The sequence below is a fragment of the Pogona vitticeps genome, chromosome 4, assembly GCF_051106095.1.
Source record: "Pogona vitticeps strain Pit_001003342236 chromosome 4, PviZW2.1, whole genome shotgun sequence".
In the NCBI taxonomy this organism is placed as follows: domain Eukaryota; kingdom Metazoa; phylum Chordata; class Lepidosauria; order Squamata; family Agamidae; genus Pogona; species Pogona vitticeps.
Genome location: NC_135786.1, coordinates 180,376,702 through 180,448,029, shown reverse-complemented (window position 1 = coordinate 180,448,029; position 71,328 = coordinate 180,376,702). Strand labels below are relative to the sequence as shown.

At 40.4% G+C, this 71,328-nt stretch overlaps 1 protein-coding gene and 1 long non-coding RNA gene across 2 annotated transcripts; one reads left to right on the top strand and one right to left on the bottom strand.

The window, feature by feature from the left end:
* Positions 1-14,423: 14,423 nt before the first annotated feature.
* APCDD1 (APC down-regulated 1) lies at positions 14,424-55,820 on the bottom strand. Its single transcript, XM_020793555.3, has 5 exons — positions 54,848-55,820; positions 44,111-44,294; positions 41,816-42,347; positions 22,512-22,833; positions 14,424-15,488 (listed from the first exon to the last, which is right to left on the bottom strand). Exons 1-5 carry the CDS (start codon positions 54,903-54,905, stop codon positions 15,037-15,039), a joined length of 1,548 nt encoding a protein of 515 aa, XP_020649214.2. The 5' UTR covers positions 54,906-55,820; the 3' UTR covers positions 14,424-15,036.
* LOC144588551 (uncharacterized) lies at positions 22,829-50,143 on the top strand. Its single transcript, XR_013544161.1, has 2 exons — positions 22,829-23,831; positions 35,281-50,143. It is a non-coding gene; the product is annotated as an uncharacterized LOC144588551 (long non-coding RNA).
* Positions 55,821-71,328: the final 15,508 nt, after the last annotated feature.

The window sequence follows — 71,328 nt, the reverse complement described above, 5'->3', positions numbered from 1 at the left end:
AATAAAGTACAGTATTACCTAAGTCCTGCTTAATCAGTTTAAAAAAGGGATTTTGTGATGGACAAGTCACACAAATGCTTTCCCTTGAAGCCTTGCCTTTAAAGCAAATTGAAGGGCTCTTACTGTCTCCATTCTTCATTTTTAAATATAGCCTCCATGTCATCCTCAGAATTTCTATATTGTATTTCCCAGGATATTTTGGTACATGTATCTTTGCTGTGCACAACTGCAGAATCCCTGAACTGGTAGTACACTAGGTGGCAGACTAATACTGTAAAAGTGGGCAGTATGAAGCTATAGTTCGTCAGAACAGAAGTTAGAACCAAGCAAGTAGCAGTTGCTCTTCAGTAGCATTGCTATTGCACAACAGGGGCTTTGAAGGGAATTGAAACCTCTTTAGTTGGATTTTTCCTTACCTGGCCAGGACAGTTAGTTTATGTTGATCATCGTTTCAGACAACTATGAAATCCTCTCTAAATGAAGAGAATTCTTTGTAGAAAACGTCTTAACGATTCCAGGTCCAGCCTGCACACACATAGCTAGCTATCTTAATAACACATTATTAAAGTTACATTTTCACAAGATTTGAACTTCAAAAGTCTTAGTGAACATTTAAAATAGTATGGCATGTTATTCATTTGTCTTTCAATAAATAAGATTTCATTTTGGTATAGTTGTGCAAAACATGTTAGACTGAATGAATCCAGATCACTATTAATGAGAATTAGTTTTTGTTTTGTTTTTAAAAGGCTGTTCTACTTTAAAGCTCACTGAATTCAACCACTTTGATATTTAACACTTGTAGGGTGTTTGGTGCAATTTTTAAAATCTTTATTTTAAATTTTACTTATTTTTATTTGTTAAAAGTAATCTTGCCTTCAGCTTCATCCACTTTTCAGTTGCATGCTTTCTGTACCATGTCGTGATTCTTAGAAGATGGCTATTTGAATAATTTGTATTACTACCAGTTTCCCAGTTGTCCTCTGAAACTCTGTTGGTCCAGGAGGGGAGCAATCTACTGCTTTATAAAGACCAGCTAAAATCTCACCAAAGTAAGGACATATCCAGGTTCTTCAGAAATCTTTATCTTGTTATGTGGAACAAAAAAATAGGAATGGGGGAAGAAGTGCAAAATTCTGGAAAATGTTACAATTATGATGTATGCAGTTGACTGAGACCCAAGATAGAGACTGCAAGCTGAATGAGATTCTGGTAGATATGCAGGTAACTGATAGCACCTAGCAACGCAAACTGTGAAGGAAAGGTAATGCATGCCTCTTTCTGAAAACAAAACTGGCCACAACTTGAGGCTGATGCATTGCACTGAAGCTTTAATAGTGTTGGACCGCAGAAATGTTGACAAAAAAGAAAAAAAGCCATTTGGTTCATGAACAAAATCCAAAACCAAGAGTGGGTGATATCCTTATTATGCTATCAGAATGTCAGAAGAATAGCATATTTTTTTACCCATGTGGTACTGTCCCCGCAGTTCTGCAGTAGTGTTCGGGTATTCTTGGGAGTGTACATGATCAAGCCTGTGAGCTGTTGACAAAAGTTATGTTCATGCAAAAAGCATTCTATTTTTGATAGTAACCATAAAATACATTTGGTTGTATGAATTAACACCCAAAATAACAAATCAAATAATAAAATTGTCAGTAGCTTCTTGACTTGGCTTTTCTTCTGTTATGAATATAGCAAACTTTACAATGGGACTAATGCTTCTATTTATTCTTTTGTTGCCTGTTGTAGTGAACCATTTGACTGGGAGTCAAAGGGATATCTTGAACATATTGTCATTAAAGACTTAATTTTCCAGGCTTTCTAGCATTTATATAGTAGCTTCTGAAGAGCATTCATGGGCATCTACAGAGCAATGTAAAGCTGTTTTGTTTTTTGTTTTTTGTTTTTGTTTTCAGAACAATCTTCTGTGATAAAATTAAGAGCTGCATTATGTTTCTGTGTGTGGCATTGGCATTTGTGTTTTTTAAAATTTGGTTTAAATTACTGAAAGCACCAGTTTTGAAAATGTAGTTTTGTTGCAGATAGAAGATGTCAGTATGTCTTCTTGGTAATCTATACTGCAACATGTGTTTTCTTATTTGAATATTTGAGAGTTAAAAATGTTACCTATTCATTCTGAAAATTCTCATAAATCTTCTAATTACCCAAGCTTGAGAATCTGTATACAAGCTTGAAAGAATTGAGGAGGTTGTTGCATTTTGGGGGGAAATTACTCTATCTACTCTCCTCTACCAGAACAGTTACCTAGAAAATATTTGGCAGCTTGAAATGACCCCAGATCCCACCCCCCAAACTGGGTAAATAACCATATTTTCTGATTTAGCCTAATTTATGTTCAGTATTCTTAGCCTGTCATATAGCATTATATACATAATTAAGTGAGAAGAGTTTTTTACTCAGGTGAGTGATCATTTTCAGTGAGAGCTATTGAAAAAGAAATTACTTAACAGTGGAACTCAGACCAGAACCTGACTTCCTTGTACTTCCAGTATCCTTAGATTTGTTGTGTCTTTATAATAATACATCTAAAAGCTAGCTTTTCAGTATCAGTATATTAGTGATTGCAGTAATTCCCCATGTTAATTGTATTCTTTATTTTCTCCATTTTCCTGAGAGTGTCATGACTTAGAAGATTTCAGAATGAATTTACACCAGGGTTTATTCTGAATTCTATACTACCACTAGATGGCAGTATTTTATTACACTTAATTCCTGTTTAAGGCTCTTAACCTTCAGGTTGAATTGTCAGCAAAAGTGGAAAAGGGCTATTTTTCTGATTAAAGAGAGACATGAGCTCCATGTTTTTCCTGCTTGAAACCTACTACAGACTCCTGCATGAGAGGGCAGTTGGCATATCTGTGGTGATGGTGACAGTGAGAAAGTTGGGTCTTCAGTGAGCTGGAGAGCCTGTAAATTGATGTCTTATTTGTCTGTCCTGTAAAGAATCCAGAACTCCAGTTTGCCTTTCTGGCAGTCTGACTGCATGAGCCATTGCATCTGGTCCAGTTTTGGAGCTTTGTTTAAACCCCAAATTTTACAAGTTTTATCTGCTGAAGAAGTCTGAAGAATTCAAAGTGTTCTAGTGATTCAAAAAAGATATTGCTTAGCCTAGAACTTTGCTATGAACTGACTGCATACTTTAAAAAACTCCTCTTCCATTGTAGTTTTGGAGGCATCTGGTTACCTCACATACCTTTGTTCTTTTATGCAAATACATATATTTGTACACATGGTATTTTAAAACATGCATGGATTGCACAGAAAGTGTTAGTATACACTTCTTCGTGGCCTCTGTGAATGCACACAAATGGGTGATGTCAGCCCCTGCGCTGGATTCCTCGGAATATTCTAGAGATTTAAAAGTAACAAAACTTGAACGTTGTACATTGTCCCTATTGCGCATGCTCCGCCCGCACTTCAGTTCCATTTTACTGCCTTTGTGTTAGGAACTTTGCGGTTTAGAGCGCCTTGTTTTTTCATATAATTGGTTTGATTCTCTCGGCTTTTGACTTTGGACTGTGTTTATTGGAAACTCTTTTACTCTGTTGCCCCTGGTTTTGATTCGGATCATTAAAAATTTTCACTACCCACTGCTTATTTTGGATATCCATTGCTTCTACGTTGACAATCTTGGACTGTGTTTCTTGACCACTCCTTATTCCTCTGGCGATTCTGTCTTGTTTTTGATTGGACTGAAATTTTCGGATTTGACACAGACTGTACTGACTATCGCTGACAGTTGTGTGACTATCGCTGACAGTTGTGAGTTCTCCCCCCCTTTTCGTCTCTCTTTAAAGCGATTACTTCTTATGTCCCGATTGGGCCTTTTTAGCAGGTGTGTTTCTTGCTCCCGTGAACTCCCTTTCTCTGACGGGCATGACTTTTTTTTGGTTTGGGAGAAGGACACAAACCACAGTCATGCAAGGAGTATAAGAAATTTACAAAAGCTGCTCTTAAAGCTCATCAGCAGAGGCTAAAATTATTTCTGTGGGACAAGACTTTATCATCTTCTAATCCGGGCACTACGGAAACGACTTCTACACTGGCTTCCACACCCCGTCCCAAAGCCACGACGCCGAACCCTCAGGCTTTACCACCCTCGAGACCATCCAAAAAGGCACAAAAAAAGTCTTCGGGGACGGTGTCAAAGAAGTCTTCCACATCGATGTCGACCTCGGCGTCTAAAGCCCACATAAGAAGACAGATAAGAATAAAAAGGACAAGCGTCCATCAAAGGCGGATAGACCTCGAGACATACAACCAGTCTCAGTGTCTCTCCTGTCCCCTATCCTCGAAGACTTCTCGAGATTGAGAGTCTTTCTCGGAGGGAGCTCCATCAATTCTGCCCAGACAGGCTCAGGCTTCGGCCCCTGCACCGTGCCACTCACTGAGCCCTGGCTGCCTAAACGATGACGCTGAGTCTAGTCACGCCTCTGCCCGTACAAGCCCTGCTTCTGCCGGGCGGGCCACAATAGTACGCCTTTCCAGGTCTGAAACTTCGGACCAGACGTCTCCGCCCCATAAAAGAACGTCGAAGAGGAAACATTTCTCTGGATTGACATCGATCCTCTCGGCATAAGGTGGTGTTGCTTCCCTGTTCGTCTCGACATCGAGCCAGATCTACTCGTGACAATCCCATATATGTCAAGGTTGACCAAAAACGGGATCATCGTCAACATCGAGAGGAGGAAGAGGAGATCATTGACCATTCTGATTTAGAAGAACACCACTCTCGTAAGAGGCTTAGATATGTGTATGCCTTGTCCTCTTCCTCCTCCCCCCATCTCCACCTCAACATCAATATTGAGTATACAGCCAACCCTCGACTTACGAACTGCCCTGCTTGCGAACAATTCAACTTACAAACCGCTCCAATAGGGAAATAGGGAACCCAATATTTGAACTTTCCTCCAGTTACGAACACAAAAAAGTGCCCCCTCACTCCACACCTCTCAGCTAAGGGGGAAAAAGGCCAGAAACTTAAAAATAAATAAAAGAAAGTCAGTCACCGGGCCTTTGTAGCCCCCGAACTGCAGGAAAAACAGCACCAAACAGCTAAAAGCCAGGAGCCTGGCAGCCATTTTGTGCTCGTCTCCGCTCCTTCCCCCCCTCTCCCCACCTAACAGCTGATCGGCTGGCTCTTAAGAGGCTTCCGGAGGCATAAAAATTGCTGCTTTCCCCTTGCCCCCGGGAGGCTTCTGAAAGCGGGGGAGCTTTATTCGCCTGCCTTTTTAGGTGCTGAGCAAGCCTCCGGAAGCCTCTTAAGAGCCAGCTGATCAGCTGTTAGGCGGGGAGGGGGGACAGGAGCGGAGATGAGCACAAAATGGCTGCCAGGCTCTCGGCTTTTAGCTGTTTGGTGCTGTTTTTCCTGCAGTTTGGGGGCTACCAAGGCCTTGTAAGTGGCTTTCTTTTATTTATTTTTAAGTTTCTGACCTTTTTCCCCCCTTATGAATGCATTAATTAATTTTCAATGCATTCATATGGGGAAATTTGGTTTCAACTTACGAACGTTTCAGCTTACGAATGGATTTCCAGAACGGATTAAGTTCGTAAGTCTAGGGCCCACTGTATTATGAAAGGTACCATGCACCACTCAAGTCATCGAAACACCTTGGCAAGGTTAGGGATACCCAATATCCTTTGGTTTCTCAGGCAAAGATGACCAACCTGTTACTGTGGTCTCTCAGGATCACTCCAGTTCAACAGCTGTGCAGCAAGCATCTAGGTCTACAGTGCACAAGCAGAGTAACAATGCATTTTACCTTTGCTATCTCCCTCTCTTCAAGATGAGTCTTTTATTATGTCTGAATCTTAATTAGAACAAGTTAACTTTTCAGATGTTTCAGATGTTTCTCCTATTGATAGCTGAACTCCTGAATCAGATGCTGCAGACCTTCACCCATCTTCTCCTGAAGATTTTTCATCGTATGCACAAATTGTGTCAAGAATGGCCAAGTCTTTGCAGTTGGACATAGAGGAACCTCCTCCACCTAAGCAGGGCTTGGTCTTCGACGACATCAATCAAGAAAGATCCCCACCTCTCAGCCTTGCCTTTATCCCAGCATTGATGGACCACATCAAAGAATCATGGTCCTTACCTCCACAATCCATGCAAGTCACTCGAAAAATAGAGAACCACTATAGAATACATGGCTCTGACACCAATTTTCTGTTCAAGCATCCAGCACCAAACACATTATTGTACAGTCCAACATCTCCAGATCTGGTGGAAAAGCTAAAGTTATCCCTACTAATTGGGAGGGGAGAAAATTAGACATCTTGGGCCGCAAACTGTACTTTTTTTGCTACCTTCTTACTAAGAGTATCCAATTATCAAGCCGCAATGGGTGCTTACCAGTGACAGCTTTGGGCAAGAGTACTTCCTGCTTTACAGAGCGCCCCAGAAGATACCAGAACCACATTACTCAATGTACAGAAGCAGTCACAGTGGCAAAACATCAAAGATTAGCAGCAAGACACTCAGCGGATGTAGCTTCTAAATCAGTGACATCGGCCATATCACTAAGGAGACATGCTTGGTTGTGCTCATCAGGCATAATGGAAGATGCTAAAACACGCACTGAAGAACTTCCTTTCGACGCAGTGGGATTATTTAATGATAAGACTGATGAAACCATGGAAAATTTATGCAAAATTAAGAAAACAGCTAAATCATACACCATTCAGCAACAACCTAGATTTCAGAAACACCAGTGGCCCAAGCAATATCAGCAGCCTACACCCTACTGGCCGTTCAAATCTCAAGCCTATGGTAGATGTTCTCAAGCTTCCTCTTCTCCTCCTGTTCGATCTCAATCTGCTAACCAATGGAGACAGTCTTACTGTCCTGCTACGAAAGGAAAACATTATCTTTGACTCCCTCGCGAGAAGTACTCTCATTCTCACTCATCAACCAAGATTAGCTCCATTTCTAAACAGTTGGTCTTCTATCACCATCGACTCCTGGGTGCTAAACATCATTCAATTTGGTTATCTCCTAGAATTTATAGAATTACCACCTATCAGCCATGTCAAATTCACCTTGTACAATCTGGCTTTAGAGCTAGAAATAGCATCTTTACTAGAAAAGCAAGCAATTCAGCAAGTTCCAGATCAAGATATTCCAAACGTTACTTTGCGGTTCCAAAGAAGGATGGAGGGATCAAACCTATCCTAGATCTAAGGAAGTTAAACACTTACCTGCATCCACGACGATTCTGTATGAACACCCTAGAATCCATCATCCACCTTTTGAATCAAGGAAACTGGCTTGTTGTTAGAGATCTAAAGGATGCTTACTTTCACATTTCCATTCATCAGCGTCATCAACGATACTTCCGTTTCTTCTTCGACAATTCTGCTTATCACTTTTGCGTCCTTCCATTCAGCCTCTCCAACGCTCCACGAACATTTACAAAGTGTATGGCACCTGTGACACCATATCTTCATCTCAACAACATCATAGTTTTCCCTTACATAGTCGATTGGCTAATCATTTCCGAATCTCATCACAAGCCCGTTGCAGACACCGAATTCTTCCTCCATTTAGGCTTGAAAGTAAACATGGCAAAATCACATCTTTCACCATCTCAGATGGTAGATTATATCGGCACCCGCATAAACCCCGTCGATGCTTGCATATTTCTTCTCCCAGAAAGAATTTGAAAGATACGTCATGCAATTTGGCACTTTCACCCTTTGTCCAAGGTCACTGCTCACCTTACTCAGCATCTTCTAAGACTGATGGCATCAACAACGGCTGCTCTCCCACATGCGAAACTCAAGATGAGATCTCTCCAAGCCTGATACTTGGCAAAATTCAACCCTCTCAGGGACAAGCCATCAAAGCGCCTTACTGTCACAATGGAGCTGGCAAAACAACTAAAATAGTGGACTTTCAAACCTCATCTTCTTGTAGGATGCCCGTTTCGACCGCTGCAACTTACTGTCCAGGTGATGACAGATGCCAGTCCTACAGGATGAGGAGCACATTGAGGCCCTCACAGGATACACGCTTTATGGTCCAATCGGGAGAAACACCTGCATATAAATCACCTAGAAACGTGGGCAGTCATCAAGGCCTTTCGAGCGTTCTACCACCTAATTCAGGGTCGTGGGGTTCAGATTGTCACAGACAACACCACGACTATGTACTACATCAACAAACGGGGGCACTTGCTTTATGTCCCTCCTTTATCTGTCAATCCATCTGTGGGAGTGGTGCTACAAGTGTCACATTTTTCCCATAGCCATACATGTCTCAGCGGAGGACAATGAGGTAGCGGATGCCTTAAGTCGTCTTTACTATTCAGATGCATGAATGGGAAGTGAACTCACACAATTCAGATGATCTGCGAAATGTGGGGACGCCCGATGATAGACATGTTTGCCACTCCACACAAAATGCAACAGGTTCTGCTCCAGAACAGGCAAGGGGAAAGCATCCTTAGGGGATGCATTTATGGTATAGTGGACACAAGAACTCCTCTACCTTTCCCCCCGATTCCTCTACTCCAAAGGATGTTGATAAAAATTCATCATACACCGGCCAATGTCATCTTGACAACCATGGTTTACAATGCTCAAATTGGTGGTGACCCAATTCTTCAAACTGCTTCTGTTACCGCATCTCCTCATGCAGAATGCAGGACAAATTTACCACCCAGATTTGGGCTCCCTACATGTGACAGCGTGGAGAATTCTTCCATGATTAGAGAAGTCCTAGACAAGGCCAGGAAACCTACCAGGCTTCTGTATTCTTACAAATGGAAAAGATGTACATTTTGCTAATTCCAGGAACTTACAGCCCCTACCAGTATCCTTGGAGACTCTTCTCATGTACTTACGTTATTTGTTTGATCAAGATTTATCTTTCTCTATATTGAAGGTTTATATCTCAGCAGTCATTTCCTATCAACCCCTTGGCTCGGATTTGTCACGCTTGTTCTCCCACCCTACTTTGAAATTGTTCTTAAAAGGTCTTCATAATCTGTGTCCTCCTACAAGACCTCCGTTATCGCAGTGGTCGTTGCAGACGGTATTATATGCCCTTACTCATCCACCCTTTGAACTCATGGCTTCTTGTGATCTTCGCTTATCATCTTTCAAAACATTTTTGGTGGCAATCACTTCAGCTAGAAGAGCAAGTGAACTGGCCGCTCTGAGGGTTGATCCACCCTATTTGCAATTTTTCAAGGACAAGGTTATTCTCTACCCCGATATCTCCTTCCTCCCTATGGTTCTTTCCAGCTTCCATGTTAACCAACTTTTGATCTTACCAACACTATTTCCAAACCCTACATCTCAAGTTGAGCGCATGCTCCATTGTTTAGATGTGTGTAGCGCATTATCTTTTTATACGTTGAGAACTAAAGAGCTCTGTGCTTCTCCCAAGTTACTTGTTTGCATTCATGGCTCACATAAGGGTTCTCCTGCATCTTCTCAGACAATTTCAAGATGGAGCGTGTCCACTATTGTTTTGGCTTATGAGCTAGCTGGCAAAGCCCTACCGGACAACTTGAAAGGACACTCAACAAAGGGCCATGGCTACATCCACTGCCTTGTTACGTAGTATGGTTATAGAGGACATTTGCCGGGCGGCCACATGGTCCACTCAATTGACATTTGTGTCACATTATCGGTTGGACCTCAGAGCCAAAAGGGAAGCACTTTTCAGGACAACTGTTTTCACTTCGTTGTTGCCATGACATCCCTCCATCTGGTAAGTGAGCTTGCTAGTCACCCATTTGTGTGCATTCACAGAGGCCATGAAGAAGAAAGAGAAGTTACTTACCTGTAACCATGGTTCTTCAAGTAGACCTCTGTGAATTCACACATCCAGCCCAGCCTCCCCACAGTCCATGACTTTCCTTAATTATCTGAAGTTCAGAGTTTTTTTTAGTGAAGGGTAAAAAATGGAACTGAGGCACGGGCAGGTGGAGCATGTGCAATAGGGGCAACATACAGTGTTCAACTTTTGTTACTTTTAAAGCCATAGAATATTCCAAGGAGTCCAGCGCAGGCACTGACATCACCCATTTGTTTGAATTCACAGAGGTCCACTTGAAGAACCATGGTTACAGGTAAGTAACCCCTCTTTTCTTTTAAATTTATTAGTAACATAAGGTGATGAATATATGTAACCGTTCTTAAAACTTCAATGAGCTTGAAAAAAGATATGCTTGGTAGTTTCTGAAAGACACAAAAGGTGACAATCTTCTACGAGGGTACCTGAACTTGCTGGATTGTGATCTCTTGACTGTAGTAGGGCAGTTATTTTCAGAAAGAGCTCTTGATACAGTAGGACTCCCATATCTGCTGGGGATTTGTTTTGAGCCCCCCCCCCATGAAAACCATGGATACTATCAAACACAGTATATATAGCATGGTAAAAGGAAAACTCAAAGGCGGACCATTCAACACCACAGTAATCCAAGTTTATGCACCAACCACCCATGCTGAAGAGGCTTAAATTAACCAGTTCTGTGAAGACTTACAACACTTTCTAGAACTGACACCAAAGAAAAATGTTCTTGTCATTACAGGGGACTGGAATGCTAAAGTAGGGAGTCAAGAGATAAAAGGAACAACAGGTAAGTTTGGCCTTGGAGTTCAAAACAAAGCAGGGCAAAGGCCAACAGCGTTTTGTCAAGAGAACAAGCTGGTCATCACAAGCACTTTTCCAACAACACAAGAGGCGACTCTACACATGGACATCACCAGATGGGCAATACCAAAATCAGATTGATTATATTCTCTGCAGCCAAAGATGGAGAAGCTCTATACAGTCAGCAAAAACCTGGAGCTGATTGTGGCTCTGATCATCAGCTCCTCATAGCAAAATTCAAGCTTAAACTGAAGAGAGTAGGAAAAACCAATGGGCCACTCAGGTATAATCTAAACCAAATCCCTTATGAATACACAGTGGAAGTAAAGAACAGATTTAAGGAACTTGATTTGGTGGACAGAGTGCCTGAAGAACTTTGGAGAGAGGCTCGTAACATTGTTCAGGAGGCAGCAACAAAAACCATCCCAAAGAAAAGGAAATGCAAGAAAGCAAAATGGCTGTTCAACGAGGCCTTAGAAATAGCAGAGAAGAGAAGGGAAACAAAATGCAAGGGAGATAGGGAAAGCTACAGAAAATTGAATGCAGACTTCCAAAGAATAGCAAGGAGAGACAAGCACGCCTTCTTAAATGAACAATGCAAAGAAATAGAGAAAAATAACAGAAAATGAAAAACCAGAGATCTGTTCAGGAAAATTGGAGATATTAGAGGAACATTTTGTGCAAAGATGAACATGATAAAGGACAAAAATGGGAGGGACCTAACAAGCAGAAGACATCAAGAAGAGGTGGCAAGAATACACAGAGGAATTATATCAGAAAGATTTGGATATCCTGGACAGCCCATATAATGTGGTTGCTGACCTTGAGCCAGACATCCTGGAGAGTGAGGCCTTAGAAAGCCTGGCTAACAACAAGGCCAGTGGAGGTGATGACATTCCAGTTGAACTATTTAAAATCTTAAAAGATGATGCTGTTAAGGTGCTACTGCTGGACTGCAAGGAGAACAAACCTATCAATTCTAAAGGAAATCAACCCTGAGTGCTCACTGGAAGGACAGATCCTGAAGCTGAGGCTCCAGTACTTTGGCCATCTCATGAGAAGAAAAGACTCCTTGGAAAAAAACTTGATGTTAGGAAAGTGTGAAGGCAAGAGAAGGGGGCGACCGAGGATGAAAAGGCTGGACAGTGTCTGCGAAGCAACCAAAATGAATTTGACACAACTCCGGGAGGCAGTGGAAGATAGGCGGGCCTGGCGTGCTCTGGTCCATGGGGTCACGAAGAGTCGGACACGACTAAATGACTAAACGAACGAACGTAGCTGGCCTGATATTTGATTGTGGAAAAAATAGCAATTGTTCAATATATTATCAGTCAACCAGTATTCTTTTTTTGAAAATAGGAATGTTTACAACTAAAATGCTTCATTTGGCGCACAATTGTCCAATAGATAAAAACATTCACTACTGATAGGATTCTGAAGAATTTTAGTTTCATTTACTCTTTATTTATCCAATATTTTCAACACAGGCTTAAACTTCCCAGGTACTCTAAAACTAGAAATTGAAGCTGGGAAGAAAAAGCTTTATGAAGTTTACAAAAATAAAATATTTATTAAAAACAATTCCCTGGTTTATATGCAAATATATCACCACATTAAAAATCTAACACTTTATAGCAGGGATGGGCAATTAACTTCTATAGGGGGCCACACGAAAAATCTGAACTGCGTTCGGGGGCGAACCAACTTTACTTAAAAATAAAATGAAACAGTGATGTTATGATTGTTTTTATTTTAAACTTGTTAATCTTCACAAATACTAAAGAGGTTTTTTTTTTTGCAGTATGTTAAAGATAAGCAACTGATTAACTTTAGACAAAAAGTTATAAATGGTTTTAATGTTCAGCTTGTTCAATGAGAGAAATCCAGTCTGTCTTGGGCTTGAACAAGTGTTTGAACACCGGACTGGAGCGACGACTGGCGGGCTGGACAGGAGTGGCTTGCGGGCCGTATGTGGCCCTCAGGCTGCCCTTTGCCCAGGTCTGCTTTATAGCATGGTAGCAGTTGGGGAGTGAGGATTCATCCAAATGTAGCAAGCTAGTCACAGAATCTGTAGTCCAAAGGATTTTCATTTTAGTTGTTGCAAATTTGGGTATCTGGAGATTGGCTGGATAGCTCAGTGATTTAGGTATCTGGTTATGAAGCCAGAGGCTGGAAATTTGATTCCACACTGCCTCCATGGAGAAGAGCCAGCCTATGTGGCTTTGGTCCAGCTGCAGTCTGAGTCTGTCCCCGGAGAAAGGGAATGGCAAACCAATTCTGAGTATTCTGTACTAAGAAGGCCCTGGAAATGGTGGCCATAAGTCAGAATTGACAGCACATTATTATTTTTATTATATGTCGGGATGTTTTAATTGAAACCATAGATCTTTGCCTCCATTAGATTTGATTACTTCAGTATAAACAAACTCTCACGTCATTGACTTCTTTCTGTTAACTGATGATGAAGTTTCATACAATAAGCACAAACCTATTAAGGAGCTTTTCTCTTAATTTTTGGGAACTCCTTCAGTTAATTTTAATTTCTTGGTCTTTGAGCCTTATGCAATGTGAATGTAACACATCAACTGCTTTCTGATATAAAAATGTCTTTGAATTATGCTTCATCTTAGCCTTTGAATGAATATTTCAAAATCATACATGTTACATAGCTGCTACAGTTATGACTCTTGCCTTGGATTTCCAATATTATGTTGAGCTGTAAAATCAAATTATTCTAATTCATCTTCGCATAGAAAATTATATTATGATTACAAGTTTGCCTTGCAACTAGCTCTTATCTCCAGAGCTCTAGTTTCTAAATGGTAGTATAATCCTGCAAGAGTTCCTTCATTCTCACTTTTTTCAAAAAACAATGTAATGTTAGTATATACTGGCAAATAGCAAAACAAGATGCTCAGATCACATTGTCTGTCGTTCTTGAAATAGGCAATGAAGATCATCAAGGAGGATTCTTACCTGGTGGTATGAACACTGTATGCTGATGTTTGTGCAGTAATTTTAGAAGAAAACACTTCCTGTGATACTCCTCAGAATGGCAGCTTGGCATATCCTCAGGCCATACTCTGTTACTTTCCATTCCTGAAACTGAACTTGCCCCATTGGTACATGTCAGTAACCTATGTATAGACAAATGCACCTGTGCATTTATGTAAATGCATGCACATGAAAGAAAAGCAGTAAGTTGGCTTTCAAGTGATTGGTTTTAAAACAATGTGGGGAATGTATTGTTTGATTTTACATATCCAAGCCTTGTCACTAAGGCATTATGTTAACGGGCTACTACAGATTTCATGTAAAATAGTGTACCACTCTGCCCCATTTGTAGAGGAGAAAGCAATCTTACTTAATCAAGAGTTTCGCACATTTGCTGAAACAAAAAATGTTTTGCAATTTGCTGCACATCCTACTGCTTATAAAATTCAATTCTTAACCAGAACTTATTGTGAATGCTTAACAAAAACATCTTGTAAAAATAGACATTTATAGGTATAGATGTAGCCCTGATGATGCCTCACTAAATTGTCCCATCTAGTAAAACATGATTCAAGATAAGCATACTGCATATGGCAGGCATTCTATCCACATAGCCTTTTTCTGAAAACGTAGAGGAAGGTAATTTACACTCGTCTTTCCATTTGAGATTATCATTTCCCCACTTTTGTCTTGCTTTTAAAAGTTTGATCATAACCAGTGGTAAGTCACCAGAAAATCGGTGAATTTATCATGCCTTTAGCAACAATATCAGAACGTTGGTGCCACAAATCACTCTACATTTTTAATTCAAAAAGTTCAACATCTTTATATAAAATGATTTAAATTACCATTTTAGATTTGAGATATTTTCAATTCAGCATTCTTGTCTCTAAAGAACATTTAATAATTTGTGTAAAATCTATAAAAGTGTATTTAGATACATCCTTGGCTGGGTTTTTCATATATACATATATACACTGTAGCTTAACAATGATTCGGTTCACCAATATTGACACAATAGGATAAAAGCATAATTCCTGGTAATTAAATGTAGAAAGGAAACTGAGTTGGTAGGTAGCAAAGACTGCAATAGCACAGTTGACAGAGGAAAGGTTGCATAAAATTATTACAGTTCATCCCAGAATGGTTTCTAAAAAGAAACTGCATTTTTAAAGTGCAATTACTGTTGTGCAGTCACATCAGGCTGTGGATCAGACTGGATGAAGTTCAAAGCAGAAACAAATGAGAGCTGTTTATAATTCAAATAGGGTGGAGCGGAATGAGTAACAGTCCTCAGGCATTCAAGTGCATCAAGAAAAGGGCTGTCTGAAAAATACGCCCTTCCCCTTCTCCATTCCCATGTATTCCAAGTTCTGCACTGCTCTGGTTAAGAGTCATTTCAAAATGCACTTCTAGCTCTGAATGTTCGCATGTGGCAAAGTACAAAAAGCTAACATGAGGGTCAAAACAAATGTACAGAAATTCCATCGTGCTGCCCTACTACTGTACCATCCTAATTTATTTTCATTTGGTATTCCATCTGCTACTGGGACTGATGAAGTACATTGAATTAATGGCATCTGGTAGGAAGTGGCTCTCTTTTCTGGTCTGTCTGGGCTGGATCCATCACTTGGTCTCTGACCATTATACAGCAAGTATCTCCCTTTGGCATCTTGTTCCATTTTGAAGATCTCATACTCTGTGTGAGGCAGACGGATCCCCAAAGCAATGCAGCCATTGGTGTGTGTTACATCTTGCTGCACCCCAACTTGCCACGATCCTTCAGCTCCACACTCATTTCCATTGAAGACATTCAGTAGAGAGGCTGTGGCTACATCCATGGGAGTTACCTTCATGTGATTCACTGAAACACAGAAAAAAGATGTTAATTACACTCTGAAACCAGATGCCCTTTTCAATAAAGTGGGGTAACAACTGTGGTCCTGCAGATGTTTTTGCACAATAGGTCCCCTCATCCTTCATTGTTAGGGCTGAAAATAAGTTGCAGTCTAGCAACAACTGAAGGATTACAGTTCCCTATCCCGACACGAATGGCTTCATACATTTTTGGAAGATTGCACTCCCACTGACACAGAAGAGTGTGTCATTTATTTTTGGAGTGGGCTTTCATAGTGTTGCTGGGAAGAATAACTGGAGTGAGTTTCCGTGGAGTGATAATAGTGATTTAAAATAGAGATGTTCACTAGCACCAACATTTTATTCAGAATTCGGATTTGGAATTTGAAATTTTAAAATGTGAAAGTTCCAAATATCCAGAACTCAGTTACAGTCAATATAAATGCTATATAGCTATTATTTTCCTCTTTAAAAAAAAACAAAACACAAATAGGAAAACAAGGATTTCCCTCTATCCTCTAGGACCTTCTCAGGGATAGTATCAAAAAAAGAGTACATACCAACAGCCAGCAGTGCCTAGGTATTAGGGAATACATGCAGTGGGCCTACTGATTGAACCCTGGAGATTGGGAACGCCAGCAGGAAATGCCAGCAGCATTGGGGAAGCAAAGGAGAGTCACACTGGGGAGTTGGCAAATATCCCAGGCAGCACTGTCAGGCAGATGGGAGCAGTAGATAGCCCATGGTGGGTGGGGAACTATGCTAACAGTAGGGGACACAGTACAGTTGAGTGAGCACAATCTTGGAGTAGCAGTTGGAAGGATAAAACCAGAAGGAGGGGGCAGCAGACTGAAGTACGGTATGGCATACCCAGTACTCTCAACAGATTGTGCCATTCATTCTTACTTAAAGACGACTGAGGGAAGCCCAGCAATGGTAGGATAAACTTAAGGAAAAGAAGGGGTTTTTTTTCACATATGGTTCCAGGCATAAGTGGTGTGGCCTAAAAATGTCCCCTGCCTGCCAGAACACTCTCACTGGGGCCATTAGTTGGTGGGCAAGACAGATGTCCCGCTACCCCCTTGGCCAGACCTCCCTAAACGGACTCTCGGCCCAGTAAGATAAGGGACTGGTTTGCAGGGCTCCTGTGTCTACACCTTTATCTCTGCCGCTGCCATGTTCTTCCCTCTGGGGGGATGTCTCTGGAGGACACTCATGCTGTGCTTGTTAAGACAGTGTCCCAGAGGATTTATAAGCACCTATTCTCATCTTTCCATTGGAAAGAACCAATGTGAAAACATACCTTTTGGTATCTGTGCCGGCTTCTAGTTTTCATTGGTACAGAGAGAGATCATTTCCAGGTTTTTCTCTCACTCTAGCCCCCCTCCTTTGGAAAACTCATGACAACCCCAGCCAGGAGACACTGAGTTCTCTGTCCTTACTACCCTTGGTGACAGTCTTTTAAGTTTTTTTCATTTCTCAAGTACTTCAGTAAGCCTGAGAAATAAGTTTCACTTTCACTTCTTTCTCTAGCAAGCAGAAAACTAGCCTTTTGCTTTCTAATCTATAGGAGTAAATGGGACTCTGAAAATTAGGAATTATTACTTGGAACTATTAAATTTGGATTCAAATGCATTTGGAACTATCAAAATACAGTATTATTCAATGAATTCTGAATATTTCTAAATCTGAATGCACTTTCCTAGTTTAAAAACATAGTCAGTGCAGAATTGCAAGACTGCAACTGCTTGTATGGACTGTGGTTTTTGCATGAAAGGAGTCCTGCTTCATATAATCTAGGTCACATTTGATCTAGCATTTTGTTGCCAAGAGTGACGAATTGGACAGCTTCTGGAGCCTACCAGGAGGGTATGAAGGGAACAATTATTTTGCTGTTACTTTCCTTGAGCACAGTTTTAAAAGTTACACTACCTTGAAATCTGAAAATTTCCATGGCTAACAAACAGCTTACTTCTATGTAACTGTCCAGTACCCTTCCTGAAGCATCTAAAACCCTATTCACCATTATTTATGAGCCTGTAAGAGGGAGCTGGGGTATGTGCTCCAGCTCCACCCATTCAACACCCAAATTCCATGTGTTGCTGGAAAAAGTCTGAAAATGAGCTACAATGTTCAAGCGGATGTAGTTACAGAGCTCCACACAGCCTAAACCCTATCTTACTAGGCAGCCTTACTGCATGTGAAGCCGTATGATCATGAGAAAAGGCTTATGTTAGTGGGTATCAGCATGTCTTGTGACAGCAAATGCCACACATTAGCTATGTACTGAACAAACTTGTTTTTAAATCTCAGTACTTGCAAACACCAGGAGATTACACTGGTTTTCCTTAGTATTAAAATGCCCATAGGACTGTTGTTGTTCTTATTGTTGTTCTCTGCTTGGCTATACAGTGGTGCCTTGATTTACGAACACCCTGACGTAAGGTCGTTTTGAGTTACGAACAGCTCTAGATGCAAAATATGCTTTGAGTTACGAACCGTGCCTTGACTTACGAACAAAAAAAAAACATCCCTGCCCTTTTTTTGACCTAAGTTCATATTAGGTCAAAGGAAGATTTTTTTTCAAAAAAATTCTCCCCCTAGCGGTAGAGTATGGATTAACTGGCTTTGCATTAGTTTCTATGGGAACTAATGCTTTGAGTTAAGAACCGTGCCTTGACATAAGGACGAAAAACAGCCGGAATAGATTAATCGGTTTTCAATGCATTCCTATAGGAAATGCTGCTTTGACTTAAGAACGTTTTGACTTACAGCCACTGTTCCAATACGGATTAAGTTCTTAAGTCAAGGCACCACTGTATTATTAACTTTGTACATGTTAAGAATGCACATTTAAAAATAAATTTAATTTTTAATTTGGTTGACAGAAAATTCAGATAGTTTTCAGAACTATGCCAAATGTTTGCCTGACTCACTGGTTTGAGGCAAAAAGAAAACAAAAGAGAAACTTACAGACAAGGCAAAGTTTCAAACAAATGTTTCATTCTTCCTTGACTAACTAGCTGCAGCAAGTCGGGGATCTTGTAGCCAATGTGGTGACATTGGCTGCCTTAAACAAAGTCAATTTGAGAAGAAAGCACTGCTTCCTAGACCATTTGCAGGAATCTCTGCATCTAAGGGCACCACTTTTGCCCTCCCTATAGATGGGCAAACCTTTTTGGGCCCATATCTCACGTTGTTCCTGAAAACTAAGATGTGTAGTGGGATTGAAGTACTTTTTATCACAGTTCAAGAATTCTTATTACACAAAGTACCATTCATGTCAGTAGTTTTAGTTTCTTCCCACAAGCCTGTTCAAACTGCAGCACCCCTAGTACACAATATATGCTTGTGGAAATGTGTGACTCCATTCTAATGCAACAGTGTCTATACATGTCCTTGCATTTGAAAAGGACTCTACCCCATGATACACAAAAATAGCTTGCATCTATACGACAACTAACTGAATTTTGTGTGGGTTTTGCCCTTGTGCCATTCACTTCTCATTTTTTAGTTTGCTGTATGTCCTTTACAGCAAATCACAGTATAGTCTCATCAGTAGAAGAGACACTACGAATAAATGGATATTGTCACTGAAGTATTTATTACACAATTTCTTTTTTGCAGCTGGGCTACAATATAAGATAAAGGCTGGAGATTCTTGGAGATGTAACTTCTGTAAATAAAATGTGCACATGAGCTTCCTATACCTGGGAAGGCAGTGAACTTCCAATTGTGACTGCTCCACTGAATACTTAATTCTTGGCCAAAAAAACCAAATATTTCAACAAACCAAGAACATTCTCCTTTCTTTTTGGTTTTAATAAGACTGGGGTTTGTAATCATATAATTCTGCCTTTTGTTAGGAACGTCATAGGTGCACACATGGAAATTCTCTAAGAATGGGTTTCTGGCATGCATTTTTGTAGAAGGACTTGAATAAACATATGACTGGGTAAACTTTTATGAGGAGGAGAATTCTGTCCAAAATTGGAGTTGCCCCATCTGTTAACAATCACCAAATTAGAGGGATGGGCCTTGTTGCCCAGACTTCCTTGTGCATTTAGTTTAGGAAATTATATCAAAGATGAGGCCCTATTGCAGTCTTCTCTCATCTAGAGACACAGCACTGCAGTACATAAAGTGGTTTCCCTCCAAATTCCCATGACCAGGCCATATGTTCTAAAGGTGCCATCTATTATAGATATCAGGTTGCTGTTTGTCTGGGGACAAACCGCAACCTGGTGTGGGGATTTTCAGTGGGAAATGAGAACAGGTTCCAGATTCAGATTTCTTCATAGTGCCAGACCAGAGCTGCTTCTCCTTTAGACTTAAAGTGTCAGTATAAAACAAATACCTTAGAACTTCCGATATTTGTAAAGTACAGTTTGGTTCTCAACTCTACAAATGTAACTGTTGGAGCTATAGGACTGAAGCTCTATCAGAAAAGAATTTGTAACAGCTACCTGTTCAGCAGGATATGGGACTGGAGTGGCCTAAATTCAACCTTCTGCTCCCAAATAAGTAATTACTATGATTCTTTCTCTACATGCTCAGCTCTGTCACCTAAGTTAGCAGGAGAAGCAATGTATGCATCACCAGCCTGTGTACAGAATCCCACATGTAGGTATGCATGCACAGAATACAAACCTGAGGTGTGGTTAGTGGCCAGTTCTTTGAAATTTAGTGGGGGTTTTCTTTTAATTTTTAAAAATAAGATTGATTTCTCTTTTTGAAAAGTGAAACGGAATCATAAAATATGCTATACAAGTATTAGGGTGTGAAACTCCTACTAGATGTTGAGTTGTCCTAAAACTGAGGCCCAGTATTTTGACTTAATTATTGCTAATTATTCGATAAGTTTTGCACAATTGTAGCACTCACTTTCAAACTGTGTTGTGAAATGTGCTCAACAAACTATACTGGCTTGAGATTTATACATAATTAGATTTTAAAGGGGAAGTGGGGGGGGGAAATACACTCCACTAAAGGGACCAATTTCTCTACAGGAGAGTCAGAGATGAAAGTTTGTATTTCACAAACTGCCTGCCCCAGGCAAGCCTGCAAATTTTAAAAAGTTGGTTTTCTTGACAATATAAAGAAGAGAGGATACTATAAAATGACACTCAAACTTCATTTAAAAGTTGTTCTATAGCCAGAATATAAATTTATGTCTTTTAACATGTACTTGCTTACAAAGCTAATGAAGTAACTAGTTCCAAATGGAAAGCAAAAACCTCAGAAATGTCAGCTCCATTACCATCATATATTATCCTCATTTTTAAGGATTCATGTGTGCAACATCTTGAAGAATGGATAATCTATAAAACTGAGCACTTTAAAGAAACAAGCTTGATTTATATCAACCAAGTTTTGATCCTGAGATTGAATAGTTTTAAGTAAAAGTAAATTAAATCATTTTAGTTCTGACTTCCAGCTGAACCAAACAGGCCTACACAAAGGGAATTTGAAACAAACCAAAACTGGCTTCTTTTCAGATCTAGCAAGATAATAAATCTATAGAACATTTTTCAACAAACCCTAAAACACATTAAGGCACCATTGCCTAACATTAGCAATACAGATGGAGTGCTATTTAGAAGCATACCATGTTATGTTTCAGTCTGTTTTGTAGTTTCTGAACTGGGGCTAAAAAGTCAGTCAGCTGATTATGAAGCCAAGATGTTTTTATATAAGTGACAAACAAAGCATTCATTTTACATTTCATTACTGCATCATCTGATAGAGAAGTCAGGAATGAAGGCTCTTTGTTTCCCCAGCTCTAGCAGCATTTCCTATTCTTTCCCCACCCATCCCCTGTTTACAAACAAGGACTCCTTGTCCTGCCCATTTAAAAAGTACATTTCATTTTAGAATTGCCATAAACATTTTAATTTGATTACTTCATTTTAAGAACAGTTTGTTGTTGGGCTGCCTCTAAAGTCCCCCACAAAAGCTGAGTTGTTTTATCTATTCACATGTCACTGATGCATTTCATATTTGCATAATCTCGTTGGCTATCAACGAGTAGGCTTACTCCACTTTAGAATTTAATTTCATTGTTTCATATACAGTGGTGCCTCGCTTAACGAGCGCACCGTATAACGAAGAATCCGTATAGCGATCTCTTTTTGGGGATCGCTATACGGAGCTGCCCCAATCGCCGCACTCGCTTTGCGACGGTTGGGGCGTCCGGCGGCCATTTTGGAGCCGCCGAACAGCTGATCGGCAGCTCCAAAATGGCCACCGGATTACCCGAAATGGCCCCCGTCAGTGTTTTCACGCCCTCCCCTTGCTTACCGAGGTCGCGAAAACGCTGCGGGGGGGCATTTCGGGTCGTCCGCAGCCCCAAAATGGCTGCCGGACCGCGAAAATATCGCTGGAGGGGTAAGTTTTGGCGCCTATTGGAACACATTAAACTAAGTTTAATGCGTTCCAATAGGCTTTTCCTGCCCCGTACAGCGATGTTTTCGCATAGCGAAGGTTAATCCGGAACGGATTAACCTCGCTATGCGGGGCACCACTGTAGTTATTTGGCTTGAATTTTTGTCATTAGCATAACTAGATTGTATAGCTCTTTTAAGGTATGTTTCCTATAGTTTTCCATTATCTGCCCCGACTGGCTTGGAATAAGTGTGTTTCTGTACAGTATTGTGGTATAAGACAGGAAGGGTGAGTATCACAGAAATATAGTCCATTGTGAGAAGGCATGTATAAGGTGCTTTATGACTGGTATTAGTACAGATACAGTCCTCTAGAGTAGATTTTAAAAAATAGAAATATATGAGCAACTGGTGCAGTATTAATCCCTCCACATCTTGTGTTGTTTGCAATCTATTATGAAATTTATTTTCCTTTAAAATTTTTTTTTCAGGAGTAGAAGTGTTTCTAGGTAAAGAATATTTGGTTTATGAATCTGGTGTGGCACCCATTCCATTGCTTTAAGGAGGCATAGAGCACACCTTTGCAGTGATCTCCACCCAGTCTTGTTCAGAAAATGCCAGGAGTATATTTAAAAAAATGCCCTTACCTTTAAACACAAATTCTGTTCCACCCATCACTCTTGAAGAATGTACTCCCCTGCTGTAACGGCCCTTGGCATAGATAGTGAAAGTGGGGTGCTTGCAGATTGGGTCAGAATAATGGTAGTAGTGACCTTCCCATGTATTGTTGTTATCATGGAAAATGAAATGCCTGGTGAGAAAAAGCACTTCTGGACGAACTTCACAGCGCTGGCTCACCCATTCGCCATGCAGTCCAATAGTCAAATCACCCTTTGGAGGCAAGATTGGAGGGTGATGTTCATCTGACCGATAGATGATCCTGCATGCTATACATGAATGGTCATGGTTCTGAAATGAAACCAACAAACCTAGTTAAATCTGATAGAAACTTGGCAAGTGACAGAGCTAACAACCATTTAACTGTGCTAGAAAATCCTATCATAAGTACTGTGTTCGAACATGTCAGGATTGCAAAGAACCACTTAACTAGTTTTTCCATGGTTATGCAGTAGGCAAATGTCCCTGTTTTAAACAACAGTAGTTCATGCTCTAGAGTAGCAACAGAATTAGAATCTTTTCTTGACTGCCAATAGTTACTCAATATAAGGCATCTTCGCTATCTTGCACTTCCACAAAATTATGTTTAACTTTTCTAGGATACCTCTATGTTTTAATCTCAGCTATATTTTGGATCACTAGACCAAAGGAAAAACATAAAAGGAGGACATAGTATCCACCACACTGATTTATGTTGTTATCCGCCATGAAATCACTTCTGACTGATGGTGACCCTATAAGTTAGTGAACTCTAAAACTGATTTATATCCTGCCTTTTTTCATAAGAACTCAGGGTAGGTAACAATTCACATAAAATGTGCAGTTCAAAATAATAAATTACAAATTCCTAAAATCACAGGTTACAACTTTTTGTTAAAATAGAGTTAAAAGCAATAAAAACAAGCAACAAAGAAAAATAAGACATTTCATTATTTGCTGAATAATACTTGTATATGTTTTCAGCTGATGAAGAAGAATGGAAACCAACTATATCTCAAGCAAGTGAGTTTCAGAAACGGTGTGTCACTACTGGAAAAGCCCTGAAATCTGTGGTAACTTGGCAGGCCACACAGCTTTCTGGTCACTGCAAGCAGAACCTTCCTGGTTGGGAGGTGGGTCAGTACTGAATTAGATGATCTTTTAAATATTCGGGTACTGATCTTCTTTTTCTTTTCTTTTATTATGCTCAAATCACAAAACACCCCATAATAAACAGGAAGGAAGGAAGGAAGAGCAAAGAATATAGCAATAGCAGTTTTTTTAAAACCTGCAGTGAAAGCAGATCAAATGTAAGTATCCATATGTAGTTGTTTTCTATGTGCCACTTGCTCAAATGTTCAGAGTTGTAATATCCTCACTTCACTGATTAACAGAAAGTGGGTATTTATCCTTCCAGCGTTGTAACTGCACTTGATTAGCCACCATAAGAGTTGCACAGAATTCATTTGCATCAATCATTAGTTAATGTCCAAGAAACAGGTATATAATTTAACAAAACATATACATCTGCAAATTTCAAATATTATTCCAGCATAAACCTAATATGAATAAATAACCTCCTGCCAAAATGAGACTGTGTCTAGGCATAGCCCGATCATATATTTAAACAATTGAACAAAGACTTATCAAGTCAATGTGGCGTCCACAAAACTACTAAATAAGAGTTGTCATAAACACCATTAGTACAAAAAATTAGCAAATTTCAATTGATCAGACAAAATAGGGCAATCTAATTTTTCCATACTTTCCTCCAACCTCATACTTACTGGCCAACATTAGATTCTTACAAACAGATTTTGCAGGTTTCTTTCTTTATAAAAATTCTGATACAACAACTACGCATATGGCATAGCAGAGGCTGAACCTCTCCAGGCTTCAAGGCCATAATTAGATATCAAGAAATGTTGTAATTGTTAATACTGCAATTCAGCAGAGATTGGCAAGTCAAGAAATATACCAAGAACACTAACTACATAGTGTTAAAATTCCCTGCACACCAGAAACTTGCACAGATATGGTTCTCTAGAATTTGGGATACCCCTGGCAGGATTAGAAATTTACAGATCTAGAGCAGGCAGATGCCCACCCTCTGTGTAGCTTTGAAATGGAAGTACAGCTTTGTGCACACTTTGAAATCAGACATACATCTGGAGGCTACCAAGTGGATGTGAGAGGTTGCTTTGGAGAAACTGTAATTACTATACTTGAACTACACAGAGGTATTCCACTTTGGGAATGTACAAACTGAGAACTAGTTGTCCTTCTCAATAGTTTTTATTTAGGTCTTGCTGCTTCATGGCTCATGTGTCATTTTAATTCCTGCTCAGAACCATTTTAAGAACTTCACAATGGGTTATTAAATAAAATAATTTATGTTGGTGCTATATACAGAGTTTGAAGCATGCCTCTGCAATTGTTCTTCATTTTAGACGTTGTTTGTTTTTATAAGATGCAGAGATCACACACAGATACTTTACATGGCACCACACTATACAGTGGTGCCCCGTATAGCGAGGTTAATCCGTTCCGGATTAACCTTCGCTATACGAAAACATCGCTGTGCGGGTAAGCAAAGCCTATTGGAACGCATTAAACTTAGTTTAATGCGTTCCAATAAGCGTGGAAACTTACCCCTCCAGCGATGTTTTCGCTCCGGCGGCCATTTTGGAGCCGCCGATCAGCTGTTCGGCGGCTCCAAAATGGCCGCCGGAGGCCCCAATCATCGCAAAGCGAGTGCGGCGATTGGGGCTGATCCGTATAGCGATCCCCAAAAAGGGATCGCTATACGGATTCTTCGTTAAACGGTGCGCTCGTTAAGCGAGGCACCACTGTATTCTTGACTCAAATTCACATCTATTTTTTCCAGTAAAAGAATGCCAACTTAGTACCTCTCTGCTCCTGATACCTTTTTCTTGTGTATGTTTTGTTGTCTTGACTTGAGATACATAGAAATGATTCAAAATATGTAACCAGAATGACTTATAATAAAATAATAAAATATTATAAAATATAATAAAACTAAATGGACTCTGAGAAAGTCTGACAAAAGCTGACATAAAAATAAGAAGCAATGTTCCTTATATTGTAGAACCACCTCATAATTAAATCTTATCAATTAGACATGTACTATCAGCTCACAGTATACAAATACTTCAGAGTGCACCTCCTCACTGTGGTCCGGATGGAGAGCTGGATGCACTGGAGGGTGCCAACAGCCTGAAAGTCTTACCATCGAAGCAGCAGCTGGACTCGTGTACCTTTGGCTCCTGCCATTCTAATGGCACAGGCTTACTACCAGAACTTTCAGATAGGACTTTCATTGTGTAATTGCCTTGTCTCGTTTTCATAATTTTACAGGGAATCCAAGCATCCCTGGCTTACATTATACTTCTGCCATTTTTCCTACTGCTTCTTTAAAAAAAAAAAATTACTACACAAAATCTGTTACAGAGGAAAAACAGACCAGCTGCACAATGTCTTTAGGCTGGCAGTGCTAGCAGCCACCCATATGGAAGCACCCTCTATGGCTTGGGAATGTGTCCAGAGCTGGCCACACACCACAGTCAACGAAAGCATTTGCTTGAGGTCAAAAGTAGTGCCAAATGACAATGGAACACCACATAACCCCAAAGTCATGTCTCAGTATCTCCTGTAGTGTTCTTTATGGTTTAAGTTGAGTTAGGGAAATGAATTAGTTTTGGGTCTACCCTAGATGGTGGGCAATGCATTAGTAATGCACAGAATGTTCATTAGGATAAATGAAGGTATGAATTTGTCATACACTGTGGTGTACAGGGGGGCGTGGTGGCGCTGTGGGCTAAACCGCAGAAGCCTGTGCTGCAGGGTCAGAAGACCAGCAGTCATAAGATTGAATCCACGCGACGGAGTGAGCTCCTGTTGCTTGTCCCAGCTCCCGCCAACCTAGCGGTTCGAAAGCATGCAAATGCAAGTAGATAAATAGGGACCACCTTGGTGGGAAGGTAACAGCGTTCTGTGTCTAAGTCGCACTGGCCATGTGACCACGGAAGATTGTCTTCTGACAAAAAAAAACCGCTGGCTCTATGGCTTGGAAACGGGGATGAGCACCGCCCCCTAGAGTCGAACACGACTGGACAAAAATTGTCAAGGGGAACCTTTACCTTTACCTTTTTTGTGGTGTATAGGATTTTTCTGACAGTGACTTAAGTCAGCATGGACAACTTACGTAGATTTTCAGGAGGGGGGAAAAAGGCATTTCCCCTTCTAATCTGCAGCTGGACAATATTGGTATTTACTGACATATTATAAGGCAAGCATTTGAGACCTCCAGAACTCTTCTTCAGGCATAGACATTGCAAAAATAAGGGGCTATTGGCTTCCTCTTCAGTTCTCCAAATTGTATAAAATCTATGCAAGCAAGAGTTCTGGAGGACTCAAAAAGTTCACTTTGCTCTCCATGCATATGAGAAAGTGGACTGTAATCCACAAGAGCTCACAGGGAAATAAATCCACTAGTAGCTGAGGTACCATAAGATTTCTCAAATTTTTTGTTATCCATGCTGAAACAGATGAACACTGGTACCTCTTTGAAAATCCCATTGTTAGCTTTCATTTATCTAGTACAGTGGTGCCTCTCTTAACGATGTTAATTCGTTCCAGAGAAATCACTGTAGAGCGAAAACGTCATAAAGCGAAATAAAAAAGCCAATTAAAATGCACTGAAAACTGTTCAATGCGTTCCAGTGGGCTGAAAACTCATCATCCAGCGAAGATCCTCCATAGGGGCAATCGCAAAAACATCGTTGTGAAGCTGATTCGTTGTTATACGGGGTAACCGTTAAGCGGGGCACGACTGTACCGGTATTTATTACCCAATGCAGAATTTTGTTTTTACTCATAGATTACATGGCTACTTTTTAAAAAAGAAAATCCCTCTATAGGAGCTCTTTATGCAGAAAAAAAATCCTTCTCAAAATAAGTAACACCCACATTTTGTGTAATTCTAGCATTTCCCCTAGTTTCCTTTTGCAAGAAAAGTTGACTGTCATTCGTAAGTAGTACTACAACTGAAACAGATTGACTGGCTGCATAAAATTATCTCAGGTAGATACCAGACAACAATAATAACAATAACAAAACACCACCCTTCAGTCTTCTTCCCTGGCAATGGAATGAAAGCACTGAAGTTAGGAATCCATTTCCAAGGCAAAAGCACTTTCAAAACTGTGACAGTTTATGACCCAGTTAACACAGCTCGTGATCCAAGAGGTATGTATGAAACAGGGTAAGAAAACACCCCATATGAGATTTCAGATGGATAAAATGTGGCCACGGTTTTATTAGCTAAATTTGCAGAGCTGTACAAGCCAAGAGATCCAAACATCAGATTATTCTCTACCAGTCAATGGACCAGTCAAATCCCATGAGCTTCACATTTGCAGGGAAAGCATGGGATAACAAAAAATCAGTGCTACTTCCTCAATCATCTCATGGACTGCTGTCACCTGGATATAAGTCTGATAACACTGTCCTTGTACTGAGCAAGTCATAAATCCCTGGACACAGAGAATTCAAGAATTAGGGCCTATTCACCCATCCAAAACTGGATCAAGCTAAATGTCAACCACTAACAATATCTATCATCACTCCATAAAACTGTGAAAGGAACAGAGAATAAGTATTTCATCCATACAAAATTTAACGGATCATAGCAATTGTGTAAACCACATAGGATTACATCAGGAGCAATAGGCAAGCCTACCTCAGTGCCCTATGAGGAAGGGGTTGAAATTCTGGTGAAGAATAAGGTTTAAGCATGTTGGGCAGCACTTTTGTACATCCCAAATGGACTGAAGTAAAAACTGCCTGCTTCTAATCTGTGGAGCAAAGTCCTGTTCATGGACCAGGCAATCCTGGTCCACCCAGAGTCCCCACATCATAGAGTCAGGTAGGGGTGTCTTCTTTGCTTCCATTGCTCAAGAGCATGATAGGATGCTATCCTTCCTCCTTGCTCCTATGTATCTGTGGTGTGCCAGTGTTGGGGGTACCCTGCTTCTGCCACAAAGAGTGAACGGGAATTGTAATATTGAACGGAACATGAAAAAACTTATCTGTGTCCCAGAGCTCAGTGGCTTAAGTCTCTGGCTGTAAAGCCAGAGTTTGGGAGCTTAATTCACCACTGGGCCTCCTTGAGAGGGGCTGGACTCAATGGACCCATAGAGTACCTTCCAGCTCTGCAGTTCAAAGGTAATTATTATTTATTCTGTGTTTACAGATGAATGGTAATTTGGTTACTTTAGGCAAAGAGAGATGGAATCTAGGAATGAATGGGGCATCTGGCATACTATAATGTAAGCAAAATATAGCATCTGTTCTTAGTTCTTGAATATCATGTCATCAGTCCTCTTCTTAATCAACTTAATATTCCCATTCCAGGGATATGAAGGGGAAAAAACACCCATGCCACATGAAGGTAATTTGCGTAATCACCCCTGAAGCCCTAAATATTCATCTAAATTTCTCTTTTTAAATCAATCATTATATTCATGCTTGGAAATCTCTTCATTGAAATAAGGCAGAGATAATATAACAGATTTAAAAAGTGTACAAGATATAGATTTTTAAGTGACTAATTATTCCCTAACTGCACTGAATGAAAAACAAGCATCGAACTAAATCTTTCAGCATCAAAGTACAAAAATGTTTTAAGGAAAAAGTCCCTCTCTGTTTTACAAGCTTTATGAAGCTCTGGTACTCATTTTTTCTAAAACAGTAATATGCTAACTGTATCCTTTCCGTAATGCTGATCAATCTTTTCTTAACCAGAATCAAACTGAGGAACAAATATTCTTCCTTATCCTTTTTGCTGGCTTTGAGCTCTTCTTTATCCTTCCCTTTCCGGTTTTAGTGAGCCAAAGAGGAAGAAAAGCCAAATCCAAGACCTGTGTAGATGGATTGCTTTCTCTCTCTCTTTTTGGACTTGGAGCCCAATACTTTTAACTTTCACTTTTTATTTACAGTAGGCAGTTCTCTAGGCAACACACACACACATACACACACTCTCTTACTTTATTTTTCCTATCCTGAAATTTTCCTGCCTAAATTTTTTTTGTGGTATATCATTGTTTTATATGACTGCTGAATGACAATACTCCTACTTAGTGAAACTATTTGATTTCTAATCTAATCCTTCATTGAAATTTATTGATTTATGACAGGTAAAGTTTCCAGATCAAGAACTGAGATTTCTTTTGATTTATAAAGATGATAATGTTGCAAAAATATAAGAACAAGCAGATCTAGTCTGTTGGAAACACTAAGGGAACTATTTCATTTTCAGCTGATTTTGGTTAGCTTTAAGAGATGTACTTGACAGTGAACTTTTAAGATCACAAAATTATTCAGTAACAATTACAAATAACTAATGGCAAGGAGGGGCATGTCAGGTCAGGATTATTATTTGCTGCATACTGAAGGCCCACCATAGTGATTCTAGAATCATTGTCTTTTAGGCAAACTGCCTCATTATGAATCCAAGGAAAAACTGTAAAGCATTTGATGTCAGTAGCAATCTTTAAGACAAATGGAAAAAGCTTAATTTCACCATGTACTCTTGTCGAGCTGATGCCATATCCAAACTACATTAATGCACATTTAGTACAATTTCCCAGTACAGTGCCCTACTACCCAGATATCTCAACTCCAAAGGGACACTTCAATGAATGGACACAATCTCTCCTTGGCCAAAGGTGATAACTAGCAGGTTTTCCCATGATCTCATATATGAGGCAAGGATAAGGCAACTCACTGGGGAAGTAACTCTGCAAAATGTTAATGTTTTTCTAACTTACAAATAGCATATGGACTTTGTATCAGATTTTAAAGTAATGGCACTAAGAGATGATGTTAGAGAAAAAAAAATTGATAGCCCAAGTTTCAGAAATTTAGAGCAAGAAAATCATAGAATAATTGAGTTGGAGGGAGCCTATAAGGCCATAGATTCCCAACCCCTGATCAATGCAGGAATCCCAAGTCAAAGGAGATCTGACAGATGGGTTGTCCAATTTTCTCTTGAATGCCTCCAGCATTGGAGTGCTCACCACCTCCCAAAGCAATTGATTCTATTGTTGTACTACTCTTAAGAGTTAAAAGGTTTTTCCTGATATTCAGCCTAAATCAAGCTGTGTCCTACACTCTGGGATGATCAAGACTTATTTGTTTATTTGTTTATGTTTTTGAAGGACTGAATTATGTTACAGTCAGGTTAACTGAGAAAATCAGTTGGGGAAACAAAATCAGCCACATATTTGCATCAATGATTACAGTGTTCCTGGGTTAATTTTGTTTCGTTCTGTTTTGTAGGTTGTACCATCTGTTTCTGTCTCTGGAACTGATTTTTAACTGATCTTTGTATTTGTCTTTAGCCCCATATCTTGCTTCCAACAGATCAAACAGGTTTTCTCAGACCTTAATTTATTTTCAATATTCTGTTTCAGTGATTTATATGAGTACTGTACATCTGTTCCCATATCTGTCTACCTTCACTATGTTGTTTAATCACCCAGGCTCAACAAAAAATGTAAGATGCGAAGAAACAGAAGCCTGTCTCAGAATTAACCTTGTTGTTTTAAACCAGACATGACCCATGTCTCTCCAACTTGGATGTTTTAGTCCAAGTTTACAAGTTTCCCTATCTCTGCTTAGTTCTGTACAAAACTGCATTAATCGCCTGTGACTAGGATTCTAGGCCCTGTCTACAAATATATTTTTCAAGATTCTGGCAAACATTTACCAAATTTCAATGAAGAATGAGTGCCAGATGCTGAAAACAAAAAGAGAAGCAAATATTTAGTTTATTGTGCACATACTGTGTATGTGCCACTTTTATTTGTATTCATGAATACATTCACAAATCTAAGGCTTTTTAAAAAAAATCATGCCTCAAAAGCATTTTTCCTCATTGTGTATAAAAAGAAACTTTTCATATTCTTGAAGAACCTACTAACCACATCATAATACTTTCACCTCCAACTGTCTCAGGGTTCTGTAAGAACAAACTCAGCTGATCAGTACTTTTCCTAGTTAACTCCTTAACTTGTTTATGACCAGAGACTGCAGTGATTTAAAAGAAATCATTCAAAATTCCTAGTACATTTTAGTAGCTATTGCTATCAGAGGCAAGATAATGTTTGGTGTACTATGCTAAATTAGTGTGGCAAGACCTTAAAGAAATGGGAGTGCCTGACCACCTTATCTATCTCCTGAGAAATCTATACGTGGGACAGAAAGCAACAGTTAGAACTGGATATGTACATACTGATTGGTTCAAAATTGGGAAAGGAGTACAACAAGGCTGTATATTGTCCCCCAGCTTATTTAACTTATATGCAGAATACATCATGCGAAAGGCTGGACTGGAGGAATCCCAAGCAGGAATCAAGATTGCCGGAAGAAATATCAACAAACTCCAATATGCAGATGATATCACTCTGATGGCAGAAAGTGAGGAGGAATTAAAGAACCTCTTAATGAGGGTGAAAGAGGAGGATGCAAAAAATGGTCTGAAGCGCAACATCAAAAAAACTAAGAGAATGGTCACTGGTCCCATCACCTCCTGGCAAAAAGAAGGGGAAGATATGGAGGCAGTGACAGATTTTACTTTCCTGGGCTCCATGATCACTGCAGATGGTGACAGCAGCCACGAAATTAAAAGACGCCTGCTTCTTGGGAAGAAAGCGATGACAAACCAAGACAGCATCTTAAAAAGCAAAGACATCACCTTGCCAACAAAAGTCCGCATAGTCAAAGCTATGGTTTTTCCTATAGTGATGTATGGAAGTGAGAGCTGGACCATAAAGAAAGCTGAACGCCGAAGAATTGATGCTTTTGAATTGTGGTGCTGGAGGAGGCTCTTGAGAGTCCCCTGGACTGCAAGGAGAACAAACCTATCTATTCTGAAGGAAATCAAGCTTAAGTGCTCACTGGAAGGACAGATCCTGAAGCTGAGGCTCCAATACATTGGCCATCTCATGAGAAGAGAAGACTCCCTGGAAAAAACCCTGATGTTAGGAAAGTGTGAAGGCAAGAGCAGAAGGGGATGACAGACGATGAGATGGTTGGACAGTGTCATCAAAGCTACCAACATGCATTTGACCAAACTCAGGGAGGCAGTGGAAGACAGGAGGGCCTGGCGTGCTCTGGTCCATGGGGTCATGAAGAGTCAGACACGACTAAACAACAAGAACAATGCTGATGTTGTTTTGGTTATTTGTGATTGTATATTTTTATTTTTATTTTGATCTTTGTATAATCATTGCTTGATTTTTAAAGTGTAATTATTTTATTGTGTTGTAAACCACCTAGAGTGGCCTTGCAGCCAGATAGGTGGTATGTATGTATGTATGTATGTATGTATGTATGTATGTATGTATGTATGTATGTATGTATGTATGTATGTATGTATGTATGTATGTATGTATGTATGTATGTATGTATGTATGTATGTATGTTTATTTATTTTATTTTATTTTATTTTATTTTATTTATATCCTGCCTATCTGGTCGGTTAAGACCAATATGTACTTCATATTACAGAAGAAGAGAACTCAACATAATATTGGAATTTTGGGGAGCAAAATTATGATGTGTATGTCTACCCTCCTTTCTTGATTCTTCCTAGATGAATCCATTTGAAAAAAAATTCTATTACTATTAGTGGTGTGTCAACATAAAGAGTTCACATTACGTTCAAAGCTCACATAGGCTCATTGTCGCAAGTAAAACACAAATAATGTACTAAACTCAGTGATCTAGACCAGTGGTTCTTAACCTTGGGTTACCCAGGTGTTTTTGAACTGCAGCTCCCAGAAACCTTAGCCAGCACAGTTGGTGGTGAAGGCTTCTGGGAGTTGCAGTCCAAAAACACCTGAGTAACCCAAGGTTAAGAACCACTGATCTAGACTACATTTGCTTCCTGGACACTAGATGCACTTTAATGAATTTTCCCATTCTAGACAAGAACCAGCTCCCAAGGCTGTCCACCAATGGTCCACTGGTGGAATGCAATCTATCTTGTGCCCATCCAAGCTTGATGTCTCCATAACAAACAGCAGTTTCAGGCTTCCACTGCACTGCACTGAATAACTATACTACTGTAATTCACAGCAATCATAAAACTAGCTATGCCAATGCAAAACTTACTATTTAATGGCCAACTTCTATTGGTATTCACTTAATGTATGGGTAATGTACTAGAGGTAATTGACAAGATTCTGAGGTGCATCTCTATTTTGTGCCTAGTCCCATGGCCACTCATACAACTGTGATGTGCCCTGGCACCTTCTAATTTAGCCGTGGTTAGCTTCAGCAAGTTATGCAAACCTTACATGGGCATTTGACAGATTCCATGTAACCCTTAATTTTCATTCCCTGCTCTGAAATGAACAGCTAATGAACTAGCTTAGGCTGCTCTTGTCTCACATACATATTTAGGATCAGACTGCTAAAGAAACATGCACAGCCTTTCTGTGCTTCAAGGTCAGGTGAAGTTGACTCAGCTGCAGGATTCCTTTCTTATACACATATCCTTCCATCCTTTCAGTGTTGGCAGTTGAAAGAGTTAAGTCTATGAAATGAGAAAATTGATGGATTTGACAGTAGGAACATTAGGTTTATGAACCCGTTTAGGATAGAAATATATAAAAATGTATGTATGTATGTATGTATGAGTATGTATATACAGTGGTGCCCCGCAAGACGGGTGCTCTGTTTAACGACGAAACTGCTTGACGTTGATGTTTTTGCGATTGCAAGAGCGATTGCAAAACGATGTTCCCTATGGGGGAATTTCACTTTGCGATGATCAGTTCCCTGCTTCGGGAAATGATTCTCGCAAAGCGATGATTTTTTAACAGCTGGTCGGCAGTTTCAAAATGGCCGCCGGGTAAACAAAATGGCCACCCGCTGTTTTCTGGGATGGATTCCTCGCAAAATGGCTGCGCTATGGAGGATCTTCGCTGGACAGTGAGTTTCCAGCCCATAGGAATGCATTAACCGGGTTTTAATGCATTTCTATGGGGTTTTTTAAATTGCTTTACGACGTTTTCGTTCTACAGCGATTTTGCTCGAACGAATTAATGTCGTAATGTGAGGCACCACTGTATATGTTATTATGTGCTATCAAGTCAGAATTGACTTATAGTGACCCTAATATGATTTTCAAGGCAAGTAAGGTATTTAAGGAATGGTTTTACCAGTTTGACCTCCCAGTGAGTTTCCATGGCAGAACTGGGGAATCTAACCTGAATCCTAACCCATTACCCTATCCACTACACCACATTGTATACCCATACACCACATTGTATACCCATATCTCTGAGCAGTTTTATTTAAAAGCAAAGAAATTATATTTGCTTTAAGCCCCCCCCCCCCAAAAAAAAACAGATAGAAGGTAAGGTCTCCTGCCTGAGCTAACTTTGGGCCTTTGGATATTCAAGAAGATTAGAAGCTTGGCTTAGATGTGCACAGCTTTCATTGGGGGTTTTTGATTTATCATCCTTTAACTAAAGTGCTGTAAAGAGTATGGAATAAATCCAATTCTAATTGGTCTTAGCATTCTCAACAAATTCAGCAGTCACTTGCTTTTATTTACCAATAAGAGTGAGGCTTCCACATTTAATATTGTGGCTTTATCAACTAAAAAAGCATCAACTCTGTTCTTCATGGAAAGCTAATGATCTTAACTATGTTTTTATATTTCAGATAAGACTAAAGAGGAAATGAAGCAAGGTTTGCCAGGCAGATTCTGTATGATATACCCAATTCACTTCAGAGCAGATTTCCTCACTCAGCTTACTGTGTGACCACAAAAGCTTAGAAAAACAAGTGAATTTAATGTTTCTGTTTATGCCTAATGTCCAGTATCTAAAATGGTTGGAGGCTGGTGGTTTTAAACCCAATTTAGAACTTTAGCTCATTTTCAGCTGGGCCCCTATGGACCAACAATTAGAAAAAGAAAACATTAAAAGGGAAAGGTTTGTAACTCTGTAAAAACAAAGTTGTATTGTCTCAGTGTTTATGCTACCATTATTCCTGCATGTAAGAAAAGCATGGTAACATATCTCCCTCCTAGGTACTGAATACTAACTACATGAACTTGTGTCTATTCAAGCCATGCAGTTCTTATGTCTTACTGTATTGCTTTAATTCATTGTTAGCTACCTTGAGTTTCCTATGGGGAGAAAGGCAGTATGTAAATAAAATAAGTAAATAATGAATACATAAATGGTCCTCTTGTTTTGTCATGAAAATATAATGATCTATATTTTTTCTAAAACATGCAAATAAAGACAGTATCCCTTATTTAAGAAAGTTTTGTTTAAAGTTTGTCTTTAAAGAATCGAAGAAAACAATACATTTCAAAAGATAAGAAATCTATTTCTTGTTTGATATACAGATATAGATATTTCATATGTCCATATAGTGGTAGCTTATTAAACAATCACATTAAACTTGTTACTGTGAAAAATCTTCAAAAAGAGTGCAAATAACTCTTAACTAGATGTGACCCTAAGCATTCATCTGGATGGAACTGACGACAACTAAAATCTCAAATGTGGTTCCAATGGTTTTGTGCATTCTTTTGAGATATCAGAAAAGATGTACAGACAGCCCTACTTCAAAACCTCAACAGTGTTTTCATCTCTCTCCCTTTCTCCCCTCATGTGTATATAATTTAGATAGGCTGGTGAGGCAGTGTGCTTTTAGTTGTCAATACATATGGAATGAAACATACATCGTCCCTGGGTCTACTAATTCTGAACTAACTCTCTCAGCTCCTGCCCTGCTCTTCAGTATTGCTAGATGGTCATCATCCCAATCTCCCAGCAGTCTTTCTTCCCAGTAACATTACCTTTTTAAAATAAAAGGTCTCTTCCCTTACTAACCACCCCCTGTATTTTCACTTTAATTTCCAGGAGATTTCATGACACATATTCAACCTAATACTTATATAAGTAGGCATCGAAGATGTTGGCGGTTGTGGTCCTACAATAATTCCTCACCATTGGCTAGGAAAACTAGGACTGATGAGTGCTATAGCCAGATATCTAACCTACAGAGACATAAGGCAACAAAATCTACATGGCACCCAATCTGGAGAAGAATTAACTGGAGAGTGTCAGGAAAATACACAGCAGCATATCCCGGTGCTATTCACTTTCAGGGGAGCTCTGAGCTTAGAGCAGTCTCGCTAACTGAAACAGGAAACAAAGTGCTGCCCCAAGATTGTGTGTGTGTGTGTTTAGTCGTTTAGTCGTGTCCGACTCTTCGTGACCCCATGGACCAGAGCACGCCAGGCCCTCCTGTCTTCTACTGCCTCCCGGAGTTGTGTCAGGTTCATGTTGGTTGTTTCGCAGACACTGTCCAGCCATCTCATCCTCGGTCGTCCCCTTCTCCTCTTGCCGTCACACCTTCCTAACATCAGGGTTTTTTCCAAGGACTCTTTTCTTCTCATGAGATGGCCAAAGTACTGGAGCCTCAGCTTCAGGATCTGTCCTTCCAGTGAGCACTCAGGGTTGATTTCCTTTAGAACTGATAGGTTTGTTCTCCTTGCAGTCCAGGGGATTCTCCTCCAGCACCACAATTCAAAGGCATCAATTCTTCGGCGGTCTGCTTTCTTTATGGTCCAGCTCTCACTTCCATACATCACGACAGGAAAAACCATAGCTTTGACTATTCGGACTTTTGTTGGCAAGGTGATGTCTCTGCTTTTCAAGATGCTGTCAAGATTTGTCATCGCTTTCCTCCCAAGAAGAAGGCGTCTTTTAATTTCAGGGCTGCTGTCTCCATCTGCAGTGATCATGGAGCCCAGGAAGATAAAATTTGACACTGCCTCCATATCTTCCCCTTCTATTTCCCAGGAGGTGATGGGACCAGTGGCCATGATCTTAGTTTTTTTGATGTTGAGTTTCAGACCGTTTTTTGCACTCTCCTCTTTCACTCTCATTACAAGGTTCTTTAATTCCTCCTCACTTTCTGCCATCAGAGTGGTATCATCTGCATATCGGAGGTTGATATTTCTTCCGGCAATCTTAAATCCGGCTTGGGTTTCTTCCAGTCTAGCCTTCCGCATGATGTATTCTGCATATAAGTTAAATAAGCTGGGGGACAGTATACAGCCTTGCCGTACTCCTTTCCCAATTTTGAACCACTCAGTTGTTCCATGACCAGTTCTAACTGTTGCTTTCTCTTCCTTTGTTGATGGGAGATTATGGTAGCCCCAAGATTGTGCTACCATAATCTCCCATCAACAAAGGAAGAGAACATTTATGCTTTCAAACAAAGAAAAGAGGGCACCATGGCACCACATCCATCCTCTGCTATTCCCCCCCCCAAAAAAAAGTAAACTATTTTTTAAACTAACTCCAGACTTAGAGCATTTTCTCATACCATTCCGCAATACCTTCATGTGGAACCAGAGTTGGACAAATTCAAATGAAACTTAAAAACCTACTTGTTCAACCTGGAACCATAGGGGTTGACCATCGAAATAGGCAATTATTGGGATAGAATTACTGTACAGTACTTTATTATATTGTTATTATAGCTATTTTGATTGTTTATTGCCTTATTGAATTATAATTGCTTACTGTATGTTTTTTATCATTGTAATTATGTTATGGTTGTATTTTAACTGTTTTTGACAATTGGAAAGCGCTCTGGTATAGAGCGCAATATAAATATTATTATTATATTATTTTTTGCAGATGATCTATTAATGCTTGATTGTTTGGATATACAGTGGTACCTCAACTTACGAACGTCCCTACTTACGAACATTTCAACTTACGAATAGCTTCGGTCGCAACTTTTTGCTTCAACTTGTGAACGGAGCTTCCACTTAGGAACAGAAACAGGCAGGGGAAAAAGGCGGGCAATTCAACTTTATAACTGTAGGTGGCACCAAGGCTGCTTCTTTGTGCTGTAGCACTTTCGGCAGTTATAGGGTGTGATGCAGCTGGAGGCTTGGGAGAGCCTCCTGCTTTGGAGTGAGCCTGTGTGTGTGTGTGTGTGTGCAGGGAGGTAAGCGGCTGTTTTCTCCTTTTGAAAAACTGTTCTGAGTGGGTTTTGGTGGCTCTGCTTCGGAGTGTGTTTGTGTGTGTATTTTTGGACTGGGCTTGCTGTCCTCTTTTTATGTTTTTTTTTTTTGTTATTTTTTTTCCTCTGGGCAGCAGGGGAGGAAGCTGTGGCTGCTGACCGGAGTGAGGGAAGCTCCAGAGGAGCAGGAGGAGGCAGGCAGGCAAGCAGGCAAGCGCTTCCCGGCCTGGTCTTTGGCCCTGGCCCTGTTCACTTCAGCAAGCCTTTGAGGCTCTCTTTCTCTCCTGGGTTTTGTTTTGTTGTTTGCAGCCCCAGCGCGTACCTATGTGGCTTGCAGGTTTTTTGGGAGTATTTTTTTTCTTCAGCCGGAACGGATTAATCGGTTTTCAATGCATTCCTATGGGAAATGGTGCTTCGACTTACGAAGCACCATTTCCAATATGGATTAAGTTTGTAAGTCGAGGTACCGCTGTATTTAGTGTGTTTCATTTTATCTTTCTGTTGTTAATATCAACATTTCCCACTTTGGTACCTACAGAACAGGGACTGGCAACTGTCGCTCTCAGTATATATTTGGCCTACAATCAGAGTTGCATTTAGCAGTCTTGATGCCCAAGGCAAATAGCATTATGTCACATCCACTAAACCCTGAGGCCTGCCCTCTTCTTTCTTTGGGAGGACATTAGGGTCTATAGCACAGCGCTGTTGGTATTGCAGTCTACTTCATGGGATGTAGGCATGGGATGTAGGGTGTGCATGCTGCAGTTGCATCAATCCTATTAGACAATAGCAAACCTGACTCAACAGAAGGCATTCCATCCAGATCAGGTAAGGCACAAACTGGCAAAGTACGGTTCTGCAGAGGCAGGTCAACTGCATTAGATCGCTCTTGATTAGACTTCTTCCATTCACATGGAAATTGTGGCTTTTGTACTTGCAAGCTATTCAACCACGTGTTTGCCTTAGATCACTCCATTTTGGTCCATTTGGTTACAAGGTGTCCCTCTCCTTGTTGCTCCATGCTGATCGCCTTCTCTTTTGTAATAGCTGTCAGCCAGTTGGGAAACAGCCTGCTTCCATTTCATTGCTGAAGAACCCTAAGTGACCGTTTGGCTTTCTTCATTTCCAAAACACCTTTTTTCTTTTTTTAAAAAAAATTATTTCCTACTATACTATTGCTCTTCAAGTGATAGATATTGAGCAAAGTCAACTTTGCAAAAGTGGCAGGCAATAAATGTGCATCAAGGCAAAGCTGTAAAACCAGGATATCATCTTCAGCCTTAAACTTTATAGGGCTTAAAATATATGGTGCACAAAAGTGGGAAAGTATTTTTTAAATAAAAACAAATACAATTAAATCTAAAATGCCCCCTTTGACTTTGAAATAGGATGGACGATGCCAACCGCAGTCATGGACAGACCATACCCATCTCTACTCATTACCACTGACATGTAGGAGAAACACACACACACACTAACCCCACACTGGAGCAATCTAGTGACCATGCAGGAAGAAAACCATGTTTACCAATCCTAACTGTTCCCAATCAACAGTAAACTCCAATCCTAGACCAATCTGGGGCAGAGTGGTCCCCATTAGGGGACAGGTTTGAATGTTCTAAGAAGAACAATTTGTAGTCAACATTTTTAGAGAGATGCCATTTGTTCCATTATGGGGCTACAAATCAGGATAAACTCCTGTGTAGCCAACCTCTATGGCTAATGTAGTCCAACAATACTGAAGGCCACATTTGGCAGGCCGTACTTTGATCAAAACTTGTGAATGTGCAACTTATGATGGCATATTTATGCTATCATATCAATGAATCCTGACTAATCTGTTACATCCTTTTGTTACAGCCTATTTCATCTTATGATCAGACAATTTTTCGTTCTGTGGTTAGGCTTGTCTAAGTCCCACCCATAAACAACTGAATAGATGCTATCTCAAGATATAAATATAACTTAAATCTTGAAGGTATTTGGAGTGCATATAAACAATTGCTACACACTAAGATAGCTCTTTTAACAGCATTGACCTATATTTTGTTTTAGGAATACAAAAAATATGCCACTACAAGAATATATATAATTTTCACTAATTAGAAATTCAGCCAATCACCACTGGTAGATGTCTTCAGGGCAGAGTCACTCCACTGTTCCATTACACTTTCAGTCTCTCCCTCAAATATTTTCACTCAAGTTTTAAGAATGTTATGAACTAGACCATGAGTTTGCTTTCGTCCCCCAATTATATTCTCATTCTCTTCTTTTTTGGTTATGTCTTTTGTACTGAAAACTTGCAGTCATGAACAATCTTGTTTATTATAGATCTTGCACAAGCCATTTTGGGAACTTTTCCCACTGAAGAATGAAGTAAAATTGTATAAAATAAAGTACACAAAATGTGGAAAATATACAACCATCATTAACAATAAAATGCTGAATCTGCAAATGTTAAAGATTAGTAAATTGGGAAAAGTTTTTTTAGTAGGTCTTTTCTTGTGATTTTTACAAGAAGCTGCAGACCACACAAGTGTCGTGGCCTTAAAATGTTTGTATCGGACCTCCAGATACAAAGATTTCACTGTTAATAAAATGTAGAAAACAAAGTATCTGATTAAACAACAAGAATAGGCCTGGCACTGAAGGAAAGATAAACTATATTTTTTTCCTGTTACTATCAGGAAGTTGTCACATTTTAGGGAATCTTGGAGGGCTGTGGGCTAGGAAGAAAGCATGGGAAAGGTGTATTTTTTTCCAAAAATCTATTTCACACCACATAAGGTAGAATATGTTGTTGCATCTTTATTATTAAACTAAATGTTTACAACAAGAAGATATAGCTTGTCCCCATAAAGGTGGAGGAAGTTTGCAGAAGGAGATACATAATGACAAAAGATACAAAACAAGCAAGATCTGTGAGGTGCAGGAAAAGGGAAAAAAATTGTAACACTGTGAAGAGGAAGCAATGAAAACTATAGGACAGACCCTGGAAGAATGGGAAGTTCTGTGAGTGAAAAAAAGAAGCAGCAGCAGCAGGGATGAGAGAGAAGTATGAGAGTATTGGGCCAAAGTTGTGAAGGAAAATGTTAGCAACGTTAGGCTTTTGCATGGTACTGTTTGGTTCAGATACTTTGTATATTACCTGTAATAAAAATACAGTTTACATTTGTTGGAAGTTAAAATGAAATCATACCTTGGCATTTTGCAGAGGGGGTTGGTAACTAGATGGTCGATAATACATCCTCTGAGCTGGATCAGTGTGGATGTCTCCAAGAAACAGCTCTTCTACCAAGTGATCTAAATTATGGTGAAGGTATTGTTTCTCTACACGGATAAGCTGTAGTTCATGCATAGCAAAATTCAGTGCTCTGGTGCATTCATAGCCATTCTCTTCTCTCCATAAATCATAGCTCACATTCTGCTCCCAGGGTTTATCTTCCGGTACAAATCCAGGGCATGTATGGTTCACCAGCTGACTTAATCTTTCAGCCACTGCCTCACTATGACAGATGATCTGTATGTTATGTAACTGATAATCTGCTTCAGTCCCTCCTCGAATAATCCAGGATGCTTGGCGAAGGCGTACTTTACCACGGATAACTAAGGTATAGGTCGGGTTTGTGCAGCGGTTACCTCCATAGTAAAACTGGTACGCTTTGAATGTATTATTATGGTAAAATCTGTAGGATCTTGTGATGAATTCTGGGCCTGACCTAACTTCACATCTGTAACCAAAGAAAATAAAATTTAAGGGCTCTTTTATTTAACTTTTAAATTTTGTTTTTAAAATATACTTTTCTGTTTTATTTATTTAACATTTTTTTTAAATAAATGAGAGAAAGATGGTGGACAAATAAAATAGACATACTATATACCAGTGGTCCCCAACCTTGGGCCTCCAGGTGTTCTTGGACTTCAACTCCCAGAAATTTTGGCCAGCAGTGGTGGTGATGAAGGCTTCTGGGAGCTGTAGTCCAAGAACATCAGGAGGCCCAAGGTTGGAGACCACTGCTGTATACTATATATGTGACATAAAATATTGCTGACTGCCTTTCTTTTTCACATGTAGTGCTTAGAGATGTAGCCCTTTTTATTCCTAGTACTTCCAAGGCTGATATGGCTATTTCTAAACATTATACAATTATCTGTTTCTCTTTTCCCTATGGACATACCTGACAATCACTCAGATTTTTTCAAAGGCAGCGTAAATTTGTTCAAGAAACAGTCTGAGACTATCTTTACAATATTGACTCAATTTTTCTTAAAGCTGGGTGACTTGAGTTTTATTGTCTTTAGAGAAAGAATATCTTCTCTAGGCTCATTTAAAAATATTCTCATGTTTTCAACAGATTTCAGATGAACCATTCCCCATTTCACCATGGTGTGATGGCATTGTTCATAAAGTTAAACCTTCAGAGATATTGCTACTTGCACATTAACCAAAGGAGGGAATGGACCTGCTTGATCTACTGCAACTAGAGTAATAAACATTCTCCAGGTTTAGGAAATCATAAAATTAAGCTGACAATTACAGGAATAGTTGTATAATATAAATAGTTCATAAACTGAACCCTTACTTGTTGGCTTACTTTCTAGGAATGGAAAATACCATCCCTAAAGGTGTAGGCTTCCATAATCTCTCCCTGAACTTGAAATGTGTCGAAATATCCAAGTGAAGGTTACTGCTGATTCAAGTTCTATATTCTCATTAACCTCAGTGATGTTTTTGTCTGAATAAGAACTGCAGGACTGGGCTTGAAGGGAACCTTATATCCCCAAAGAGCCTTCCTAAGAAAATAATTGAGTACACAGCTGTAAACTGCAAACTGAGACTACAAAATAAATACTGCCTTCTCACTGAAAGTTTGTGATCTTAGATAAGCACTTATGCATGCTTGGACTCATCAACTAAATTATCATAATTTCACTTTGTTAATTAACCTGGTTTTATATATATGCCACATGGCATAGCATAAAGCCAAGGATTTATTCACTAGCTCCTATACTGTAACATGCAACAACAAATGGATCGGCAAATTGCTTTCAACTACACTGTCGTTTCTAAGGGAGACTAGAACTACCTAGAATGTCTTACTGTTTAAAACACAGACTCTCATAACAAAATTGTGCAAGGTTTTTTTTGTGGCCAAGGCTGTGACATAGCCAGTTCATTCTCAATAGCAATCTCTGTGGAGTAACATAAATTGCTTTTAAAGCATTCCTCACTTTAAAAAACAGCTTCAGGCAATAGAGAGATGCAGTGTTGTTGGAAGATAAATAAAATAAAAGCTTTTTGGGGCATGAGTTTGTGGATACAGGCTAGAGGAAAAGTGTCTATTCAACAAAGCATATGTGCAGCATCTCTTTCGTGTGTGTATGCTAGACAATGTAATGCCTCTAACATTATTTTTCCAATCTACTAAAGCATTTTAGCTCAGTGGGTCATGTTTTTCTATAATATGACCAAGTTGTTAATCAGTATCCTTACCCAGTGGAAACCCAATGTCCTTCAATAGTAGGAGGCATTTGTAAAGTGATTCGGGCTCCATTGTGAAGATGCTTCAACATATGATGGCACTGTGACTCCTTGAAGGTCCGCCATGCACTCTTCTCTAAAGATCGAGGATGAGACCTACTGTCTGGATGAAGAAGTGCAGAACCTTCTCCCAGCCCTGAGAAATCAAAGAGAAGATATGAATGTTCTGGTGAGTTTGAGCAATTAAAAATGAACAAGGTTTTTGGGACAACTAAAACATATACCTGGGGAAGTCTGAAGTAAAGCTTATCAATAACTATATTCTATTATCATTTCAAAAGTACTGAGCTTTTTACTTCTTCAAGGTTACTTAGATGTGGGGTTTTATTATTAAGCACGATCCCCAGTGGCGAGTTATATTTACAGAACATCCAGATCCCACAACTTCATATTGCATATACTAAGCTTTGGTTTCAGCCTCTTTTCTTAATATTTAGTATAGGCGAAGATATTTTCATGATCAGAACCATTGCTCTGACGGCTCATACTCTTGCTAAAAATTAAGGTCACCACAAACTTTTATCTACGATGCCAAAAAAAATATTTGCTTAAGAAATGAGTGGGGCATTTATAATTCATTTAGTGTCATCTAGGACACTTGCAACACAGTTCTAAGGGTGGCTACTAAGAAGTAAGTTCCACTGAACTGAATAGGCCTTCCTCCCTGACAAGTATACACAAAACTACAGTCTTCATGATTTTAGAACAATATCCCAGGAAAGCTGATTACTGGCATTAAAAGGTATATATATTTTACACACTACTTTTGTGTAGAATTCAAAGATCTTTTTAAAAAAATGAAAAATGCCCGGAATTAAACAGTAGTTCGACCTTCCTCTGTACTTGCACCTGTCCATTCTACAGCTATACTAAAACATAATGCCTAGAATGCAGGGATCCTTTTTTCTCTTACACTCAATAGTTCAACTGGACCAATAGTGCAGTTCAGTAGATACAGATCTAGATTGAAATCTGAGTTCAAATACCAGCTCAGCCATCAATTCAAGCCCTGTTCAACTGTTCACATACCACAAGGATAGATTTAATTTAAATCAATTTGATTTTGTTGATTTAAATTTTAAAAATCAAGTTTTAATTTAAATCGTGATTCAGATCAATTCAATTTTTTAAAAATCATTGATTTTTATCCATCCTGCTCACACACACTCTAGTCCCAGCCGTTCTGTCATCACTCCTGTCGACTTGAATGTGCAGAGTGTGCTGAGTTTTACCATTCTACCCATGATGGAGTCTCACCATGTGAAGTGGAGCCCTGGAAAAGGCACTCCTGTTTAGACTTGGCATTCTCTGTGTGTTCAGAGCAATAAAACTGGAGATAGAGAGTGGAGCCTATAGCATACCACATGATCAGTATTCCCTTATAGGAATGACTGAAGTGCAAGATCTTAGGCAAGTTGGTATATCCAACAGGTGCACTTTGCTACCAAGTATGAAAACAGTAATACATGGAGTATATTTTACACTTCTATGACTTGCTGCACCTCCTTGTGAGATCATGGCCAATAGGGAAGCCCTGCCTGTCAATCCAGTGTGTGAGAGTGGGTCAGATTTCTTTTTGTTTCAGTTGCTAAAATGACAGTCCAGTTGTTTTGTCCCCCATTATTTAATAGCCTTTGAGAATTTAGGTCTAGTTCTCTCTAGATGTTCTCCATTTGCCTATAGCATTTCCATTTCTTGCTAGCATATGAGTGCATGGGATATTAATATAAACAAGGGGGAAATGCATTATAATTCTCTTTGTATGTTCATTGCTATTCAAGTGCTATCATCATTCAGTTCATTACTGCGTGGGCAATGAAAACTTCAGCTACTCATCACACCATCATTTGTTTTCTTATATTCTTTCTTGCTTACTAACAGATATCAATGACTAGTCTTATCTCTTCTTCCTCCCACAGTGATACTTCTGACACAATGGCCAAAATCTTATTGGTGTTCACATAAGGTCTGCATAACCTGTCACTGCTAACTGCAGCTAATTCATGAGGTATTGAGGCAGGTCTCAGTTACAAGGATAATAACGGACCTGGCTGCCCAACCAAGATGTTCCCTGGCACCTCAATCAGCAATTAGCAATGACAGGTTATACAAACCATACACATCAGTAGGATTCCAACCAGTGAAATGGTGCTGAAGGCATGTTAACAAAGTCTTGCACCTTCATGAAACATAAAGTGCAGAACTTCCATTTAAAATGTTTCAAATTAGTGGGAATCCAACACGTTTAAATTATATATATATAAGAATCCATTTTCAGACGTAACAGCTGAAATCCTGTTGCTTAGTGTAGTAAGTTGCAAGTGGAGTAGGCCCATTGAATCATTGGGGATTTGGTGAGTTAACTCTTCTGTAAGTCTGAGCCTACTCCAGTTGCAACTTACCACACTAAACAACAGAATTTCAGCCAATGTTTGTGTGTAGATCAAATTTTACACTAAAACCTGATTGTGTACTTTTGTTAGAACCTGCTATTTCTTTTTGAATTGCCAACTCCTTCTCCCCTCCACAGGGTCCTGTGCAGTCTAAAAGTCTACAGTACTTAGGAGGGCTGGGAAAACTTATGGAGCAAGGTTTTTTGACACTACACATGGCTACAGCAGGATGGAGAGGAGAAGGAATTCCCAATTTTTTTTGGCCTTGGATAGAGCACTGTACCTTGGTCATATATACACTGGGCAAAAGCCTCCTGTGTAAATATACACTGGCAGAGACGAATTACATCATTGTCAGGACCAATGGATATGAATCTTGGCAACTAAAGTGCGCGCACATACACACCACCATCCAATGGCTTCCCTGTGGCAAAATGGAGCCTTAGGGAGCCTCAGAATCTGAAACAGAAGGATGGAAACTTTTGGATTAATTTAAGTTAAATTTTACTGGTGCCCGATGATGACATCATTGGCTTCTGCAGTGTAAATTTATGCCAATAGGACTTTGGTTGCTGAGCTGCAACACACATCCTAGTGAGTAACTGTAATGAACACACTACCAGATAGGCGGGATATAAATTATAAATAAGCTTATTTCTGACTAAAAATGCATAGGACGCCATTTACCATCCAAGTAAGTTAGGACCTGCTCCATTGCTATCCCTGATTCATCAAACTGAGCTCACATGAAAACATGTGCATGAAAGTTTATTTTCTGCAATATACTTTTTAAGTGGAAATATGTCAGAAGTTTTAAAAGGTTTCCAACAGATAAGACGCAATGTACTTAAAGGATATGACTTTACTTATCTACTCAGTTGACAAAAAAATTAAATAACTATACATTGGTCTTACTTTTGATGTGGGAAACTGCTAGATAACCTTTCCACTAGCTATCCTAATTGCATTGTGAAAGTTATATAATTACAACAGAGAATTTTATGTCTCACTGCCAAGCAGATGTTTCTGTTTTTAGCCCTACTTTAGTCACTGAACATCAAAAGGAGTAAGGTCTTGCAGAACTGCTTGCTGAACTGCTTGCTTTAGGCATGCAAGAATGGGACACAGCAGTATAGTAAAAGGTAGTAAGCTCCTATATATTATAGGAACTTATATATTAGTTCCTATATACTGCATTATAGGATTAGTGTCAATTGATCATGCAGATAACTCTAATGCATGCCTCTGGAACAAACTAAAAAAAAAAGCAGTGTGACAAGAAAAGGTAGTTACAATGGAGGCACAGTTTGCCAGCTTTCTAGACACACAGGTCTCCAAAACATCCATCAGGAGATTTCAGCCTAAATCCAAAGGCTAGCGTCAACTGGAGTAGGCCCATTGAGTTATTTGCTGTATGGTAAATCAACACTTACAATCATCCCACTGACTCAATGGGTCTAGTCTAGTTGCAGTTAACACATCAATTTAGGCCATTTGGCATTTTGCAGTCTTCAAGTGCCGCTTCTTTTCTTTCTCTCACTGATATCAGCAGAAACCATTCCCTGAGAAAAAGCTGGCTCACTTCCCAGTATCAGGTCCCTATTTCTGGTTTCTGATCATGGATCAGACCAGTCATGCACTCTGCTTGCAATTCATTTCTGGCAATAACGAAATGCAAACACACATCCACATGAATACCTAATATATGCAACAATCCCTTTCCATTTTCTGAAGTATGAATAAGGATGTACATATATGCTCATACTGTGAAAAAGAAATTGCATGCCAATACACATTATTTGGAGAATTGCCAAGATTTTTTTTAATTTTTTTGGTCTTGTTACTCACATGTAGTAGCTTGTGCCTGACTTTCAACTTGGGGTATATCTTGATGAGTATTACTCAGTTCTATCACTTAGCACATGGATCTAAAACATTCATACATACGTTTAAATATTTAAATCAGTATAGGCTACTAAAGTCAGCAGCAAACTGTGACAATTATGAGAAAATATAACTAGATCTGTCTCCTTATTTAAAGAAATAAATAAATCTTTTCATTTGCTTTTCCAAAGAAGATTTTGGAACCAGCAAAAATGGATATTTTGACAGATACACTAAATGATAAGCTGGATAATAATAAATGGGAACCTCTTTATACCTGGATGAAATCTACATCGATTTAAGTAGAACAGATTAGATTAATATTATGTCTGAGAGTATAAGACAAGATTAAATGAATGGAATATATTGTAATAAATCACTCTGGTTGCAATGGATAGAAAAGCAGAAAAAACACAATAAAATATTTATAAACAAATAAAATAAAAATGTCAACAAAAACTGTTATTAACTTGCTTTAATAAATATATGTAAGAAATTAAGAATCATATCTAAGTCCTGATTTTTATATTGGCTACATTTTTGCATTCTTCTACTTATTAAGCTTCTTAGAAATGAATGCACTTATCATCACATAAAACAACACACGGGAACAATATGCACAACTCACACAAGGACATCACGCCCAGCAATATGAGAAAGGCATAGCAATGCCTGTAAACTGAAACACCGCATGTCAGGTAACTGAAGAACTCAGTACAACTGCAATGACTGGTAGCTTCAGGAATAAAATACAGAATCAACAAATATCCACTTACTACATACAAAATATGCTCATATGGAAGGTCTGCAAGTCTATTTTAAATTAGCCAAACTGATTGAATCTACTTTATTGTTCCTCAGAATTTCTGGAGCTGAAATATTTTTAACATTTGACATCTAAAACTTTTGTGGCTTTTTGTATAAGCAGAGAAAACCACAATAATGGACAGGTTCCAGATGCAAACCTCCTTTGACATTCAGAACGTTCCGTGCTGACAAATGGACATTAGGGTCTTTTGAAAACTATTCCTATGTTGAGATATATTATGAAGAAATAAATATAAAGAGGAGTATACATTTGAGTCTTGACTCAACTGCATTTTAAAGCAATATTTCCAGTAGGTCGGCAAACTAAAGTTGACTTCAAAAAAGTTGTTAGAGCTTTACTGCCTATTTATGTTCACAAGCATAACACACTCCTGGATTACCAATGCCATCCAGCTAGCATTTTGAAAAAAGTTACTCTTTTGGATGACAAATCTCAGAATTTCCTAACCAACATAACTATCCCTGGACATACAGGCTGAGGCATATGGGGAGCTGTCATCTATGTAAGCAACTTACCCAAACTCTACACCTATATGAACTAAATATCTTGGCAGCATTTATGTTCAAGCTGTTATTCAGCTGTTACTCAATACTGATAGGTGGTTGGGGTTAAGAATGAGTAAAGAATGAGAGTCAGTTTCCAACGCTGCAGACTAAAAAGCCAATCCCATTTCAGTCTGCCTTAGCAGAAGCAATGTATCCAAGATCAATCATTCTATGCAGTACAGACAGGTTTACCGTTATGCCAAATTCTATGCACTAGTTTTTACAGATGCCAATACACCAGCAAGAATTCAAAAGAGAACTGAAGAAGATGAGGAAGACAAGTCACAGAAGGGGGAAAATAAAGGCTATACATTTAGAACTGAGAAAAATAAAAGTATGCAAAAGGCCCTTCTAATCAGACTCAATGGTCTTATTAGCTATCCATCCTGTACTCAGCAGGAGCCAAACAGTTAAGACCAGAAGAATCACAAACAGGTAATAAAAGCGGTAACCTTTCTTGGCTATTTACCTGCTAGCAGCTGTAGTTCTCTAATTGGGACTAGCACTTAATTTAAACCTAAAGACCAAAATGGCCAAGATGTTTTCTTGAATTTTTTTACACTACTTTCTCTAAGTAAAGAGAGGCTTAGGCAGTTCTCTGTAGGCAGTACATCTTCCAAAATACTAAAAAAAGGCCCAAAACCAGCCAGCTACAGACCTAATTCTAAAAAGTGCCAAGAACTTTTGGTTTCATGTAATTAAGAACACACACAGAAATTCATTAAGAATTTTAGACTTTGATCGTAAACATGTCTATTCAAAAGTCCTGCAAAGTTCTCCTTAATAAATATGCTTAATTAGGATTACAGTCCTCTATTTAACAGAAATCGTCAGGAGGAAAATGACTACAATTCCACCAGAAGTGGACTGCCACCTAAAATTATGCCAAATATAATTTGTTGGTCTTTAAGGTACCACAAAACATTTAGTTGTTTTTGCTGCAACAAAAAGCAAACTGATGGTGACAAGCTGCAAAAACTATGCTTTGGCAATTTCTACAATTGCTAATATATCACAGAGAGTAAAAAAAAATATATTGCATTTAATTTAGACAATGGTACATTTAGGTCACACATTAGAAAAACTGCATGATTTTGTAATGGAACATTGTTCCAGAGAGGACTCCTCCATTGTTTGTCAAAGGTCACCTTGATTACCCTCTGTCAGGGACTGGTTTGATCTGACTACTGGCATTAGGAAAGAGCAGCCTTCTCCAACCCTGTTTCCAGAGGACCTCACATGGCTGGGATCTGATGGGCATTGTACTCTGCCAAATGTGGAGGACACAAAATTGGGAGGGCTCAGGACATTGACTGGAAACAAGGAATTGGGATGAGATAATGAGAAGAGTTAAGATTCTACATGAACACTCAGATTTATAAGTAAAAATGGAACTAAAATGATAAACCTTGTGATAAACTTTATGTGTGATGGCAGAACTGACAGAGAAAAGGAATCTTCCCCAATGCTAGATTCCTCCTTACTGGGAAGTACCACCAGTAGAATGTTTTCACCACAGATGCCCAGAAACAGAAATGCATCCTCTTTTTCCCTTTTGCAAGTATTATAATGAATGTTTGCCCAAATTTGAGCCCAAGGGGGCAATGCTTTTCCACCATGGTTCTTCATCCCCGTGTTAAATGACTATGGCCTCCACAAATTGATCCTTTCTCCTCCCCTTTTCCTTTCTTCATTTTTTTAAGTTCCCACTTGATGACACTATAGTTGGGAGGGTTGCAAGGAGACAGACAAAGCTCCCCATTATTTCAGCTTGGCAGCGGCTGGTTTGATCTGACTATTGGCCCTGATTTGTTTCACATTTCAGCCAAAGTTTAAAACAGCTCTGTAATTCTAAGCAGATGAGCCTGTGAGTCTAACCCTATAATTATACCTTCTCTCCTTACTTGGCCTATAACCTCAAACCTTCCGTTTTGACTTCTAGACATCCAGATCAGAGAACTTTAAAGAACACCTTGGCGTCCGCGCAGGTCTGTCTTAACCAGACATATTTATACAGACTACATATTGCATAGTGAGCTGCAGGAGAGGGAATAAACACACTCTTTGATGTGTAACTTCTCTTTGTCTATAAAAAGACAAGATAAACAGAAAGCACATGATCTTCGTTATTTTATTCTATGGTATTTGTGTACTCTGAGCTGCCCAAGCAAACGGGAAGGTGTAATTTCTATATTCTAAAAAAGGTACAGATGAGTTTCTGAAATTTTAGATACTGGTAGTGCATTAAATTAGACACAGAACTAACTAAAGTATCTGAATAACACAATTACATTTTCTGAGATACTGACACCACAATTGCCACTGAAAAAACTGAATTATGTTAATTGAACCTCTCTAAAAGTCAGTGATGCATTTAGGGTAGAGTCATATCAGCCTAATCAACTTGTTTAAGCTACAATTGCCAGCATCTCCAGTCAACACAGTGACCATTCCAGAGGATTCTGACAGCTGTCATCTATAAGAAAATAATTTATTCCAGCTCTGTCTATTACCAATTTGTTTCATACTGGATCACCATCTAGGAGTAAAAGTAAGTCTCCCAGTAACGTGTCAGGCAAAAACAAAACAAAAACATAAGTCTCCCAGTAACATTTTGAAGTGATCAAAGACTATTTGGAACGTAGGTGAGGAACCCTGAGATTCTTCAGATATTGTTGAACTATAACTCCCTTGATCCCTGAATACATGCTACAATGATGGGGTGAGTTACTCTCTGTGTTTTCCATGCTAGGTTCCTAGATTAGGATCTATGTACTTACTTTAGCCTCTAAGTAAGTGCATACATTAGATTTTGCTCTAATAAAGTTTAGAGCAAATATCAAGTCATAGCTGTCAGATAATCTCAACCGCTGGAAGTGAAAATCATTATAGCATACTTGAGCTGGGCTTTACTGAATCTAGAACTACCATAGAAAAACAAATTTTGCTTGGAAGATTCAGCATGGTTCCTACAAAGGAATGTCCTGCTCCACTATCCTTTTAGAATTCTCCAAAGGATCAGATGTGGATTGAAACAATTCAGCAGACATTAGATAGGTGTTTTTCAGAGACGATATAATAATTTTAGAAAAGGCTTTTGTGTAATCTAAGCAGTAATGAATTAAAGATGCAGGTTAGTCTCCTTACAGTTCAGTAATCACTTAAAGAGGAAGCAAAAGAGACAATCACTTTAACTGCAGTCACAAGAGAAAGAATCTCAAGCATCAATACTGGGAATATTTAACATTCATGCTGATCTGGAATCACAGCAAGATGTAAGGAATCAGATCATAATGATCTGGAGTCAAGGGCAAATTGTGACCAAGTTTGTAAATTAATCCATATAATTCAGAATAAGAAATTCAAAGGCAGACTATTAGGTTTTGAGGAAAATATCACTGTTATGCATGCACAGGAATCAAAATAGCAAGCAAGGATCAGTCTTAATAAAAAGTGAAACAATGCACACATAGGGCAGAAAAATCTAACCATAATGAAATTTAAAAGTTGATTATCCAGGAGATGTTTCATGTTTAGCTTAATGAAAACATCAACATAATGCAGTATGTAGCAGCAGTAAACAAAGATGAATTCCACACTAAAATTTACTAGGAAACAGGTTGCCAGCCAGTAACAGGTTGGATTTGTATAAATACTTGTTGTTCTCATGTATGCAATTCTGTAGTTCTCTTTCATCCCAACTCAGAGGATAGAAAAGGTGCAAAAAAGGAAATGAAATGATCCAAGAGCTTAAGTCATCTTTCATGAGAAAATAAGCTATTTCTCTGAGAAAATAAGACAACTAAGGTGGAGTATGACTAGTGTGGAAGGCAAGGACAGGTATTTTGCTTTTTCCCCTTTCATAACACCAGACTACCTGAATAAATTAATTGACAAAAGATTCAAGACAAAATATGACACAGGGGGCTTTACAAGTGGATTTGACAAATCAATGATGACTTGGTCTATCAAACTGAAACCTCCCTGTTGGGAAATAAACTATCAGGGAGGCCTATTTCCTTCACTACCTCCTTGTGGACCTCATAGCTAGTCAAGGTTGAAAACATGATGCTAGTATACAAGGATCCTTGATCTGGTGCAGCTGAACTATTGTTATGGGCAGGTTTTCCAGACATATGTACAACTGGAGCATGCACAGGTACATAAAGGTGTTTGTAGCTGTTTTTAATATTACAGTGATCAATAATTGTGATAGCAATGCACTGCTCTTGTTCCAGAGCAAAACAACTAAAGCTGAAAAAAGGGTTTATACCTATAGTATGAAATTTAGACACCTTTCCAGGTCCTATGCATGCAAAATCATATACACTTTCCTTATGTGTATGCAGTCTTGGGGGGGCATAGGAAGTTGCATTTTCTGTGCATATTCCATACATTGTATGGACCAAAAGTGGGATGATATTGACATGAATCATACAGCTTACATAGAGCAAATTAAGTAAACATCTGCTTTCCCTCATACATAACTATTACATTCAATTCTTTATCTTACCAAACAGACCAGTAATCACAAGAAATAACTTGCAGCAAATACATCTGTACGTACATTAAATAATTCCTACCTATAGAAATGTACTGCAAAAATCTCAAAATCAGGCCATAAAAATTTTACATTTTCAGACAGTTCAGCGATGTGTGTTCTTCAGCAGTTCCCAGGAATACCTTCCTTCTATGCAGACGTGAGTAACAGTACCAAGCTAGCCACATTGTCTGTGGCAATTTATAAAGTTAAAAATAAAATAGGTAAAATACATATTTGGATGGCTGCCAACAGCTGTCGGTCTAGGGTAGAATGACAGAGGAAAATGCAAGCACGATTTTTTTATGTACTACCAACACACATGGTGATTTACAAAGATAAAGCAAGAGACCTGGCAGTGACAGTGCCCAATCTTCTCAAGAGAGAAGTTTTATTATTGTTGCTGCTGTCGCTATCATTCCTCATATGTTCACAAAGAGAAGAATTAACAACCGCATGACAAAAAAAACACCTCTCCTTTCTAGCTGCTAGACTCACCGTGCAAAAGCAGGGCCAGGAACAGGTACCTCAGCAGACTGCAACAGGGACAGGACATTTCCAGCTCTCCAACAGCTTCTTCGGGCAAAGCCGCCTTCTTTTTCCCTCCTCCTTCCTTTTACTCTTCACGCTTTCTTTTTCTTTTTCAGACTCCCTTTCTTCCAAAGCTTCGAAGGTCCTTGTAACCCCAGCAATCCCACCCACCGACGCCCCCCCCCCGCGCACGCACACACACGCGCCCCCGCGCACACGCGCACACACACACACAAACCCCGGGGAGGGAGGGGAAAAAGCCCCGAGGGAAGATGAAGGGCGGGCTGGAGCGCGGCTGGGGTGTCTTGTCCCACCTGGCGCAATTACACTCCCAGCACAAACGCCGCTGCCCCCCCCCCGCGCGCGCTTCTTTCCTCTCAAACCACGGCAGCGCTCTGCCAGCAGCAAAAAGCGAGAGAAGGGGCTTCCAGCCGCCGCCGCCGCCGCTGCTTCTTCTTCGTGTAGCTGCCCGAGGCTTAAACTCCACCAGCTTCCTCTCCTCACCCAAAGCTTTCAAGTTAAGGCGGCACACCCCATGCCGGCTGCGCCGACCAACTGTGGGCGTGCGCCGAGGCGTCTGGCGCTGCTCAGTCCTTTGCGCCCTCAGCAACTTCTGGGTCGGCGGCGGCGGCGGCTGGTGTTGCTGCGGCCACCGCTCCTGCTCCTGCTCCTGCTGCGGCTCAGATCCCGCCTTGGGCGGCCGCGGCCGTCCTTCTTGCCTAGGCGTTTTCTTCTCCTCCGCGTCTCCTCCTGAGATTTCTCCTCCTTCTGACTGAGCTGCAGCACTGGTGGTGGCAGCAAGAGCAGCAACTCCCCTTCATATTTCCCCTTCCAGCAGCGCTAGGAGGAGGAGGAGGAAGAGGGGTCGGGGGTGTGTGGCGGCGGCGCGGGAGGGGCTCTCTTCGCTCGCCGAAATCGGATACCCTTGTACATGAAAGGAGACTACAAAGGCCAGAGAGATTTTGAGGGAGGATGGCGTGGTTCCCGCCCAGAGTGCTCTGTTTGCCTCAGCTCTCCCTCTAGCCGTTGTGGGTACCAAACAAGTTAGGGCCTAACTGTGCGTGACTTGAACATGTATTCGAGGAAACGAATTAGGGGTGCGTGAGGCGATCTTACGTGTAATTTAGAATGAGGGCAATGAAATGAAATGCAAACCGGCAGAGCACAGTAAATGGCGTTTCCGTTGTCCTGCATTGCTGCAAAGGCTAGTTTGAAAAAAGGAAGGTTTTCGTCCTACTCAGAAAGAGCCCATATACCCCCAACTCTTCATCTGTCTCCTCTGAGGTTTGCTATTTCTGGTCAGGTAGGGGGAGGTATGGAAGTAAAAGAAGATGGTGGCTGCTCCCAGTTTTTCTCATTTGCTGATTGGGCATCACAGCTGTTAGGATTGGGTGTGCAGAGAAATAAAAACTGCAGGCACCTCTGCTCAGTTACCATCATTCTCTGGGCAGTGCAGCTTAAGAGGCTCTGCCTGAGGAGCCGCCACTTCATCCTCTCAGTTTCTTCTAGGAGACAAACTCATGTTACAGATAATGTCTCTTTAAATGCTGAAATCTGTTAGTATTCCAGAGATAGGATTCATGTAGATCAGGGATCAGGGAACTTTTTTACCTCCCCCCCCCCCCAATTTATATATACCGACATTACCCCCTTGATTTGAAAGGAAGGAAATAATACATTATTTGAATTCAAAATCTTATTGAATCTATACAAGGGGTCTCAAACATGCGGCCCGGGGGCCATTTGTGGCCCGCTGGATGATAGTTTGTGGCCCCCGCCTTGCATGCCCCCCCAAGCGACCACATGTCCTTTGCTGTCAAGAGTAAAAAAAAAAGCCTCGCCTTGCTCACCGGCTCTCTCCCAAGACTGCGCCTCTTGCAGCCTCCATCCGGAACTGCAGCCTGCCAGCTGGCAGGCTGCAGTTCCGGATGGAGGGTGCAAGAGGCGCTGTCTTGGGGTAGAGCCGGCGAGCGAGGTGCACTGCCAGCCCTTTTTCCTGAGCGCCCGAGCTGCCACCAAGCGATGCCTGAGAGCGGAACTCGCTCCCAGCCCGGTCTTGAAGAGTGCCTCCAAGCTGGCAACAGCAGCTGCCGCCACCGCCTCTTCCAGGGAAGCGGATCTCTAGCTCTCTTTCTCTCTCGGCACCCCCAGTACCAGCCCAGCCAGCGGCCACCTCAGCACCCAGCGATGCTTCCTCCTCCTCATCATCATCTTCGTCCTGCTTCAGCAGCCTCGGCTCTGGAGGCTGCCTGGGCTCACCTTGCAAAGTTTGCTCCTCTGTCATGGTGGGGGTAGCTGCTGCTGCTGCTGCTGCTGAGTGCACCCTTTTTTGAGGGGGGCCCTCAGAGGAAAGTTGCCAGACCTCTGTGTGTGTGTGTGTGTGTGTGTGTGTGCATGTGCGCACCTGTGGGGGGACCCGCCCCATTCTATTTAATTTCGTGAGTACTGATGGGGGCTTTTCTCCTTTGCCAAGGCGATACTGTGAGGTGTTTTTTTTTATGTCGTGCCCTCCTCCCCCTGCTAGGCAGTTGCCGGTGCTCCCTTCCTTCTCCGCTTCTTCGTTCTGCTGCTGCTGCTGGTGGCGGTAGTGAAGATGAGCCGGAAGGGGTCGTGGCCAGCAACAAGGGCTTGCACGCCCCTCCTCCTTAGAGCCCCAGCTGGGCTAAGGAAACTCCTGGGCGGCTTCCTTGGTCTCTTGCTCCACTTGGCGGAAAATATGATATGGCCCAGCCTCACTCAGACTCTGCCTCCAGCGGCCCCCAGGTAAATTGAGTTTGAGACCCCTGGTATATACAGTCTGTGTTCTGAACTAGCAGGATATATCATCAGTATAAATGGCAGCCAGGCTATGTACTGAACTAGCAGGATGCACCAAATGTGGTGCATCCTGCTAGTTCAGTACATAGCCTGGCAGCCATTTATATTGATGATATATCCTGCTAGTTCGGTGTACCCTGTTTTTGCTGGAACAAATTGCACACCAGCCATGGGGTGGTATAGGGAGTAGTAAGGTGTCCAACATGCCTAGCAAGTTGCATTAAATATTTGCTAGCTCGCAGAGGATTTGATCATAATCAGTGGCTGCCAGAGTGATGCTAGCAATGATGTGCTTGCTAGAGACAGGCAAGGTAGATTTAGGGGGGCCTTTCCTACCACTTTAATCATTTTGTGTGTGGTGTGCAAAAAGGAACAAACCAGGCTAAAGGTCATGTCACCCACACTGGTGCCACAGCCCAACATCAAAGGACCAGTGCGCTACTTTTTAATCATCATCAATGGAAAACTCAGCAGTGACCAGAGGATTGGAAAAGATCAGTCTACATGCTATTCCCAAAGAAGGGCAGTGCCAAAGAATGCTGCAACTACAGTACAATAGCACTCATTTCACAGGCTAACAAGATTATGCTCAAAATCCTGCAAGGTAGGCTTCAGCAGTATGTGGACTGAGAACTCTCAGAAGTACAAGCCGGATTTTCAAGGGGCAGAGGAACTAGAGACCAAATTGCTAACATACGCTGGATTACAGAGAAAGAGAGAGAGTGCCAGAAAAACATCTACTTCTGCTTCATTGACTACACAAAAGCCTTTGACTGTGGGGACCACAGCAAACTATGGCAACTCCTTAAAGAAATGGGAGTGCCTGAAGACCTTATATATCTCCTGAGAAATCTATATGTGAAAAAGGAAGCAACGGTTAGAACTGGCTATGGAACAACTGATTGGTTCAAAATTGGGAAAGGAGTACGACAAGGCTGTATCTTGTCCTCCTGCTTATTTAATTTATGTGCAGAATACATAATGCGAAAGGCTGGACTGGTGGAATCCAAAACCAGAATTAAGATTGTCAGAAGAAATATCAACAACCTCAGATATGGAGATGATACCACTCTGATGGCAGAAAGTGAGGAGAAATTAAAGAACCTCTTACTGAGGGTGAAAGAGGAGAGCACAAAAATGGTCTGAAGCCCAACATCAAAAAAACTAAGAGAATGGCCACTGTTCCCATCACCTCCTGGGAAATAGAAGGGGAAGATATGGAGGTAGTGACAGATTTTACTTTCTTGGGCTCCGTGATGAATGTAGATGGTGACAGCAGCCATGAAATTAAAAGACGCCTGCTTCTTGGGAGGAATGTGATGTCAAACTTAGGCAGCATCTTAAAAAGTGGAGACATCCCCTTGCCAACAAAGGTCTGCATAGTCAAAGCTATGGTTTTTCCAGTAGCGATGTCTGGAAGTGAGAACTGGACCATAAAGAAGACTGCGTACCAAAGAACTGATGCTTTTGAATTGTGGTGCTGGAGGAGGCTCTTGAGAGCCCCCTGGAATGTAAGGAGAACAAACCGATCAATTCTAAAGGAAATCAACCCTGAGTGCTCACTGGAAGGACAGATCCTGAAGCTGAGGCTCCAATACTTTGGCCATCTCATAAAAATAGAAGACTCCCTGGAAATGTCCCTGATGTTGGGAAAGTGTGAAGGCAAGAGGAGAAGGGGACAACAGAGGATGAGATGGCTGGACAGTGTCATCAAAGCTACCACCATGAATTTGACCAAACTCCAGGAGGAAGCGGAAGACAGGAGGGCCTGGCATGTTCTGGTCCATGGGGTCACGAAGAGTTGGACACGACTTAACGACTAAACAACAACAACATTTATAAAGCTTATTAAGTACATTGAAATCCTGGACTTGTTTCCTCCAAAGTAAACCACCCTCAAAAAAGCAGTTATGTATAGGAGTGCAGACTTTTAATACACATTTTATACACTACATAAAGTGTATACATACATTTCACTTATTTGAAATATAATGTTGGAAAAGAATTTTACAGATAGCATGTCTTGTCAGAGAGATAAGTAAAGGAAATTAAGTGTGGACTCTCACTAGAAGTTAAATAACCAAACAAAGAGTATTGTACTACAGTGGCATCATGAGAAGACAATCTCACTGGAAAAGGTAGTAATGCAGGAAAAAGTGCAATGCACCAGGAAAAGAGGAAGAATGCACATGAGATGGATTGACTCAATAAAGAAAGCCACAGTCTTTGTAAGACCTTTTGTTTGGTGTTGCAGTCAAAGCAGGATCAGGAGCATCTCTCTCTCTCTCTCTCAATCTCTCTCTCTCACACACACACACACAATTTTCAGCAATCAGTTGCTTCAGTTCAGTATGTCTGTTTCATTATATTTAAACAAGCTTGATGAAATCAGCCGGTCCCTCTCTCGCACCTTCTTTCTCACCTTAATTGGAGCCTTCTCTCCTTACAGTCACATCCTTCTTTCATGGTTTTATGAAAGTCAGTCTCTCTCTCACACCCACCCTCCCCTTTTCCTAAATTTTCTACAATCTTACCTTTAAACAAGCTTGATGAATCCATCCATCCCTCTCTCGCACCTTCCTTCCCGCCTTAATTGAAGCTTTCCACCTCTGGCGGAAGTAGTCATTCACAAACTGGATTGACTGCTCGGGCTGTTCTACAGCTGTAAACAATAAAGCAGCCTTATCTCCAATCTCTAAAAGAACTGATTTACAAGTGCTTCAATCAAGGAAGGTAGCAGGGATAGGTGGCTTATGATTTGAGACTTGGCTGCAGGAGGTGGTGTGTGTGTGTGTGCTCTGCTCATTACCCCCAGGATTTTCATTTTTACCCCATTTGGGGTAATTAACCCCTTGTCATGAGTGCTTCTGAAGATCTGGACCCAGAAAGGTTAACTGTGGCTGAGAAGAATGTGGAGAGATCGGAAACAGCTGAGCAGCCTCCAGGTTCTCCCTCCACAGCAGACAGGCTTTGGGGCAGGCTTCGGAAAAGACTCAGGGCAAGAAGAGCAGAGGATCGCTCTAAGGCTTTCCACAGGGACCTGCGTTCACCTAGTTCTGAGTACTAGCAGAATAGAGAGCTTTCCAACAGCTCAAGGAGCTGTTTTAGTATAAAACAAGTTTCAGTGAAGCCAGAAACTTCGTGGAAGCAAGGAGTCAAAACCTTGGCTGGCATCCACGTCTCTTGTTCCTGTCTCTGAACTCTGGCCCTTGACCCTGGACTGCGCTGGACTTTGGACCTTGGCCCTGGACTACGTACTCTGAACTCTGGACTCTGACTGTGTATCTGACCCTGGACTTTGACTTTGGACTGTACTCTGTAAGTTTGTTTCGGGACTCTGGCTTTGCATTCTTGGTATCTCTGACGTTGGACTGGTTTATCGGACTTCGGCTATTGTAACCCCCGGGAACGTGACACCCCTGTTCCCTGACCACTTATGTAGATCTTTGTGACTAACCAGTCATGCCCAGAAACAAAGCCCAGGTGTCTCTCCAGAGACAAATCCTGAAACAGCACAAGCTAAGTTGCAAACTGCAAGTGTCAAATCTGCTGTGATAGTCGGATGGCCTACGCACATCTACTGACAAGCATTCTACAATATCAGGCCAAAAACAGAGACTAACACGGATACCTCTTCCAGAATTGCCACTTTTTAATAATTTATACTTTGGTTGTGGTCTGTTTCAGTGGGGACCAACTGATTAAACTCCTTACATTACTCAGCAAAAGAAGGCAAGTAAGTGAAGGTACTTGGAGAAACATTCTGCTTGACAATTCTTCAATATGCAGTTAGGAGGATCAGTGAATAGCCTCCAGTTCTTCCTCAACTTAGTGGCACAATCTAGTAGCACAGGTTAGACAACTTGAGAATCTCCAGAGGTTGTTGGCATGTAACAAACAGGTTCTTTATCTCTAATCATACTAGCTGGGATTGATGGGAGTTACAGTCTAAGAACAAATAATGTTTTATTATTCTCCAATAAGGTCTTGCAGCTTCATGAGCTGCATGTTTAGACTCACTTTTGTTTGCTGAATGGTCTCAAACAAAGCACAGGCTTCGATTCCATGTTAATTGTGCAAACCTGGCAGCTTTGAAGAATGTTGTCTCTGGAGGAACAATGTTTTATCACTTTTAATTGTAAAGCTCCTAGTTAGGTCCTTACTCAACTTACTTTTGCATTGCAGAGCAAGAAAAATTTGGCTCTTTGGGAAGAGTCACAACTGGCACATCATGAAGAGGGAAAGACTGGGTTGAGTGGATTGGAGAATCAGTTGGCTACACATGCAGTGACTACCTTCTATGCCACATGCCTTAGCAAGAGGACAAGTGAGCAGTAAACATTTGCAAGCACACTACCTCTTTGTTGCCATGTGGGCCTAATCCTCTTTGTCCCAGGGCCTACAAAACATAAGCAAGAAAGGGGAGACAGAAGCAGGCATTGCTTTCTCTTGTTTGTACACATCTGTGCTTTGAAGAAATAATAAAACTCAGAGGAAGCAAGACAGTGAAAAATTCCAAGGGGCTTTTGGCTGGAGGGGGGGTTCCTCCCCCTCTTTCTTCTCGCATCTGCTCCAGAACAAGGAAAGAAAATGTGACCCATGATTTCCTCTCCTCACCACTTTCACCACAAAATAAAAATTGTAGTCTTAAGGTTTCTCTTACTTTGTCTCACATCAAAGTGCTGGATGTGATGAAAAATGTCAGAACCTGTCAGACAACTTTAGAAAACCTTAATCAGACCACCTGAGCAATGACTTCCAGGACAATTCAAGGCATGAGAAGTGGTTCACTCACTGTTGTTCACTTCTTACAGAGAAAATATTGGGGGTGGTTTCATATTCATATGTCAGGAAGACAGAGCCCCATTTGCCACTAATCCTTTTTCTACATATGTCATTCTCACAACTTTAGAGGTTCCCGCAGAACTGAACCGCACTGGTTCACAGAACCTAGGAATGCCAGATGTCCTGTATTTTATGAGGCATTCCTTATTTTAAAACAAACCCCTTAGGGCCTCTTTGCCTATTATATCAGGAAAGCATATGCCCCCTCCCCCCCAATAGTACATGCAGTACTTGAAATAGCCAGAACTAATTGGGGATTTCTTTGTAGCAGCAATTGTATTCTACAATCATGTAAACAATTCTTATCCAGTACACATTCAGTTGATCCATATTTGATGTTTTTAATATAATTATGTACTTCAATTTGCAAAATATGTTATTTATAAATTTTTATCTAATCGTTTGTACAGAACTGGACAAACCTTCCTCAGCCTTGTCTTTTTACAGCTCACACCTGGAAAAGTTCCAAGGGAAAAAACTTAGCCACCATATTAAAGAACTGAAAAGTGAAATAACACACTTCTATGAAACATCCCATCCCTCCCAGTTTTGTTGTTAATTATTTAGAACATAACCACACAAGGGATTCTATTACTAAGTCCTGGCAAAGGTCTAAGTCAGTAGCTTTTAAAGAATAAACCTCCCTGCTTAAAGTGCTCAAAATAACAGACCTGTATAGCCCACAGGATTCCATCCAGCCTTAACCTCACATAATTTGCAGAATACAATTTTACAATTTCACAGTACTCTGTTGAGGAACTCCAGAGACACCCAGTGACTGTAAGACTCAAAGCAAGCAACTTGTAGTCCAAGTGTCCCTCATGAACACTGTCAGCTACAATAAACCAGAATTTGGAAAAATTTATTTTCATCTCATTTGATTGTTACTAGACATGGGGATTAATATAAAAACAAATCACGATATTTAGTGAATATCGCTGATTCACCAGATATGTGTTGCTTCGTATTCTTGAGGTCCAGAGACCCCGACAAATATGAAGCAATGAATATAATCCTTTTATATTTGTCCCGTCATCTATCAAATTCCCCCCCATCTTTCTATGCCCAGGCAGGCATAGGAAGAGAAGGAAAGTGGGACCCAATCAACCCCCCCAGCCCCACTGTCTTTGCAAAGGCAGTGGAGAGTGGGGGGAGGCTTCTCTGAGACTTCCCTCCTCTTCCTATGCTCACCTGGGCATAGGAAGAGAAGGGAAACTTGACTGAAGCAATCCCCCTTTTCCGTTGTCTGTGCATGACAGCGGGTGGAATCGCCTCAGTCTGAAAGGGAAGCCCTCCCTGCTGCTCTTTGCAAAAGCTAGATTGCTGGAACTGAAACCGCGGTTCCAGCAATCTAGCTTCTATTTCCAAAGAAGCTGCCATGGAGCAGGAGGAGGCAGCTGGGAAGGTAAGCGGCAGTGGGAAGGGGGTAGGGGCAGGCTGTGGGGATCGGGGCTTTTTATATAAAAAAAAAATTAGATAGCCCCACAGGCTGTCTAAAAAAATATATGACCCAACAAACCAATGAAGTGATTCATGGTTCATCAGGCTACTGGGGGTCAATTCATAGATCATCAAGTTTGATGACTCACGAACCAAGACGAAGCACCATTTTGGTTTTTCGTCTCCATCTCTAATTATTACTTTGGGGCACTAAAAGTCACAGAATATACACTGACCTTACTGTCTGAATAGTCCATCAGTTGCAGTCCCCAAGAGTAACTTTGTTCGCTTCTCCCTGACTTCCCTATATATATACCATGGGAATTCAGGGAGTCCAATCCCAGGTAGGTAGCTATTGCCTCTTTGCCAGGAAATGAACTTTGCTTCCAAGACACTAGGTTGGCCTTTTTCCTCCTCTATATGTAGACTGTATGCAGAAGACTTCTGCAGACAAACTCATACAGCTCTTAGTGGTGGATCACTTAATTCATATGTCAGTAAAAATGTTCTAGGTGTGAAAATTAATATGAATTGCAGGATCCACTAATCATCAACTCTTCGAATGCACTTGCAGTGTCAGGCTTCACACAGGGTGGTGCCTGTCTCAGTCCAGCTGAGTACAGCCCAGTTCCATGGGATGCTAGCCAGCAGGTGGCTTCTGGGCATGCCTGGGACTCCTTCACAAGAGCCTGGCCTCCCTTCCTGAGCCCTAGCCAGAAAATTAAAGAGGAAGGCTTGCTTTTGATGAGTTCCAGCAATCACATCCGCTGGAACTGATACAAACCAAAGTATTCTTACCTGCACCTGAAAAGTAGAATCCCCTTGGCAGGGCTGGGAAGATGTGGATAGGAAAGCTCTGGAGGCAGGCTAATATGCTGAAGGAAAGACATAGTCTGATTGTTGTCTTAAGAACAGCAAGCAAAACAGCCCATGTAATCAGTCTTTGATACCATGAGGGAAAGTTGAAAGTAACTGTGAAGTGAGAGTTCAAGAGAGCATAAAACTGTTAAAATTGCATTATCTGTAATTTGTACATGTTGGTTGTTAACCACTCAGAAAATGTGTGGTATGTGAAATACATTAAAAAAAAGGTAAACAGGTGGTGTTTGTATAGATGGAGGATTCAACCCAGCACATCATGATAGCAAGCAATTTCATTTCAAAGAGGTAGCCGTGCTAGCTTGTATAACAAAAAAAGAGGAAAAAAGAAGCAAAAATAAAACCAAAAGTAATACAAGTAAGACAGGAGGGCCTGGCATGCTCTGGTCCATGGGGTCACGAAGAGTCGGACGACTTAATGACTAAACAACAAACAACATAAGTCAGCTTCGACTTGACAACATGTAACATGAGTAACACAAAGACCAGTTTTCTCTCACTGTTCAACATGTGTATGTATGTGCGCGCATGTGCGCGTATCTGTGCATAGATAGATAGATAGATAGATAGATAGATAGATAGATAGATAGATAGATAGATAGATAGATAGATAGTTAGTTAGTTAGTTAGTTAGTTAGTTAGTTTAGTCATTTAGTCGTGTCCGACTCTTCATGACCCCATGGACCAGAGAGCACGCCAGGCCCTCCTGTCTTCCACTGCCTCCTGGAGTTGTGTCAAATTCATGTTGGTTGCTTCGATGACACTGTCCAACCATCTCATCCTCTGTCGTCCCCTTCTCCTCTTGCCTTCACACTTTCTCAGCATCAAGGTCTTTTCCAAGGAGTCTTCTCTTCTCATGAGATGGCCAAAGTATTGGAGCCTCAGCTTCAGGATCTGTCCTTCCAGTGAGCACTCAGGGTTTATTTCCTTTAGAATTGATAGGTTTGTTCTCCTTTCAGTCCAGGGGACTCTCAAGAGCCTCCTCCAGCACCACAGTTCAAAGGCATCAGTTCTTCAGCGGTCAGCTTTCTTTATGGTCCAGCTCTCACTTCCATACTTCACTACTGGAAAAACCATAGCTTTAACTATGCGGACTTTTGTTGGCAAGGTAATGTCTCTGCTTTTTAAGATGCTGTCTAGGTTTGTCATCGCTTTCCGCCCAAGAAGCAGGCGTCTTTTAATTTTGTGGCTGCTGTCCCCATTTGCAGTGATCATGGAGCCCAAGAAAGTAAAATATGTCACTGCCTCCATATCTTCCCCTTCCATTTCCCAGGAGGTGATGGGACCAGTGGCCATGATCGTAGTTTTTTTTTTATGTTGAGCTTCCGACAGTTTTTTTGCACTCTCCTCTTTCACCCTCATTACAAGGTTCGTTAACTCCTCCTCATTTTCTGCCATCAGAATGGTATCATCTGCATATCGAAGGTTGTTGATATTTCTTCCGGCAATCTTAATTCCAGTTTGGGATTCCTCCAGTCCAGCCTTCCGCATGATGTATTCTGCATAAAAGTTAAATAAACCGGGGGACAATATACAGCCTTGCCGTACTCCTTTCCCAATTTTGAACTAATCAGTTGTTCCATATCCAGTTCTAACTGTTGCTTCCTCTCCCACATATAGGTTTCTCAGGAGATGGACAAGGTGGTGAGGCACTCCCATTTCTTTAAGGAGTTGCCATAGTTTGCTGTGGTCCACACAGTCAAACTCTCTGGCTATCTCTATAATCCAGCGCATGTTAGCAATTTGGTCTCTAGTTCCTCTGCCCCTTCGGAATCCAGCTTGTACTTCTGGGAGTTCTCGGTCCACATATTGCTGAAGCCTACCTTGGAGGATTTTGAGCATAACCTTGCTAGCGTGTGAAATGAGTGCAATTGTACGGTAGTTGGAGCATTCTTTGGCACTGCCCTTCTTTGGGATCCGGATGTAGACTGATCTTTTCCAGTCCTCTAGCCACTGTTGTGTTTTCCAAACTTGCTGGCATATTGAATGTAGCACCTTAACAGTGTCATCTTTTAAGATTTTAAATAGTTCAACTGGAATGCCATCACCTCCACTGACCTTGTTGTTAGCCAAGCTTTCTAAGGCCCACTTGACTTCACTCTCCAGGATGTCTGGCTCAAGGTCAGCAACCACAATTTATGGGCTGTCCGGGATATCCAAATCTTTCTGGTATAATTCTTCTGTGTATTCTTGCCACCTCTTCTTGATGTCTTCTGCTTCTGTTAGGTCCCTCCCATTTTTCTCCTTTATCATGTCCATCTTTGCACAAAATGTTCCTCTAATATCTCCATTTTTCCTGAACAGATCTCTGGTTTTTCCTTTTCTATTATTTTCCTCTGTTTCTTTACATTGTTCATTTAAGAAGGCCCTCTTGTCTCTCCTTGCTAATCTTTGGAACTCTGCATTCAATTTTCTGCAACTTTCCCTATCTCCCTTGCATTTTGTTTCCCTTCTCCTCTCTGCTATTTGTAAGGCCTCGTTGGATAGCCACTTTGCTTTCTTGCATTTCCTTTTCTTTCGGATGGTTTTTATTGCTGCCTCCTGTACAATGTTACGAGCCTCTATCCAAAGTTCTTCAGGCACTCTGTCCACCAAATCTAGTTCCTTAAATCTGTTCTTCACTTCCACTGTGTATTCATAAGGGATTTGGTTTAGATTATACCTGACTAGCCCAGTGATTTTTCCTACTCTCTTCAGTTTAAGCTTGAATTTTGCTATGAGAAGCTGATGATCAGAGCCACAATCAGCTCCAGGTCTTGTTCTGTTGACCGTATAGAGCTTCTCCATTTTTGGATGCAGAGAATATAATCAATCTGATTTCGGTATTGCCCATCTGGTGATGTCCATGTGTATCTGTGTCTGTTGAGTGGATGACAGATGCATGCTAAGAATATCTCACCCAACAGTCTTCTTTTATCAACAGTGTTTCTGCATGGAAAATTAAAATTGACAAAATGCACATGATGATGGTTGTGAAATGTTGGTTAAAGAGGATAGGAAAGGCAACTGTGAAACTGACTCAGCAGGCACATGCCATCTCATCTTTAATAAAATGATGTGATCATAGGGAAATTTTGAAAATGTAGATTAATGATATTAGAATCACAGTTAAACAATGGCTTCATTCACCTGCAAATGTGTGTTGAAATTTCATGTATACCAAAACCAAACATGAAGAGCTGGTTGTATTAGTATTAGAGACAGTGGTCCCAATAATACAGAATAAGACGTTACTGAGAATTGTGAGTTTTTGGGGTGATATTATTAAAACAGTTCCTAAAAATGTAAGTTTGGGACCAGAATTTGGGAAGAGACATGTTGCTACTGGAGAGCAAAAAGATAATATTCAAAATATTTGGTTAAAGTCATATATGAGGATGGAATGGAAGGATTGGGAACATGTGGGCAGGTCCTCACCACCACTCCCAAAAAAAGAGGAGGAAGAGGAAGAATTGAAATCTAAAAAATTACTGGCTTGAGGCAAAAGGTAAAAAAAAAAAGGAATGAGGAGAAAAGAAGGCACTCCCTTGACTTGAACTTCAAGTCAAAGGAGCACCTTCTTCTGTCCTCATTCCTTTTTCTTTATATGTCATGTCTCCTAGATTGTAAACTGGAGCCATAAGCTTGTTTGAAAACAATTTCAGTTGAAAATGTGGGATAAAATGCTTTAAATTGGGGTGAAAATCTGGTGGCACATGTCTCCCCTTCTGGACCTAGCAGAAATCACCATGCGTCCGTGACCCACAAACTTTCATTAGAAAAAAGTGGCCAAAAACAGTTATTTCCACTCCTGGGAACAGTTATTATGCCTTGTAGGTTCTTTGGGCTGAAAATTGGTCTTCAGACTTCTGGAATTTACTCACCTCTGCTGACAGAAATAAATGTTTGGACTTTGGAACAAAGAATTTTTAAAAAACATATTCCGGATAAATTGGTTGCAACTTCTAGCTGAAACTAATTTGGATCAGTGAATACTGATCCCATGCATACAGAGATTCTACTGTACTTGCTATTCCAATTAAGCAAGAAGATGAGTCTCTGAACATCAGCCATTAACAGTGGACTCAGACATTGCATGTTGTTGTGGAAATCCTACATTATTTCTGTGCCACAAATACATAACCTTAAGAGTATAGATTTTTGTAGGATCATGATCTTAAATTCAGTTGACAGTCCCAATCTGATTACATCCATTGAATCAATTAGTGAATGACAAATTAACAACTGTGTAAATCCCATGGATTCAATGTCTCTACTCTGAGATGGCAGTTGCATTTAAATAATTGTTTTTGGTCAGATTACGTAACCGGAATCCATGATGTAGAACCAGGATAACCATACATTACCTAAACTGCAACAATGGCTTGGCACAAGATTGTTTTATTAACTTTTTGGTCAAGTTCTAATTTAGTTAAGGAAGATTGAACCTAAGAATTCAGTGGGCAACACTTCTCTCTAAGTAAACTGTTCAAGAAATTTTCAGCTGCAAAGCTTGTAAACAAGTGAATCCAGATGAACCATTTTTCTGATGCAGCAAGATTTCTTTTATACAGAATAATGAAGCCACAAAAAATAAATGAATACTGTTGAAATAATTTTCCTTAACTAATGAGTATGTTGGATTGATGGAACAGCTCAGGTTTGCACAGCTGAAACCACAAGATACAAGGAAACAAGCAGCAATAAAACTCAATGTGAGTTAGAGTCTGTTGCATTATAAAACTATCTGTATGAGTTGCATGTCTCTTTGAAGTGTAGCATTATATCCTTTGTCTCACCAAAGACATAATTGCATCTCAAAGTCTGAGTTCAGGAGCACTTTGAGTCTGGGTATTTCCCAAGAACAGACCTGGGGACAAATAACATTTTTTTTAAAAGTTCACTAAGGAGTTTTTTTTTAATAATAAAAAAGATGAATAGATTTGCAAAACATGCCTGGGCAGATAAATCCTGTTTCTAAAGCTATTTCAGCCCCTAAATGCACTAGTAGCTTCACTGATGTGTAAGGTAGAGTGCCTAAATTTAACTGGAGCATTTCATTAGGTTTAGAAGGCCATATATTCTGGACTTCCCTGAAAGAACTTCAGTGGCATTTTTTTAGCTTAAGTCCCCACTTCTAACTGCTTTATGGACCACAACACCCTCACTTTTAGGAATGATAAACTGCAAAAAATCCACATCAGTTGTTGCATTGTCATTAACAGAAGGGATTTGATTACATTCTTTGCCAGCTGCATAAATGTTGCTCATTTGATGGTTTCTTATCATTGCAATGTGGTAATGCAATCAAAGCCAAGTACAGTAATGATCTTTAAATTACATGGAACATTTCAAAACCAACACACTCTAGACCTTGCCTTTTAATCTTTGTTACTTTTTCATTCCAGTCCCATTTTCTTAGAGTTATTTACTTGATAGCTCAATGGTTAAAGTATCTGGCTGTAAAGCCAGAGGTTGGGAGTTCAGTTCCCCCGCTCTACCTTCTGCGAGTAGAGCCAGGCTGTGTGGCCTTGGGCAAGCCGCACAGTTCCAGGTTCTCCTCAAAAGAAGGGAATGGTAAACCACTTCTGAATATTCTCTGTCTGGAAAACCCCAAAAACGGTCACCATAAGTCAGAATTTACCTCATGAAACATTATCATTATTAGTTATATTTCTATCCTGACTTTCCTTAATTATGTAAATTAAGGTGGAACGCCTAGCTCTTTCTCACCCTCATTTTATCCTCACAGCAACCTTGCAAGGTAGATTAGGCTGGCCCAAGGTCAGCCTAGTACATTTCATGGTTGTGTGAAGAATCTATCCTGAATTTTCATAGTCCTAGTCCAGTGCCCCAAGTATTACACTAGTTGGTCACTGTGTTGGCCATGTTCTGGCCAACAGCCTGAGAAACCCACAACAACCAGATCCCAGCCATGAAAGCCTTCAAGAACACATTATTGCACTAGTTGTCATTTATTTCTTTATTACAACAAATGAGGGAAAGGGACCTCTACTATTCTTTAGTTGTTGCTCTCTGGTTTGAGAAATATTTTCCATTAATTGTAATAAAGCGAAGAAGAAACACATTAGATGATATCTTGTTTAAGTTGTTGCAGATCATATCCAGATCTTGCTATCACGGGGAGTTTATCTGGGTCTATGGAGTTCCGTGTCTAAGTTGCACTGGCCATGTGACCACGGAAGATTGTCTTCGGACAAACGCTGGCTCTATGGCTTGGAAACAGGGATGAGCACCGCCCCCTAGAGTCGGACACGACTGGACAAAAATTGTCAAGGGGAACCTTTACCTTTACCTATGGAGTATCATTGGTCCAGAAGAATTTAGATAAGTAAAAAGGGATGACAGATGTGGTGTTGTGGCAATGGTAATTCTATCACAGTTTGCAGCATTTTTAAAAATTGAACTTTTATTGCAAATACAAACAGCGTACTGGGGAAAAATAAGAGGGAAAGTAAAACGGATAT

What these genes read in the sequence shown, in the direction of transcription:
- APCDD1 (XM_020793555.3), bottom strand. Translation starts at nt 54,905, where the DNA reads ATGTCCTGTCCCTGTTGCAGTCTGCTGAGGTACCTGTTCCTGGCCCTG. An exon ending in GGACATTGGGTTTCCACTGG is followed by an intron (nt 42,348 to 44,110) that starts GTAAGGATACTG and finishes CTTTGGTTACAG; the next exon opens with ATGTGAAGTTAGGTCAGGCC. An exon ending in CCCCTCTGCAAAATGCCAAG is followed by an intron (nt 22,834 to 41,815) that starts GTATGATTTCAT and finishes GTTTCATTTCAG; the next exon opens with AACCATGACCATTCATGTAT.